This window comes from Cenococcum geophilum, assembly GCF_001692895.1.
Source record: "Cenococcum geophilum 1.58 unplaced genomic scaffold K441scaffold_7, whole genome shotgun sequence".
Taxonomy (NCBI): domain Eukaryota; kingdom Fungi; phylum Ascomycota; class Dothideomycetes; order Gloniales; family Gloniaceae; genus Cenococcum; species Cenococcum geophilum.
In genome coordinates, this window is record NW_027137565.1 from 3,376,974 (window position 1) to 3,448,698 (window position 71,725).

The 71,725-nt window shown below is 39.2% G+C and overlaps 6 protein-coding genes across 6 annotated transcripts; 4 read left to right on the top strand and 2 right to left on the bottom strand.

The window, feature by feature from the left end:
- The first annotated feature begins 21,591 nt into the window (after positions 1–21,591).
- K441DRAFT_654602 (uncharacterized protein) lies at positions 21,592–22,895 on the top strand. The gene has a single exon (XM_067647705.1). The coding sequence runs from the start codon at positions 21,848–21,850 to the stop codon at positions 22,712–22,714; it is 867 nt and encodes a 288-aa protein (XP_067507932.1). The 5' UTR covers positions 21,592–21,847; the 3' UTR covers positions 22,715–22,895.
- A 3,452-nt stretch (positions 22,896–26,347) lies between these two features.
- On the top strand, positions 26,348–26,524 carry K441DRAFT_450918 (uncharacterized protein; the record flags this gene model as incomplete). The annotated part of the gene is made up of 1 exon (XM_067641692.1): positions 26,348–26,524. A coding segment is annotated over one exon (177 nt), but the record flags the coding sequence as incomplete, so codon positions are not given.
- Positions 26,525–26,727: 203 nt separating this feature from the next.
- On the bottom strand, positions 26,728–30,871 carry K441DRAFT_654603 (ARM repeat-containing protein). The gene is made up of 4 exons (XM_067647706.1): positions 30,587–30,871; positions 28,230–30,540; positions 27,274–28,016; positions 26,728–27,180 (listed from the first exon to the last, which is right to left on the bottom strand). The coding sequence occupies exons 1-4, from the start codon at positions 30,630–30,632 to the stop codon at positions 27,035–27,037; spliced, it is 3,246 nt and encodes a 1,081-aa protein (XP_067507934.1). The 5' UTR covers positions 30,633–30,871; the 3' UTR covers positions 26,728–27,034.
- A 1,273-nt stretch (positions 30,872–32,144) lies between these two features.
- On the top strand, positions 32,145–34,523 carry K441DRAFT_674524 (uncharacterized protein; the record flags this gene model as incomplete). The annotated part of the gene is made up of 4 exons (XM_067650764.1): positions 32,145–32,153; positions 32,229–32,388; positions 32,451–32,562; positions 32,651–34,523. The coding sequence occupies 4 exons, from the start codon at positions 32,145–32,147 to the stop codon at positions 34,521–34,523; spliced, it is 2,154 nt and encodes a 717-aa protein (XP_067507935.1).
- Positions 34,524–36,306: 1,783 nt separating this feature from the next.
- K441DRAFT_322263 (uncharacterized protein) lies at positions 36,307–37,705 on the bottom strand. The gene is made up of 3 exons (XM_067641174.1): positions 37,397–37,705; positions 37,207–37,297; positions 36,307–37,137 (listed from the first exon to the last, which is right to left on the bottom strand). Exons 1-3 carry the CDS (start codon positions 37,492–37,494, stop codon positions 36,622–36,624), a joined length of 705 nt encoding a protein of 234 aa, XP_067507936.1. The 5' UTR covers positions 37,495–37,705; the 3' UTR covers positions 36,307–36,621.
- A 302-nt stretch (positions 37,706–38,007) lies between these two features.
- K441DRAFT_322250 (uncharacterized protein) lies at positions 38,008–39,566 on the top strand. The gene is made up of 4 exons (XM_067641173.1): positions 38,008–38,518; positions 38,708–38,949; positions 38,999–39,483; positions 39,543–39,566. The coding sequence occupies exons 1-3, from the start codon at positions 38,149–38,151 to the stop codon at positions 39,317–39,319; spliced, it is 933 nt and encodes a 310-aa protein (XP_067507937.1). The 5' UTR covers positions 38,008–38,148; the 3' UTR covers positions 39,320–39,483; positions 39,543–39,566.
- Positions 39,567–71,725: the final 32,159 nt, after the last annotated feature.

Here is a 71,725-nt window from a genome sequence, read left to right on the forward strand (position 1 = left end):
GAGGTAAACACTAGGTCTAGCGTGCTTCTTAATATACCTTTTACCCACGTCTCTATGCCCGCCTTAGTGGCTAGGCTTAGGCTAGCTACCTCTATAGCGCGGATAAGGTTATCTACCGCGTTATCCGCGTATATTACTATTATACCCCCCTAAAAGGGGTAGTGTAGATTAAAATTACCTAATAGTATATGTTCTCCTTCGGCCCTTAGCAGCTCCAGTAGTATATAGATATTGCTATTCGTCTATTAGGGGTTATAAATATTATAAATCTAGATAGTCCTCTTACAGCCCTCTAGCTTAATTATATATACGTCCGCTAAGTAGTATATAGGCGCCTACTTATTTATATTAATAGCCTTATTTATATAGAAGCAGACCCTTATATTACCTACACCCATATATACTAGGTGGTAGGATTTTATAGTATATATTATATTTCCTTAATCCCTCTGCTATGGCTCCTAAATGGCTAATATATTTAGCTAGGGGTCCGCCTACTCTACCTCTTATAGAAAGTAGAGCAGTACGCTGTTCCTACTATTATTAGTATTATACTGTATAATTATAAGTGTTTTCCGGTGTCCTAATATAAGAGATCTATACTAGCCTCTGAGTTAGCTAAGTTAGTGCCCTTTAGCGTCCGTTTACTTCCTTATAATACAGTTTTAAAGCCTTTAAATGCCTCTCTCCGGATCTGGGCTTCTGCTTCCACCTCTATATTAAACTCTATATTTAGTAGGGGCTCCTAGGTTACTAGGATTTAAATTAGGGCGTATATACTACCATATAGTATTATTTAGAGTGTTAATTGGAGGGTCCTCTAACCTATTTCCTTCCTAGAATAATTGAAGGTTTGTGGCCGGCTGACCTTTTAGGGGGCTTCCTCTGCCTATATAGAGCTCTCTTGTGTAACTATTTCCTTTAGCTTCCTTTTCTTAGCTCGTTATAAGGCCTCCTTAGTAGTGATCTTATACTATAATTGTGATTACTATCTACTTATAGGTGCCTTATAGATGCCTATATAGTGTGTTAGCGTATAGGCCCTAATTGCTATAGCCTTCTCCTACTATGTCTGCTTAACACTACACGCCCCGTTTTATGCCTTATAGTCTACTTTACAGTTAATACACTTTTTAGGTAGGTCTCCTATATATTTGCTAGTATTATATTACCTAGCACAGTGTCCGCATCTAGCTTCTTTTCTATAACTCTTGGCTATATAGTTAAAGCCTTAGTATTTAAAGCACTGCGTTACTAGAAATGTTGTCTTATGCCTTATAACTAGGTAGTAGTCTCCTCCTAGGAAGAGGCCCTAATTAAATAGCACATTTGCTAACTCTTTTAACTGTATACCTATAATAAGTGACGATTTGACCTTTTGTCCTATTTAGACTCTTCCTAGCCTTTTCCACGCCAGCCTTTCTACTGTAAGCCCCGCTATAGTACAGTTCTGCTTTATTATATCTTTTATTATTTGCTTAGCCTTTAGGCCTTAGATAGCGAGGCTTATAGGTACCACGTGGACCTCTACTAGTACTAGTAGAACAGCTAGTATAGCTAAGCGTCTAAGGACCTTCGTCTACTTTATTTCTTATAGCAACTTATCTTTTACGTCTTTATCTATAACATACGCCCTAACGTCACCGCTTTATAACTTCTTTACGGCCTATATCCTGTGGGTGTCTAGGTGTCCTACGGCCTAGAGTTTATGTACTAAGGCTTAGCTGTTCTGCTTTAAGGTTTCCTTATAGTTGGTGGCGTTACCTATGCGGATTATAATCTAATATACTTCTGTAGGTTTATAGGCAACTTATCTTATAGCTTGGGGCATTATAGGTATAGTGGCAGCGATGTATACGTATAACAGCGGGCCTATAAACGTCGGTCTGCTTTTTATAGCTATTGTTACGGCCTTCCTAAGGGCGCCAATATCTGTCCGGATTGCCTTTATATTCTAGGCATATTGCTCCTAGGTTCTTTAAGTTTAGATAAGCTCCGCTAACGTAGCGAAGGCTATCTAGAGGGTTATAATCGCGGTAGTGAGGAAGGAGAATAATAGTAGAGCGCTCCTTGTCTATATTAAGAGATCGTTTCTATAGTGCCTGCTAGGTTTATTTTGCGGTTTATATAGTCTATAGAACGCGTTCTTAAAAGGCGCGCTGTTTAATTAGGGTGGTTAGGGTGGTTGGGGTTAGGGGTTTATTTGTTTGTTATAATCCGGCTTTAGGGGCTATATATTAGAAAACACTATATATACCTCTACTAACGCCGAATTGGGGTGTGTGGTTTTGATAGGAAGGGTTTTTGTAGTCCTCTGGAGCTCGTGGGAGCTCTATTGGGCTTATTTCGCAGGTTTCTTTAGTGGGCGATTGCATTGTGTATCTAAGAAGTGGATTTACGAGATAGTTTATTAGTTCCTCTAAACTCTAATAATTTTGGCTCCTATAGCCAATAGCTTACGCTATACTTAGCGTCCTTATAAATTTGGTATACGTTATTATAACAAAACGCGAAACTTTTAATTAAACATTCTTTTATTCCCCGTAGCATATTATTATCCTTCTATCTATATATATTGTCTACTAGTCTTATTCCTTTTACTATATAGTAACTTTACCTACTTCTATAATCTCTAATAAAATATTCTTGTTTTTTATAATTTATATAAGCTTCTTCTTTAAACCATTTTTCTTACTATAGAGTTCGCCTAAATGTCTTCTACTATTAAGATCCCTAGTTTAGCCTTTACTTCTTAAACCTTTAATTACTTAATCCTTATTCTCTGGGTTTCTATAGTCGTTTATTCTATTTCTTATTTTCTTTAGTACTACTTAGGTCTATTAGCTCTGCGCTATACTATAGTTTTTAACTTTAACTTTATTATTACGTACTTTGCGTTTTATATAACTATAGAACTCTATCCTAACCCTTTTTAGTCTGCTCTCTTTAGTAGATCCTATTATTAATCTTAATTGCTTAATTAATTAAATCCCTAAGAGTATCCGTATCTTCTATTAGAATAATTATATCCTAAACTTTCGCTTTAAGTCCTTGCTTATACTATACTATAAGCGCCTTATTGTTCCATTTAACTTATATAGCTAATATCTAAAACTACGTCGTGGATTTAATTGCTAAAGTCCTTTATACTAGGTTTTAAAGTTTTCTTTTCGCCGTAGTAGTTACCTCCAGGTCTCTAAATATTTGCGTTAGGTATTCTACGAACCTGCTCTAACTTAAGAATATATACCGTACCTCCTAGTTAGTGGTTATTATACCGTATTCCTATACCTCCATAAGGTAAAGTTTAAACTACTTAAGTGCCCTTCCTATTAAGAACAATCCTACGTAAGTGACTTAATCTATAGGCGTTCCTAGTTTTACTCCTTTCTATATAACCTTAAAGTGCATTTACATAAGGAATCCTTTAAGTTTTAACTTCTCCCCTAAGAATCGCTTAATTAAGGGTAACTTAACCTTAGCTACTCCGATTCCATTAATCCTTTCTTTAAATATCCTATTATTATCTATTAATTAATTAACTATTTCCTATAGCTGTCTAACGGTAACTAGCTAAGAGTTAGTATTTGCTATACTAGTGTCGTTACCTAATCCCGATGTAGTTGCTGCCGTTAACGGCGTTATAGCTGCTGCTTTTGGTGGCATATTATTTAACTTTTTTTATCATATCCTTAGTAGTGAATGTATAATAAAGCCTTATAGGAAATACTACGGTAGACTTGTTAATAGGCTAGGTATATAGGTATAGATTAGTTAATAACGTAAATAACCAGTAGAGTAGTCGCCTAAAAGATTAACTCTAATTATATTCTAAGATTTACTATAAAGAAGAGAACTATCTAGGTAGGGACTATAGTCCTTTAAATACACAATACTGCGCCTAAGAAATACTAAGTACGTAAGGTACGTAAGGTACGTAAGGTACGTGGATAGATCTTACAGATCTTATAGATTAACAGATCTCCTCTCGTGACTTATTATATAACTTAGCTATCCCTTATCCCATAGTTCTACTAGTTTTAGCGCCTCCCGTGCTTCCACCACTAGTCTGTTTATATCCCTTTTTAGTAGTTCTACTACTGCCGATATAAGGTCCGTAACACTTAATGTTTATTATACAATAAAAATTCTTAGCCTATAGCGGCGGCAGTAAAAGTACTAAAGGGTAAGGGTTAGATTATAGAACTGGAGGATAATAAGGAATAGATAAAAGTTACTAAATTTAACTACTAGGTATCCTCTTTTTTTTTACTATCTTAATTTTTATATATAGTATTTTATACAGAGGCTCTATATATAACGGCTCTACTATAGAAGCTCTATATAAAAGCTTTATATAGAGCTTTATATAGAGCCTTTATACGTAGAGCTTTGTATAGAGCTTATATAGAGCTTTTACGGAGCTTTATACGCGGCTCCCCCTAAGCCTTATTCCTGTTACGGAAGTGGGTATAAGCTAGAATACAATGTACTAAACGGGGTAGTAATTGAAGAAGGCTACGTACGCGTAACTATGCGTGGTTAATATAAAGATATTTAGATAAAAAATAGAATAGAATAGGTTAGGTACGGGTATAAATAGGGGTTGTAGGGGAACGTGCGTAGGTGTCTTAGGACGAACGTGAGCACGGGTTAAGAATGTCAAAACGCGCAGGGACGTGAGAACGTATAAGTCCCGTGACAATTCCGTAGAACTCTTATAAGCTTTATATCTATATAATATTACTTATCTTTAGGATATTTAAATAAAAGTAGTACTATTTTAAAGCGCTTTATAAGCTCTATAAATTTTTATTAAAATTTTTTTATTTACTATTAGGGGGTATATTACAAGTATAAGTATATTAAGGGGATTTTGCTAAGACTATCTGAAGACTATCCGGATAGTCTCCAGATACTATTAGCTAATAGGTCTATTATCTAAGAGGTCTATCTAGCCTATCCTCTAAAAGTCTGCTACTATATATATAGTATAACTAGAACTTTTAGAGTACTTCTATTAAAATTCCTATTACGTGTCTAATATATATTGTACATTGCTAACACGAACAATCCTTAATACGCTTACTATTAAGTACCTAGGTATTTATAGACCAAAACTCCCCTTGGCGAAATCCGACTCTACCGCTTTACTTAGGCGCTAAGCACTTCTAACGTGTCCCGCCTCACGTCGCCATATGGCTAAAAAGACTAAGAGTGCTTGCGAACTTATTGTAAGCGCGGCGGGATCTAATATATACTCTTATAGTACCCTTACGTTACCCGCTGCTTAGGCCCTACTTAGGCTACTTAGTTACGCTCTTGCTCTTAGCAACTAATAATTCCTTAAAAGTGCTACGTCCTTATAATACAAATTGTTAACTCTATATAATAATCTTATAGGGCCGCGTTTAGGGCCCCCGGGGTTCTTAAAACTAGGCCTTCCTTAAAATAGAGTATTTGTCCATCCTAAGCTATATCTATTTTATAATATAGCGTCCCTAAAGGTTTTAGTTAAAGAGGAGGTACATTATCCCTCTTATTATAAGACCTCCTTTTAGCTGTATTTATTCGCTCTATTTTACCTACCTACTATTTAACTTCTATCCTCTCTTCTTTTAGTTGCTATTTCTTGGCTTTTCCACCTATATATTTCTCTAGGTTTATCTTTATATTCCTTCTTCCCTTCCTTCTTATACTAACTTCTACTTACCTTATATATTCTCTATAAAATACTAAAAAAGAAAAACCCTTGCTAGTTTTTTACTATAGTAAGGGCGAAGGGTTTTAAGTAAAGTAGGGAGGGTATTAATGGCACTAAAGTTTAAAAGCTTCTTAAGCTAAAGATAGAGAGAGCTTACTAGAGGAGGGTAGAGCTATAGAACTAGTAAGTTATAATTAACGTACTACGGTAGCCGGATTTTACCCTACTTTACCTCTTTACCTCTTTCCTATATAGATATACTAAAGAATATCCTAGTACTACCCTATATAATATATTACCGCTAAAAGATTTTATTAAGAATATAGTATACGGTATTAATGGCGTTAAGGATAATCTAAAAGCAGCCTTAGATACTATTAGCTAGTATTAAAACGATTTTATAGCTAGCTGGCGCTATAACTGCCTTATAATACCCGTAAATATAATACTTATAATGGTGCTAGAGCGCATTACCTACTAAGTTCTGCTATATTCTACTACCTATTATATTCCGTATACTATCTAGTATTGTTATATACTATCTAGTATTGCCATATACTGTCTAGTATTGTTATATACTATCTAGTACTATTTCTTACTATTAGCCCACCTACTATTAGCTCGTCTACTGCTAGCGCCTTAGCGGCTTACGCTACTTATTTATTAACACCGGCCCTTATGACCCCCTTTCCTTCTCCTTAGCTTAGTATCTTTATTAAATAGCAATCCACAAGCTTTAGTTTAGAGGCATTTATACAAGCCGTTATATTATACTAAACTCTCCCTATATTACCTAGGAAGGCCTTAATAATATCCCACCCTAAAAAGAAAACTTCGTCTATAACAACGCGTTAACGCGCTATACTTAGACACTAAAACAACTCTATATTACCTGGGAAGGCCTAAATAATATCCTACCTTATAAGCTAGATAGGACTAAACCTATACCCCTAGAATTAAAACTAAAGTATATAATACCAACGAACCCTAGGAAGCTAATAATGGCACCTAAAGCAAGCTTATTTAAGAGAGCTGCCTTTACCTAAGAGAAACCTAAGATCTAATTAGGATCAGAAATTAAAGATAATAATAACGTTATAAACGTACGCGAGTAGATTTGCGCCTTTGTAGCTAGCTAGAAAGCTAATTATCTTAAAGTAAGAAATATATAAGAGACCCTATAAGAGATCCTAGAAAGCCTTATAGCCCTATAAAATAGCCTAGCTTCCCCTTCTTAAAGCCTTAGCTAACCTATTTACTCTACTAAATATAATANACTAGGGAGTACGGATATAATAACGAAGTAATTAAAGCCCGTTAAGCTCCCTAACCCCTAACTACTATCTAACAGGATAAACCCTACCTTTAAGAATTAGAGGATCTAAGTATAAGGAAAGCTCCGCGTTAACTATAACTATTTCCTTTCTAAAGAAGCTAAAATACTCTACCTCTTTGGTCGAACTACTGGGGACGCCTAATAATACCTTTAAGCTAAGTTTGAGGACAATTTCCCTATCTAATTTATATCTGTTAACGAGATAATACAGCACCTAGCGGCTATTTATATTAACCTAAATAAAGTATAGGACGCCTAGTATAACTATAATCGCCTAATAATAAAACCAAACTAACCCTTTACTAAATTCTAAACTTAATTCCTATACCTTACAGGAGAAGGCTAGGTTCTCCTTAAGAACTACTAATTAGACCTATATAATAAGCTAATAATCTAGCTATAAGAGAAGATCGCTATAACCTTAAATAACCTTCTATTATACAATAGACTCGCAACTTATTACCTATTATTAGATTTAGAACTAAAGCGAATTAACGCCTACCCTAATCGGCAGAAGCAACCCTAGAATAATTAAAACTTATTAGCTACACCTATAGGAGCTAGAGTAGGAAGATAAGCTATAACCGCTCTTATACTAAAAGCGGTCACATTTACGCACTAGCGAGCCTCGCCTGACTAGCTACGTACTACACCCCCAACTAGTACTCGTCGCAATACCCTAATTAACCCTACCTTGGCTATATGCTATAACTGTAATAAAGAGGATTACTTTACCTTATCTTACCTAGAGCTAAAGGATATAGGCAATATTAAGAAGATAGAGGAAGGAGAAACGTCTAATAAGTTAGGAAAAGAACCCTACGGAAAGACTCCCCCCTAGGGTATCTTATTAATCTTAAAGAGATTAATCTAAGTTAGTTAATGAGTGGAAAATACTTTATAGTTCTATATATAGTATCTTAAAATAGATATAGAGTTAACTTAACCGCCCTTATTAATACTAGAGTAAATAGCTTTGCCTTTATAAATACTACCTATATAATTAACGTTGCCAAGTTTCTAAATATAAAAGCTACTTAACTAGAGAAGCCTATTTAAGTAAAAGGCTATAACGGTTAAGCCGGCAAGCCGGTTACCCACGTCTTAAAGTTATATATCTCCCTAATAGACAATGCTAATACGGCATTCCCTTTTATATTCTAGACCTAGGTTCCTATAATATAATCCTTAGCCAAAAATAGATATCTTACTTTAATATTTAGTTAAATATACGGTAAAGATAGTTCGTCTGGTTAGAGGATAGACTAAAATTACCCTCCTTTATTAGGGAAATCCGAACTAACCGTAAGACACTAGCCGCGAAAGCTAACCCTACCTATTAGCAGAATGTGACCGATTGTAACCTAGCCTTTACCTAAGAAGATGCCTGTCGCGAGGCCGGAAGGAATTCTTTTATACTAGTGAAGATACTTTCCTAAAGCGCTATAGTTAACGAAAACTCTACATATAGAAGCGGGATAGATAGTAATATAGATAATGTCTAAATCGCGTAGATTTAACTGGTATAGAAAAGAATATACTAATAAGATATAATAGGGGCTAAAAGGAGTAATAATATCGCTAATACCCCAGAAGCCCCTAAAGTCGCGTACGTCCTTATTATTATATAGCCCCCCTATAGTAGATATTACCGCAATTAGCGCTATAGCGTTCTACTTTAAAATATACCAAAAAGATAATAAGGTCTTTATAACAAGCCTATATAAGATTAATTAAATTATTAATAATAGGGAGGAAAAGCTAGCTAAGGAAACCAACGAGGAACTAGTTAAACGCCTCCTTTTTACTATCTACGCAGATTATAAGGACGCATTCTTAAAGGCGGCTTTAAATACGCTACTACTTTACTAGACATATAACTATAAGATTTAATTAGAAGCCAATAACTTGTTAGGCTTTAGCCCCCTTTACTAATAATTAATAGATAAGCTAAAAGCAATAAAGCAGTACTTAATTAATAACCTTAATAAAGGGTTTATTGAGCTAAGTTAAGCCCCTTTTACTTTACCTATTTTATTTATAAAAAAGCCTAATAGAGGCCTACGCTTTTGTATTGACTATTAGAAGTTAAACGCTATTACCTAAAAGGATTAGTACCCTTTCCCCTTAATTAATAAGACCCTTACACGTCTAAGCCGGGTAAAGATCTTTACTAAACTTAATATCCGTTAAGCTTTTTACCGAATTTAGATAGATTCTACTTCTAAAGACTTAATAATATTCCGTACCCGTTACGGGTCCTATAAATATAAAGTCCTCCTTTTTAGACTTATAAATAGGCCTACTACGTACTAAAGGTATATAAATAACGTCCTATTTAACTACCTTACCAAATTCTGTACGGTATACCTAGATAACATTATTATATACTTAGACGATAAACTAGAGCACTAGGTTTATATTAAAAAGGTTTTAAAGATACTACGGAACGCAGGCTTATAAGTTAATATTAAGAAATATAAATTTAGGGTATAAAGTATTTTAGGTTTATTATTACTATAGACGGAATTAAAGTTAATTTAGAGAAGGTTAAAGCAATCTATAACTAGAAACCCCCTTATACCGCAAAAGGGATCCAGTCCTTCCTTAGCTTTTATAACTTCTATTATTAGTTTATCCATAACTATAGAATGGTAGTAAAGCCTCTTATATAACTTACCTAGAAAGATACGCCTTTTATCTTTAATAATGACTATATAGAAGCCTTTAGGGAGTTAAAAAATCGACTTATCTCTGCTCTAATCCTTCGTTACTATAATTTGGACCTTAAATTAATGCTAGAAACAGACGCTTCTAATAGAGTTATAGCGGAAATCCTATTATAGCTATGCCTAGACGGCGAATAGTACCCTATTGCCTTCTTCTTAAAAATAATGGACCTAGCTAAGTATAACTATAAAGTATATAATAAATAAATGCTAGCTATTATCTAATCGTTGTCCTAATAGCGTGTAGAGCTTAAAGGTACTAACTTTTAGATTAAAATATATACGGATTATAAAGCCCTAGAGTATTTTATAACTATAAAGCAACTTACTAAATAATAAGCCTATTAGGCCGAAATACTCTCCTAATTCTTCTTTATAATTATATATTATTCTAGTAAGCAAAATACTAAAGCTAATATATTAACCTAAAGGGAATAAGATGTAGAACCTTAGGATAAGCTAAAGACCTAATACCGGACGCGCGCCCTCCTCTACCCCAAACAGCTTAACTCGCAAATTCTTAAAAAAAAAATAGACTCTAAACGGAATAAGTTAGCACCCTTAGAAGGAAAAGTCTTAAATAAACTAATTGGGCTAGTTAACTATATCCGAACTATAAACCGCACAGCTAACTCCCTAAAAGCCCTCCGTAATTAAGCCATAAAAGGTAACCCTAATTTAAAAATAGAAAAAGGACTACTTTTATACTAAAAACGGCTTATAGTGTGGGAGGGTACGACCACTCTCAGATAGGAAAGTCACAGTGCTGTCTGTCTGTCGGTCGTTAGTCGTAATCAATTAGTAGGAAAGCAGTCAGTAAGAAGAAAGGAAAGAATGTATTCCGGTAGGTCGTGATAGGGAGAAGGAGAGAAGCCGAAGGCTCGATATATACAGGAAAATGCCAAGGCACTAAACAGTGGCCCATTTTACCCCACTACAATAGTCCTAGATATTAATAACCTACGAACAAAGCTAATCCGCGAAGCTCACTATTAAGTCTCTATAGCACACCCTAGTTAAGATAAAACCCACTAACTATTAGCGCCCCGTTACTACTAGTAAGGACTTCTATCTAATATAGAACGATTTATTAAAAACTACTACGCCTATAAACGCGTAGATACTCCTAGGGATTAAACCCCTAAGTAGTTACGACTACTGCCTATTCTAAAATGCTCTTAGCAATATATTATAATAGACTTTAAGTCGTTTCTAAAGGACGCCTACGGCCATAATGTGGCCTTTATAGTAATTAACCGGCTATATAAATAATCCGTCTCCCTCCCTTATTTTAAGACTATAACTGCGAAGGATATAGCCCGCCTCTACGTTAACAACATCTATTAATTCTACGGCGCCCCTAAATTAATTATTTCTAACTATAGTCCCTAGTTTATATCAGATTTCTAAAATAAACTCTGCCGTATCTTTAGGATTAAGATTAAACTCTCTACTATATTCTACCTTTAGATGGACGGCTAAACCGAGATTATAAACCAATATCTTAACTAGCGACTACGCCCCTTTATAGACTACTATTAGGACAACGAGTTGGAATTACTACCTATAATAGACTACGCGCAGCTTATACTCCCCTATAATAGTATAGGGATATCGCCATTTAAACTGCTTAACGGGTATACACCCCAAATATCCTTTAATTGGGATAGGCCTACCGAACCCACTACGGCTTATAAACGCCTTAGCCGTGAAGAGGCCTAGGTATTTGCTAAGAGAATATACGGAGCCTAGGAGACCGCGTAAACAATTATAAAAAAGGCGTAAGAGAAGGAGTCCGATGTAAATTAACATCGTCATAAGATAGATTTTTAAGTAGGAGATTGTTAGCGACTCAGTCAATCGAGGCACGAGCACGGCAAGAGGGACGCGTAAGCCTATACGATTGGTAGTCTATAAACGAGGATCTAAAGCTAGAGAGAGGAAAGGAGACGGAGGGCGGCGCCGCTCGACGTTCTATACGATCCTCTGGTCACGTGACGGCAACTATCTAGAACTGCATAAAACTGTCTGCGACTATCTACGACTATCTGCAACTATTCGCTATAATCCACTAATATCTATTAGAAGGTCTCCCGCCAGCGTGCACGTCCCTACGGCTTGCACCACATTTTTTTAAACAACGCATTACTCTAATTAATTAATAATAATTTAACTACTGCATTAAATAGGCTTAAATTTTAAAGTTATAACTAGGAATACTATACGAAACTTCTATCTAACTATATAGTCGGTTAGGTAAGCGGGCGCGTTTCTCTGCCGCTAAAGCCGCGGGCTTCGGATTTTTACTACCTCTTTATTATCACTAGACTCCACCATTATTATTACCCGTTTCTTTAACGGTGAGCCTCTAAACTACTTTAGAGGGCTCTAAACTTATTATTATAAGTCTCTTTTAAGCTATAATGAGGCTAAACGTTAAGCAGTTTTATCGTCTTTTGCCTACTTCTTTTGCCGTACTAACTTCTCCCGATCTTAACGCCTTTGTTTTACTACTTTCTTATTATTTTTCTTCTCTTCCTATTTCTGAATTTTTCCCTAGGCTTTCTCTAGCGCTATTTATTATTTTATAGCCTTCTCGTCCCTAATAGCCTGCTTTGTAGTCTTAAGTTTAGTTAGTAACTAGAAGGTAGCTTTACCTTTATTTATTATATAAATATTCTTAATATACAGCTTCCCTCTTTTTCGCCTTTTCTTCTTAATAATAATAGCATTCTTAAGCCCCTTAATTCGGGCTTATAAAATGCTGTTCTTGGCTACTATCTTCTCCACTAAGTTATCTAGTTTAGCCGCATTATATAACGGCTTAGTACTACTAATATACTTTATAAGTCTCCGTACCTAACGGATATTTAATACTAAGTATATAGTCGATGTAGATAATATAGATCCACTCGTACTGGGCCGCTTAGGGGCCGCTAGCTTAACCTAGTTAAGTATTAGGTCTAGATCTAGGGGCTATAAGCCGGTTTTACGCCAGCCGCTAAGAATATTAGTTTCTATAAAAGTACGTCGCTAGGCGGCTTAAAATAAGCCGTAAAACTCTCTCTTTGTAATATGGTAAAGCCCTACCGTATTATAGATCTATTTATTAAGCTCCTGGGAGTAGTAGTTTACTAAAGGGTTAAAAAGGCTAATGTCTAGAGGCTAGAGTTAATAAGTTAAATAGGGGGGGTATACTGCTACTAGGATCCTATGCTTAAGGCACTAGTCTAAAAATAGTATATTAACGTGGCTACTATACCTGTTAATAAAGAGAAGCCGCCAGTTACGCCCGTGCCTAGCTTTTACTTTAGTATAGTAATTAAAAATAGTAATTAACTACGCTATCCCTAGCTCGTTATTTGTCCACCCTAAAGGTAAACTTATAAAATAGGCCGTATCTAGCTCAGTAGGCTTAAAATCGTTAAGCTAGGTATCTTAGATGTTGCCCGTTATGGCTTAGTAGATAAGGGAGGGTGGAATATATATCCCATCTATGCAGATTGTTGCCATGCATATAATCTATTCACGATTGCCATCCTAGCTAGTACTAATTAATTTACCCCTCTTTTCTAAATCCTTATTAAATATCCTCTTTACTTTCTAAAGGATGCTAATTAGGAAGCCTTTTTTATCTATATTATATATATTTTGCGGAAGGACGTTATATTGCTTAATTTTAGCCCAAACCTTTAAAATATTAGTATAAATACTAGTATTTAGGAGGCTACAAACCAGCTTAAAATAAAGAGTATATTAATATGCATTATCCGCCTTTTTATGGCTTAAATCTGCCGCCACTAGGAAGCCAGATTTTAAGACCTTTTAATGCCGCTTAATAAACTTATACGCCCAATTTTTTCCAGGGCGTTTTTTAACTATATTCTTAGCAAAGTTTCGGACTATTGCACAAGTAGGAGGTAGCCCTTAATTAGTTAATTAATTAATCTCATTTACTAGGGTGAGCTGCTGTTGTGCCGATAGTAATAAGATATTGTCCCGGTAAATATGCCGTGGGTTAATTTTACCTTATGCACGCCTTGCGAGTGTTATATAATGGGGCTGTTGTACTAGCGTTGTAGGAGCTAAAAGAGGCACGTTTTGTAAAGATAATGAATTCATTTTTATGTGATTTAGTAAAGAATTAATAGAGATAATTAATTTTGAAGTTTTCTATCTTGTGGGTAAATGCACGTGCACGCTGTAGGGACGTGCACGCTGGCGGGAGACCTTCTAGCCATAATCCACCAGTTTCCACTAGTGCCGTAACATTACTTCCCCCTCTAAAAAAGCCTGCCCTTAGGCTTTATACGTCCATATTATATCTATAGGGTATTCTTATCTTTATGCTTAATAGGCAGCTTATTATCTTCGCTATTCTAGCACTTTATCTACTTATTAAGGTACTTTAGGGGTCCGGGTTTATTGGGGTAATAACTATAAAATTCCTAAAGCTTATAGGGACTACCTATAAAGTTCTATATAGGGTACTAAGTGGGGTCTAGGTTATACCCTTTCTAACTAATATAATATTTTAACGTTCCCCTTATAAGCTTACAGGCCAGTATCTCTTTAATTTCCTATTTATTATTACCATTAACTTAGATCGGCAGGGGAGGTTTATTTTTTTGTTTAGGTAATAGGTTATTTGCGGCTTTTCGTAGTTTATCTAGAGAAAAAATAGGGTAAACTTTAATTAAATTTGGGAGCTTTACTTTATACGCGTTGCCTATCTTCTTAAGAACCTTATACGGTCCTACTATCTAATAGTTTAGCTTATGGCTAGGTCGTTCCGTCTTTTAGTTCTTTATTATAACCTAGACTATATCTTCTATAGCAAAGTTAGGCTCTTGCCTATGTTTATTCGCCTACTATTATATTAATTTCTGGGCCTTTTTTAGATTTGTATGGGCTACTATCTAAGCTTCTTCTAAGCGCTTAGCGTACTACTAGGCTTCCTTATAAGATAGTTTTTCGCGTATAGTCTGGGTCCCTTTGGTCTTTCCTAGTTAAAGCTTATATAAGGTAAGTAGCCCATTTCTAGCTAAATAGGGGCAAATCCTATAGAGTTGTAAGGTAGGGTCGCTTGGGCGTAGTCTATTAGGGGTAGCAGTTCGGCCTAGTTATCTTAAAAGTAGTTAATAAAGGGCCGAAGTCTCTAGTCTAAGTATTGATTTATAATTTCTGTCTAACTATTTATCTGGGGGTAGTATACTATAAAAAGCTTTAGCTTAATGCCTAAGATTTAGGTAAACTTATTCTAAAAAGCCGAAATAAATTACGGCCCGTAATTGGATATAATAGTATCTAGTAGTCCGTAAATTTAGTAGACGTAGTAGATATATAGTTAGGCCGCCTCTTTAGTATTAATATTTTTATAACAGGGGATTAAGAACGGGCGCTTGCTAAAGCGGTTAACTAGGATTATAANTATATCGTATCCGTTACGGTCCGTAGGTAGTTTATAAAAGTTTATAGAGATATACTGCTAGGGGCGTTCTAGTATTAAGAGTGGTTTTAATAGTTCTAGGGTCTTGTCTTGTAGAATTATAGATCTACGGTAGTCGTTATAGTTCTGTATATAGTAGTTAATATCTATAACTATTCTAGGCTAGTAGTAGCGGTTGCTAATAATCTTATAGGTCTTATTTTTTCTAGGGTAGGCCGTAGAGACCTAGGTATAAGCTTTGGTAATAAGCTAGGTCTGTAAGTTCTATTCCTTAGCTACTACTAGCCGTTTCTAGTGCTTAAGTAGTCCGTTTTTAAGGGACTATAGGCTAGTAACGTTCTTTACCTTTTATAGTACTCCTATAGAGAGGGGGTTATTTAGTTAGCCTGTAGTAGTTTATTAATAAGGTTAAGTTTAGAGGAGTTAATAGAATATATCTTGGCGCCTAAAGAGTCTATACTTAGTTCTACCTATATCTAGGGGTTAAGGTGTTTTAGTTATAGTAGCGTTTAGGTCTATAATAAGATCTTTATAGCCGTCTAGTTATCTAAGTCTTACTTACGCCTTATAAGAGCGTCCGTATAGTTTGTAGCGCCTAGTCTATATATAATTAAGAAGTTAAACTAAGATAGGGTATCCGCCTAGCGTGCCTACCGGGCTATAAGGGCCTTAGTTGTTATAAAGTATTCTAGGGCCTTATAATCTAAAACTACCTTAATTAGCTTAGGGGTCCCCTCTAGCTATATACGCCAGTGCTAAAAGCTAGAGATAATAGCCAGCATTTCTTTATTATGGACGTGGTAGTTTAGCTTAGTATCTATTATAGTCTTTAAATAGTATATAATAGGGTGCTACTCTCCGTCCGGTTACTTCTGGGAAAAATACTAGCTATTGCGCTGTCTAAGGTATTAGTTTTTAGTATTAAGGGCCGTTTTAGGTTAAAATAGGCAAGTAGGGGAGCCGATACTAGCCGTTTCTTAAGCTTATTAAAGGCCTGCCTATATATAGCGTTAAAGTAAAAGGGCTGGTTTTTTCTAGTAAGACGGTTAAAAGGCTAGGCGATCCTACTATAGTTCTTAATAAAGCGTTAGTAGAAGTTATAAAAACCTAAAAATAATTGTACCCCCTTTACGGTCCGTAGGGGTGCCTACTAGTTAATTACAGCCGTCTTTTCTGGGTTGGTTTTAATTCCGTCCGTACTAATAATAAAACTTAGGTACTTTATACGCTTAACACTAAACTCTAACTTTTTAATATTAACCTAAAGGCCAGTCTTGTAGAGCTATTATAGGACTTTATAGACGTGCTCCTTATATTCTAGCTTATTCTTAAAGTAGATTATAATATTATCTAAATAGGCCGTATAGAAGTCATTAAGGTAGTTAAAGAGTATATTATTTATATACCGCTAGTACGTAGCTAGTCCGTTAGTTAGTCTAAAAGGGAGTACCTTATATTTATACGTTTCGTAATAGGTCTAAAATATAGTAAGATCTTTAGACCTAGGGTCTATTTTAATTTAGTAAAAGGCCTAGTAAATATTAAGCTTTATAAAGACCTTAGCTCTACTTATTTAGGCCAGAGTCTTATTAAGTAGGGGTAGCGGATAGCGGTCCTTACGGGTTATATTATTTAGCTTATAGTAGTTAATACAGAAGCAGAGTCCTCTATTTAGCTTTTTAATAAAGAGAATAGGTAAGGCAAAAGGGGCTTAGCTAGGCTTAATAAAGCCCTTATTTAGGTTATTAATGAGATACTACTTTATGGCCTATAATTTGGTAATAGACTGCTTATAAAGGGGGCTAAAGCTAAGGGTGTTTTCCTTGCCCTACTTAATCTTAATCTTATAATTATACGGTTAGTAAGGTAGTAGTATATTAGATACTATTTTAGAGAATACGTTTTTAAATTTCTAGTGTTAATAGGGTAGCTTTTATTCTACTAGTTCCTTATCTATAAGCTCGCTTTCTTATCCGCTAAGCTTATTTCCCTTTTCCTTAATTATTTAATTAATTTTGTATAAGCTTGTTATAAAGGCGACGGTATTAGGCTAAACTAAGTTCTAGTAGAATCCTACGGCACTAATATAGCAGATATTAACTAGTAGGAGGTCCGCTGGTTTCCTTATAGCTATTTTCCGGACCGTATTTTACGGTTTAGGGTTTATAATCTTTCTTAGCTCCTATTCTATCTTCTATAGGTTATCCCTCTAATTTATTAGTTTAGTATAATATCTAACGTCCCTTACTGTTCTTTATAGCTATATAGGGCCTAAGCTCTCTATAGGGGTTTTTTTAGGTTACTACTAACTTTTTAGGTCTTTAATGCGGGTGGCGTAATATAGGTAGTCTAGGGGCAACATAGTATACGGATCCGTTGCGAATTAAGCTATATATCTTTCTTAAAAGCCTAGTCCCTACGCATAGCATTAGCCTAGTAAATAGTATTAATCTAGGGCCGTATGAGATTTTCTATTATAATGCTAATTTCTTTTATAAAGGAAGGGGTTAGGGGTAGGGTTTTAGGCCAGATAAGCCGTCTACTCCGTATATTAAGCTGTAAGCCTAAATAGGCTAGCTATTTTTGCCCTAAAATTATATTATAGCTACCTAGGTCCGTAATAAGGAAGGGGATATTATACTACCTTTGTCTATTAACACGGAGGTAAATCCGTAAGATAGTTATAATAGGTAGCCCTATCCGCCCGTTATACCCGTAAATAGGAATTAGTTTAGGCAGTTCTTTAATAGGTATATTTAGAAAGTTAGCTAGCTTTATAGCACACTAAGTGTCTATTAAGGTAAAGGTATTTGCTTTAGAGTTAGCTAAAGTAAAGGTTAAAACTTAATATCTATTATAGAATAAAGTATAAGGGATAGTGCAGCTTCATCTACTAACTAGCTGACCTAGATTAATATCTAATATATTAATCCCTTTTAACCCTAGAGAGGAGTCTTCCTTTAGGGTTTCTCTTTTTCTAATTTCGCGCTATCCTCCTGGATTAACAGAACCTTGTCCACTTTTATGTTTATTAGGTAATCCTTTATATGGTAACCTTTTTAACCATAAGAAAAGCAAGCTCCTTAATTACTAAGGGCCTATATATAGGGGTTGCTATATATTAGCTAAGCATTCGCCGGGCCTATAGTAGGACTGGCCGTACGGCTAGCTGCTAAATTGGCGGCGGGCTGTACAGGTGGTGCTATAGGGGTTATTAATCGTGCTGAGGCATTACGGGCCGTTCTTATATTACTTATAGTCTGATTTAAAGGGTTTCTGGCTTTATACCGTTTGGCGCGTACCTTAATTTAGCGGAGGTCTTAGTTAATAGCTAAGCACTAGTCTATAAGTTCCTTTAGCGTCTATATAGTAGTAAAAACTAGTAGTACGGCTTGCTGCAAGTCTAGAGTAAGCTTATTAAATAGGTCTAGTATTAGGTCTTCCTAGGGAGTTTAAGCCTGGCCGGCTAGATATAGAAAGCGGGTCTAAAAGGCTAAGAAGGTCTCTATTATTTTCATATTTAGGCTTTTATAATTAAGTTAGGCGTTTTATACTTTAAAGGGGTCCTTATAGATAGAAGATAGGTATATAATTATCTTTTCTCTAGAGAGGAAGGGATCCACTAAGTCCTATGCGTATTGTGGACGTAGGTGCGTTTATATATCCTTACTAGTACGGCTAAAAACATAGGCCATTTTAGCCTAAGTAGTAGGGAAGTAGTCCGTATTAACTTCGAGCTTATCCTATAATTAAAGCTTTTAATTATTAAATATAGGGTTGGTTCCGTCTATAAGCAATAGGGGGTCCGCGACCTTTACGGACCGCAATAATGCTAATGCTATAAGTTAGGCTAGGGCCTTAAGGACTATAGTAAGTCTCTAGGTGTTTAATAACTCTTTACTAGGTATAAGGGGTTCTCTAGCTTTAAGCAGCTCTTAAAGTTGTTTAATTTTAGCATTGGCTGCTATAAGCTTCACCTAGGGGTTTAAGTCAGTTGCTGTTTTACTATTGGAGGTATTTAAGAGTCCTACGGCTGCTTTGCCGGCCGCTATAGTTCTTAGCATAGTGATATAGTTATTAGGGTAACTTCTAGTAGAATTCTATAGGGGTTCTAGTCTATACATATTCTATAGGTCTTATTATTCTTTTCTATTCCTCTAGTTCTATTTTATTCTTTAAGTTTTAGTAATAGTCTTTAGGTCTATTTCTGTGTTCTATTCTTATTTATAGTCTATAGATATTTTTAAGTTCCTTCTTAGGAAGAAGAGTAGACTAGCTTTAGATAATATTAGCGATTTAGTTAATTAAGGTATAAGTATAGTAAAAGGGACGCGCAAGCCTATATAATTGGTAGTCTATAAATAAGGATCTAAAGCTAAAGAGAGGAAAGGAGATAGAGGGTGGCGCCGCTTAATATTATATACGATCCTCTGGTTACGTAACGGCAACTATTTAAAACTGTATAAAACTGTCTGCGACTATCTACGACTGTCTATAACTGTCCGCCATAATCCACTAATATCTATTAGCTATAATCTACTAGTTTTTACTAGTGCCGTAATAGAGATAAGGTATAGGTATTAATAAAGAACTAGAAAACTTAGAGGCTAAGCTATAAGATAGACTATTAAATAGCTAGCCTATATAAGATTCTTTAAAAAGTAAGATACTTTTTTAAGGCTAAGCTACCAGAATTAATAAAGATCTACCCTATCTTTTCCCTAAACCGGCTATAAAAAGCTACGGATAATCTATTACCTAGGCAATATAATAACCCCCTACTACCTATTTAGATTGCAGAGGACGAAGAATAAAAAGTTAAAGAAATCTTAGCGGTTAAAAAGGACCGTAAGGTCTTAAAATACTATATAAGCTAGGTAGGCCACAACAAAGACCTAGAATGGTATCCCGCATCTAACTTTAAGTACTCCCCCTATAAGCTGCAGGACTTCTACCTAGCCTACCCCAACCTCCCTAAACTACTACGCAAATTAGATAACTGGATTAAGTGCTAGGAAAAAGGGTTAGATAACTATAACGATTTAGATAATAATAAGGAGCTTGGACAACGCCTAAGGGCAGGCTTTTTTAGGAGGGGGGGGGGTAATGTAATAGTGCTAGAGCGCGTCACCTGCTAAGTTTTACTATATTCTACTACCTGTTATATTCCGCATACTATCTAGTATTGTCGTATACTATCTAGTATTATTATATACTATCTGGTATTGTCGCATACTATTTAGTATTATCGTATACTATCTAGTACTATTTCTTACTATTAGCCCGCCTACTATTGGCTTGTCTACTACTAGCGCCTTAGCGGCTTACGCTACCTATTTGTTAACACCAGCTCTCGCGACCCCCTTTCCTTCTCCTTAGCTTAGTATCTTTATTAGATAGTAATCTACAAGCTTTGGTTCAGAGGCATTTATACGAGCCGTTATAATACTCTTAGTTATAAATATATCTCCTATCTTCTTCTTATTAGAAAATCTAATCTTATTTAGTTTATTAAAGGCCCGCTAGCTAATAAGCTAAAATTACTTTAGGAAAAAAGGCCTTAGAGGTTTATCCCTTAACCCGTTAACTTAAGCACGTAGATTATTAATAAAAGCCTACCAATAAGAGTAAACAATTAGGTAGATCTTACAGCTATTATCTATTCTTCTACGTAAATTAGTAAGTATATTAAGTCTAGCTATTAAGCGGGTTTTAGCTAGGGTTTATACTATAGGGTAAGAACCTCTCCCCCCTCCCCCCTAATATATATAGCGTAGTAATTCAATAAACTAACTTAATCCTAATATAGGATATAAAATTCGTAGTGTTTTATAACGAGTATAGAAACGTAGAGTTTGCTATTTAAGTTATTAAAGATACTAAAGGTAAGCGCTAGATTGCTAAGCTTATTAAACTAAGTAGCTATTTCTAATTCTTAAGTTAGTAGGCTAGAGTACTCTCTATATAAGGCCTTAGTATAAATACCTCTTATTTATAACTTAATACTCCTAATACTTTATTTATAGCTAGTTAAAAAAATATATAAAACTAATTTAATTATATTAAAATGTAAAGCTCTAAGTTAATCCTTTCTACCTACCGCCTATGTCTGTCATAGGAGCTCTACGATCGCTCGGGCGTCGGGCGATAGACTGAGGAGCCTCTCGCGGAGGCTCCAAATCGTCGATTTACAGTGTCCCCGATGATCCGCCGGCCGTGTGCTGATTTCCTAACTAGGCCTAGTGCTTGCCTGTCCTGCCTGTCCTGCCTGTCTTGCCTCCCTACCTGTCTGTGCCTGCCTGTCCATAGTGTCTAATTCAGTTCGGGGGGGAGGTCGGCCCGATCGAACGCTCTGGCTGATTCGATTGATTGTATTGATTCACATCGTTCTCTATGGCGTTCGCTGGCTGTACCTTGGTGGCATCATTTTATCTGCAGCAGATCTCCTAATTTGATTCTCGTGTTGGAGCTCGTAAAAGGCTGCAGAAATCCATTTCGAATGTTATTTCCCACGAGCTGGTGAAAGATCGAGGACACGTAGCCTGCCTAGGCAGGCAGCCATATCAGCCGTATCACAACATTCATCAGTGTCTAATTCCTGGATCATCTTCCTCCAAATAACTACAAACATGCCACAACAAAACAAGCTAAAACCCACAGCTTCAAGCAATACAATCATCTGGCGTGTTTCCCTAGCATGTCTTCCAATCCTCTTCGCAATTGCCGCATGCATTTTTTACTCCCAGAATGCCCGATCTTCTTTAACCAACTCTAAAATCGAGCAACCGCCTTCTCCTACGAGACGAATATCTCACCAAGAGCGGGACGATCAAAATCCGGATATCAACAAGCCTGATGGGCCCTGGTATGATGATAAGGGCTTACCACTTTCCTACGCCGCCTGGAGGGCAAAATACAGTGTCAGATCTGCAGAGCCCACGGCCCGATCGACCATCACGAAGTTCGGTGCCCGCGTTGCCTGCTGGCCCAGCACTGGGGGCATCTGGATCAAGCACGCGGACCCATTGGAGATTGACTTTCTAGGACTCAGCCGCTACAAGGAAGTCCAACGGTCATCGCCTCACCGCGGCGCGGCTGAGGATGCATTCTGCAACCAATTGCGTATGGTTGGAGCCCAGTGGTGGGATCTCCCTCCAAATTTCGAGTCTCGCCAGGGTCCGCACAAATTCGCATGTGAGACGTTGGAGGATTGCTTCGAGCCGCAGATCAAGAATGACCTGGCCTTTGGATGGCCAGAGGACGGAAGAGGAGGGTGCTACGTCAATCTGACGAAAGCTGAAGAGAAGTTTGGCGAAGGCCTGAAAGGATACTACAACGCAGGCTTGATGGACGAGAGGTGTTATGTTATACAAAATCTGGGTGGAAAGTGGTGTAGATGCAGGGACGAATGCCAGGAGATGGCGCATTTGGAATGGGGAGATCGAGATAGAGGTTGCAGTGATCCGCCCTTGCTGATGGACTTACCGAAGCGGTAAGCCAGTGCTTTTATCAGTATTCAATATCAGTATTCGGCCGTATTGATATTGATATTGAATATTGAATATAGTACAGTCTTAGCATAGTGTTTTAATTGAAAGAACGCTCCATGTCCCCGGGCTCTGGTAGAGCTTCAAAATAGCTGTTCTCTCGCGACTGCTCTCTCACCACCATCGTCACCTTCGTGGTCCTTGGCGTGGTATAGCAGATGTCGGCTGCTCTCTAGATTCTGCCAAGAGCTCAGAAGCCTCTCGTACTACATTCGTCACCATAAGCCTCCCCCCGGCAGTAATATTACTTTATAGCCAGCTTTTTAAGCACTCCGTACGTTTAATATTCGTACTCCCTAATAATATGCGGTCCCATAAGACTGTTTACCGTATACCTAAAAAGACTTGTTCGGCCTCTGCTAATATTAACGGTATAGATAATATCAGTGCTTTCATCAAACCAAACCCAAACGGTTCAAACCATCTTATCAGACGTTTGATTGATATCAAACTGAGTTTATTTGGTTTAATAACTATCAATCAAACCAAACTCGATTGATCTAGTTTGATAATTAATTGTTTATATTACTCTAGCTGCAAGCCTATAGCTGTAAACCTTCGTGCAGTGCTCCTATTAATCTAATAAAGTTTTATTAATAATATAATTATCATTATTAATTATTATTAATTGGTTTAATTATAATAATATCCACGCCATATGGCGTAGGCACCCTTATACCAAGCAACAGGCGCCTTCTACCTAGCAACGGGCGCCTCCTACCTAGCAACGGGCGCCTTCTACCTAGCAACGGGCGCCTCCCACCTAGCAACGGGCGCCTTCCACCTAGCAACGGGCGCCTCCCACCTAGCAATGGGCGCCTTCTACCTAGCACTGGCACGAGGCTTGAAGGATTTTAACGCCTCTGATATCTATGGCTACTGGCTCTCTACTATCCTGCTAGAGCTTTATTTCCACTAAGAGATCAGTTTCTAAGGTAACTAGCTTATAATAAGGGCAGGAAGGCTGTTCCAGCAATTTATTAAACCAATAGACGATTGATTTGGTCCAATCAGTTTGTTTAATTGGTTTGATCTATATTAAATAAACCTTAATTGGACCAAATCAATCAAACCAAACAACCGTCGATAAGGGTCCGGTTTGATGAAAGCACTGGATAATATATTAGTCGTGGGTAGTCAACTCTGCAAGTTTGATTAAGCCACTGCAGCGCTATTCTAAGTAGAAGTAGCTAACCTACGCCTTTTACGAGGCGACTTAGGTGTGGTTACGGGTGGTGTATTTAGTGTAGAGTCGCTTAACGCGTCGTCGTTGCTAGAGTGGGTAAACTAATCAGAACCAAGCTTAGAAATGGCAGAGGAGGAAGTATTATCGTCCTTAATTACAATAGTAGATAAGGGAGGCATAGCGTTAATCAAAGGGTGGGTGTATAGGGGGTTATAAAAATCGTTAAAATTAAACGATGTTGTGCGCGATGTCTTTAAGATCTACTTTCTATAGGTTTACCTAACAAATCTGAAATGCGTACGCATTATAAGGAGGCCCGAGAGCCATTTACTAATACATCTACCTTATTTTTACCACCTCAACTCTAAAAATATTTAATATTCAATATCTTTCAGTATTAAACATATCGTATTAATATTAATATTGAATGTTCAATATTCAATATCTAATATCACTAATCAATACCACGGTTGTGTAATAGCGGCTTTCCAGCAGCGTTGGAAGTTCCCCAAAACAACCCCATTTACGTCCGTTGTCATTATTTAGGGTACTTCGCGCTGCCTCATTATGATAGAAGATCAGCTCCTCTCGTGCATTATACCAACTCAAAATATTCCGGCCATATCTATTGTGTGCTCAGTGCAACATGAGGGTAATGCTTAAAGCCAGGGGTCCCAATGATATTTATATCCATTGCTTCTTAACGATATATTCATTCATAAGTAAGTGATAACGATTGGATATTTTGAAATCCTTATGAATGAATATCCATAAGCTTATGAATATATATAGGAAAGTTAAAGCCTTGTGTCGATTTGAATCAGGTTGTACTACCACCCTGTTTCAGATGTATTGTATACCCCCTGTTCCCCCCCTATTGTCTGCACCTACGCTATGTGTATATAGCCTCTTTTTCTTCATAGATCAATCTTTACACGAGTCCTTCTTTTCTTACAATCGGTGCACGGACTACCGATTGACACCTTGTCGTGGTATAGTATTGTAGTAAAAGAATGCTAAAGTATATGCGTAGTGTTAATTTTATGCGCTATATTTCGTGTTAGAGTTGTGGGTAAAAAGTAAGAGGAAACTGCTGGAGAGCAATAAAGGGGTAATGCCAAGACTGGTGATAGAGCTCAGGTAAGTACGTATATAAGCTATATCGCGAATATCCATTCGTATCGCAATATTTTGGCTCCCTTAATGATAATGATGGATATTTGGTCAAAATATCAATCCATTCATTACTGGGGCCGCTGGCCCTTACTAGTATGGTAAGTAAAATAACTCTTTAGGGCTTGCTTATTCTGACACACATACTAGCGGGGGGCGTCTGACCCGTTTGTGGACCGCCCTTGTATATTCGTCTCGATACACTCTTTTGCCTTGTGCATTATATCTACCCCTGCTGTTCTATTTCCCTTACAAAAACCCTAACCATACTGGAGTAACCTCAGCTTAAATTTGAACTATGATTATCTTACAATTTTAGTATTTACGTCATGGTTGCCCCTCTAAGTACTCTCGCTCCTCAAGAATTCACGGACGTGTAAAGCACTAGACTCAAGGGACAAGCTCTTTGCACCGCTAGGATTAGCGACCGGTACTCAGAGACAGGCTAGGAACCCGGACTACTCCATCTCCCTCGATAAAGGATACACGAAGTTCGCAAATGCCTTAATCGAAGCAGACCGGAATTTGAATATCCTAGGACACCGTACGGAACCCCAGTCATGGTCACCCTTCGGACTCTTCCCTCCGTCTTTGGTCCCCAAGCGGCCTCTACCTTCCTGGATCCCTAATTAGACAATGGATCTAGAAGCCACCAGTATTTGGACTGGAGCGGCGTGGATCCAGCGTGGAGCGCCGTTGGAGCGCCAGTTTACGTTTATCCATTATAGGAAAGTGCTAAACCTATAATTGATAAACGTAAACTGGCGCTCCAACGGCGCTCCACGCCGGATCCACGCCGCTCCAGTCCAAATAGATCACTGGAAGCCACGCCTTTCATAAAGAATGAAGTCCAAAATGACTTTTCAAATAAGGTATATAAAGCAAGTAGCCACTATCCTACAGCAGTTCATCTCGATAAGGATTTTCAAACATTGTTTGTACGAGGGTCTACATTTTACATAGTTTTAAAACTCGGTGAAAATTTGCCTGTCCGTTTACCTCATCGACCATACGGCTCTGGCATTCATGGATTAAAGTAGAGCTTGGAAGTAGGTATCACACAGTAGAGACCACACGAAGCCTTTCTCCATACACTTGTTGTGGACATAGGGCAGGTACGAAGACGATGTGTGCGTGGTTTTGCCGTATCCTGGCCTATTCAGGATGAGTTGGATACAGAGATCTCTTTCATTTCGGGCAGCATTCTTAAGATGGTGCTTAATTCTCGAGGGTTCTTTCTTTCAAAGCAAGGTTATATAGGCCTAGCTCGTTACGATGTGAGAGAAGGAGACAAAATCTGCATACTTCACGGTGGACAAGTTCCTTTTATCTTGCGACAGGAGGGGAGATATCATGTGTTTAAAGGTGAATGTTATATTTACGGTTTAATGAATGGAGAAGGTATGAGTTACCCGAGAGTTTGGCAAGACTTCCGCTGAAGATCTATTAGTCGTAGAAGATGGAAATCCTTACCGGTCGCTAATATTGAGGCTGTAACTTAAATAGAAATTAGGCTGGTCTATCACTATTTCTCTGACTGGCTAGGTGCGTCTCTTCAGGGCAATCATTGAGCAGAAAGGAGCGACGGGTGAACGAAAAAAGACGTTGTTTCTTAAAATATATTCTACAGGGTTTCCAAGATTATGATGCTTATGTTAGATTGAGGGCAACTGTACCCGGGCTTTAAGGCCCTAGAGCTACCTCCTCTAGTAGGCTCGGTCTCCGGAATGGGCCTTCTGGCTACTCAGGGGCTGCTCCATAGTACTTAGACGTGAAGAAAATAAGTGAGAGCGCCGCCATGCAATTTTCATAAATTCATGCCGCATTAACATAAGTGGTATCGACTAGCAAAACACGTCCATCCTTCTTTCTGTCACCCTCGACCCCGAAAATGCAGTATCTCGCTCACTCTACTGCTTCTGTAGATACTTAACCAACTCCAATAGCTGCGCGCGCGTCTCGTCCTCAAGCTGCTCCTCGGGTGGTCCGAGCACCTTCTCGAAAACAGGCATCAGAGAAGGCGTAAGTTGCATGATCGTAGGGTCGTTTGCTTGGTCTGGGGGGAGAGGATAGCGTCAGAAAGAAGGTTCGGTGGGAGGACGACGAGAAATGGGATAAGGCATAGTGACCGGGCAAAGCAACTACTCACACAACTGCACAACCATCTTGAAAATCGGTTTGTTCTCCTCGTAATCTTCTCTCAGAGGTAAAAGCTGTACTAGCCGCGGCAGCACCTCGCTAATAGGGATGTTGTTCGGGTGCCGCGAGATCATGCGGCTGACGCACCCAGCGGTGTTATCGAGTAGCCGGGCTTGGCCATGGTCATCCAGCAACGGTTCAAGCTTCTGGAAGATGTTCATGTACGATTTCAGAATCTCCTGCTCATTGTTGGACTTCTCGCATAGCAGACCGAGACCGTAAACGGCATTTGACTTCGTCTCTGAGTCCTCGTCTGATAAGCGATGAATGAGGAGTTTGAGCAAGCCGCTCGTGTAGGGCGTGCATGCTTCGCCCATATTACCGACGCATTCAGCAATTGAACCCACGGCTGCGCTGCGTTCGGTCGATTCTTGGCTACTTGCGTACTTTAGGATCGGTTTCTCGAAGACTTTCCAAAGTTCCGCGAAGTCGGGGCCTAGAGCTACGGAGAGGCATGTAACAACATCCAAGGCAGTCTCGATGACGAGCCAGTCGTACTCGGAAGACTCTTCTAGGACGTCTTCATCGGCTTCGTCACCAAGGTCCTGTTGACATGGGTGGCGTTTCGTGATGATTGAGACAAGTTGTTGCGCGATTTCAGTCACAACATCGCCTTGCTCGGTAACAAGGACGGCAGGACCGCAAAGCTTGAGGGATGCGGCGAGATCGCGGTTGATATCTGTGACGGTGCCACTGGAACATATCTAGTTAGCTGGTGCAATGACAACAAAGCCAGAAATTTAAGGTTGGGTGAGGTGTCGATCAGAAATAGAATCGCTTTCGCATCAACCGCACTTTGTGCGTCTGAGTGAGCTGGGATTAACGAAGTAGGGTCATCCTTTCGAGGTAAAGAGATGTGCCGAGAAAAAAGTACAGCACTCAACTAGAATAAAAAATCAAACTGACCGATCCATCTCATCCTGCCAAACACCCATAGTGGCAGTCATGACCATGTTTCCGAGCTTCTTAAGAGCATCCGTGGGTTGAACTTGGAGTTTAATTCCAGGCTTCCATTTATCCATACCGTCGCCCTCAGCCAGGCCCCAGAGGCAAGCATAGGTTCGCCAGAGGGTACCAATGGCAGATTTGCGGACTCCCTCGTATGAATGCTCGACAAGCTCTAGGACTGATGTAACTGTGTCCTCGAGATAAGGAAGGAAATTACGTCTTGTGTGCGTAATGATATCTCCAATAACCTCGACGGCGATTTCTTTTTCCATAGCTACAGCAGTAACAGCTCCAATGTCGTCCCAGTCATCATCTTCATCCATATCCTCTGCATTGACTACATCATCATCTTCATCGTCAGTTGCAGCAGCGACCTTGATTTTTCGTCCCTGGACAACAACTTCACTGCCCAACAAGTCTTTGGCTTCTTCACCCAATTGGACCTCCATTTCTGTCTCGTCTTGTCTAAGACACTCCTGGAGACCTTTGATGGCACCGGCAAGGTATGGTGAGAACTCTTCTTCGTAGACCTTCGCCATCGTACTCCAGAGAATGTAACTTGTCTCACGCAATCTGGGATGATCGAGGTGTAGAGCCTCTTCAGAGGCTTCCATGAGAGGACGAACGTATTGTTGGAATGGAGCTGCTCCAACCGCCGACGCTAATTTCCCCATTGAGTCGCAAACAACGCCTCGGAGATCAAGGTCACCCTGGCTTTCCTTTATTGTCACATAAGGGGCAAGAGCGTTCATTGTCTGCGCAAAGTATGGCAAGAATGCTCCTTCTGCGGCAGCTGCAATAGACCCAACGGCGCCAACTGCAGCGACCTTGGACTTGAAATCGGAGTGCTGGAACAAGCTGCTAAATCGAGGCACCAGCTCGGAAACATATTTCGCGGCGTCCTCCGTCTCCAGACCCTCGATAAGGGAGTCGATAGCATTGCAGCTTCCTCGAATGATCTCGAGATTCCGTTCTCCGTCTTGGCCCTGGCTCGAACTGGCAGCAAGGTCAAAATTCTTTACGAGAGCTGGAATGAGCCGCGCATGTTCCTTGCCCATATCTTCAGCCAAGTCGTCGGCCAATCGGGCAACACCGTTCAAGGCAGCAGCTCGAACCTTAATCTCTGGGTCTTCTAGCAAGTGCAATACCATGGGAAGAATCTCATGGAGTTGAGTTGCGATGAAGTCTGGAGCCCCCTCGACGCACATGCCTAGAGCGAGGATACCAGCTCTGCGATAATCCGGATTTGTAGAGGCGACAAAAGGACCGATGGCTCTGAGCAAAGGCACCACAACCTGGCTAGGAGGTAGACTAGATGCAAGGATGTCCAGCAATCCCAAAGCCGACCTGGCTGGAGTGATGTCCTCCTCGTCATTGGAAAGATCACCCAGCTCTGTCACAATTTGCAAAGCCTTGACAGTAAGCTCTTCACCAATTCTGAGACCTTGAACCTTGAGCTTCCTATATCGAACACACTGCATCAAGAACGCGAGTGCTTGCGATCGGTAGTCATCGTCTATTGAAGTTGTGGATGCCAGCTCGATCATGAACTTGACGAGATCGCCAAAGTGCTTTTGAAGGAGAGCAGCTTCGCAACCAAGCAGTGTTTGGAATACCTCAAAAGCCTGTAGGGCGTGGTCCTCGTCACCTTGCTCAACAGTTGATTTCAGAACAGCCACCATGTTCGGTATAGTATCCTGGAATGCCTTGAGAGACTTTGGATCCTCCTCAGGGTCAAGCAGCATAGCCATGCGGCTTAATGCGAGCATGGTGTTGACTCTGACCTCTGCGCTCTCAGGGTCCTGGATGGTAGTGCTGAAGAGCTTGTAGAGGTCGCTCAGATTGCCGGGGAATGTATCGCCTACGGATTCTAGTATTGTGAAGAGTATGTAGACTCCGACCTCTCTGTGCCGAGCCGTATTACTAGTAGCGGCCTGCTGCAGGTAGCCCGGCAGATCTCCCCACTCTCCATCTTCGAAGTCAATCCTGGCAATTGCGGATACAACGCGTGCAGCGGAATGTCGAACAAGGGTGACATCGTCGTTAAGAGTGGACTGGAAAAGCTGATTTCTGAGCGGTGCTTTTTGGTCGACAGGTACTGAAGCCCAGTGCTTTTGAACCAGTTTCCTGGCCTCGACGGCAGCTAATTGTCGAAGCTCCGCTTTGGGATGAGAGGCAAGGATATGGATAAGAGCAGCGAGGGAGGCAGGAGAGATATAGTAGGTTTTATTAAGAGTTGCCGTGGCAGCCTTGACGCGTTCAGTGTCGGCTATTCTATATCAGCAAGAAACACGTCGTGGTAAAATTTGACTTACGTTGCAGCAGGCTCTCGAGGAGCTGGACAAACTCTTGTTCATCCATGGTGCGTATGTGTAGGATGCAATAAACAATAGAAAACGTGGGTATCCAGCGCCGCTACAAGAAGGGAAAAGAAGAAAAGGAAAAGAGGTGAAGAAGAGAAAGGTAAGAAAGTAAACAGGATTTCCACGGTGGGGGGTGTACGTATCCTGGTCGCGAAAGATTTTGGAAATTTCTCTTGGAAGCGAGGCGGTGAACGCTGGAGCTCTATCCTGCGAACCTTCTGTCACAGCTTGCGTATTTCTGAAAATGTACCCCAAAAGTAACTTCAGCTCTCCAACCGCGCTTTACGCAGTCAATTCAATAGAAATATTGAGAAATGATGAGCCCAAACAGATACTGGGCCCTACCCTTTTATGCGAGTAGAATACTCGTAAGTCAGCGTGAAGAGTGGCTATTGCCCAACCCGGATACAATCCCAATGGTTATGTGATATCCTTGCAGCTATTTTCTAATTTCAGTTGGTAGATGTGCCTTTTATTACATCGATCGATCAACATCCTGGTCAAAATGTACCGTACACCAACAAATTGGTCTAGTTATACCGAGCAATCATCGTCATTTCACACAATTGCACGGCGTAGGTGACATGTTTTGCAGCGGCCTTTACTAGACACTCTTAGAGCTGAGGGCTTTGCCAAATCAATTGGAAGTTAAAATTGACAGGCTGTACTTGGTATGGTCTAACGGCACAATATGAGATGATGCCTTGGGTAGGCTAGTTGCGAATTCAATCGGGTATCTTCAGTGCGGCTAACCACTTCGTGAGGACAAAAGTTCATGCGTTAAGGTAGTCTTGGAGCTGCCTTTTCCAGGGAATTATGGTCCTATCCCCCACTGGAGCCCATATGAAGGCACCACAAGCACTCGCTAATCTGTGATAGGCTAGAGCGGTCTTTCTTCTGATTTGTGTTCCTAGAGGGACATGTGAGGGATTGCTTCTCTAGGGGTATTTTAATAGATTTAGTTCAGGCGCAAACCTTCTTGTTAAGGCAGGGGGTTTGCTGAAGTTGCTCAGAAATGACGGAGGGCCGACGTTTTCTAGAAGAATCCACGACGTGGGATGAATGAAGCAACGAGATAGGATGCAGATGGGATCCAGCTTGTCGAATGACGTATAAGAAGGGGAGAAATAAGGCTCGGCTCTGTATGAGATTGGCTTAGGTCTAGACGCACAAAAACTAAGTTAATGAAAAAGTCGTCGGTCCTAGGATTTCAGACGGGAGTGCAGGGGACTTGGATGGGGAAAAAGTGAGCTGGTGAAAACCTCGAACCTGATCGCCAAGGCGGGAGCGCGTTAGCGAGAGCAGCGAAAAAGGCAGGAGTGAAGTGTGCAAAGCTCAGTTCCGCATCAACCATCACCTTTTCTATTCACCACCACAGCTCGAGCAGAAGCCCATCTAATCCTTCTATTCCCGCTTCTTCCTGAATACCCCCCTTATACCTCTCTTTTACCTATCGAATCCGAAATCACTGTTCTTGACACCCCTTCAGTTTGCCGCATCGGACATCTCCATGGCTTCCGTAAGTTGAGCGCGCACAAACACTACCGCAAAAACGTGCTATCTGAAGGCGTCATAGCATGCTGACAATACGCAGCAAGCTCCAACTCAGCCGCGCCCTTACAACTCCCAGGGCTATCTCCCTAACGGCGGAACACCTTCAGGTCCTGCGCCTGGTGCCCAGCCACTTCTTCCCAATCAAGGCCGTGTAATACAGTCTGGAAGCGCTCGAGTTCTGTGTATTGCCGACGTGAGAGGTACGATATCTGAGCAGCAAGTGAAGTTGGTAGCTCTACGCGAGGCTAACAATCTTACAAAGGTAACCTCCAGTCTCTCAACCATCTCGCCGCAGACGCACGGGCAAACTATATTATACACACTGGCGACTTCGGCTTCTACGATGATCGCTCACTGGATCGGATCGCAGAAAAGTATGTAATTGAACGCGATATCTGAGCTTCCTTGACTGAATTGCCTTGATGCAAACAAACTGACACTTCATTTCACTTTACCTCACAGGACGCTCAAGCACGTCGCCCAGTACTCACCTCTTCTATCTGACCCCGTAAAGCGCCAAATCGCAGCCGCTCCACCACAACCACCCATCAAAGAGCGATTTGCTAGGGATAATCTCCCTCTGTCAGAACTGCCGCTGTTCCTCAACAAGACATACACATTAAACGTACCCGTTTATACCGTATGGGGTGCGTGTGAAGATGTTCAGGTCCTTGAGAAGCTTCGGTCTGGAGAATACAAGATCGACAACCTTCACATCATCGATGAGGCACACTCACGACTACTAGATGTTGGGGGGATCAAGCTCCGTCTGTTGGGCCTTGGGGGCGCTGTGGTGATGCACAAACTTTTTGATAATGGTGAGGGCAGAACCACAATCGCTGGTGGACAGGGAACAATGTGGACCACACTCTTACAGATGGGTGAGCTGGTGGATACGGCAAACCGGGTTTATGATCCCACAGAGACGCGAATCTTTGTGACACACGCATCCCCAGCACGTGAAGGTCTACTGAATCAATTGTCGGTCACACTAAAAGCGGACTTTTCAATATCTGCTGGTCTCCATTTCCGCTACGGTAGCTCTTACAACGAATTTAGCGTCAATCCTACGCTGGATCACTATCGTGGCAAGCTTGCAGCATCAAAGGCGTCATTCAATGATGTCTGGGACACGGTGAAGGCTGAGGTCGAGCCTGCAGTTGCAGAGAGCGAGTCACAGCAACGGTTACTCAATCTGGCTATCGATATAGTCAACAAGATGCCGACCATCGCAAATGGTGGCAATCCTTTCGGAGGACCTGCACCAGGACCAGCTAGCGGGCAGGTGGACGAGAGTGCATTTAAGAATATGTGGAATTTTAACCTGGCGGATGCAGCATATGGCTGGTTAGTACTTGATGTTGATAATGGAAGGATTGGGACCGAAATGAGAGCGCAAGGATTCAACTTCGCCCATCGTGGTGGGAAGGTTGGCGCACCTCAGCAAGGTCAAGGCGCACCCGTTGCGCCTTCAACAAGCACTAGTGCTCCTACTGGCGGAAATCTTCCGAACCCATCAGCGCAACCTTCTCCTGCGCAGATTCGAACGCCACTTGCGCCAGTCGCTGCACCACAACAACCGCGTCAACAATCTGCGCCTACTCCGCCCCCACAACAGCAGCAAATCAAGCCCGCCGCGCCGCAGCCCGCAAGAACTGGACCATCTCCTACACCTGCCACACCCAAGGAGCCTATCAAACCCGCTACTCCTCAACCACCGCCATCTAACGCTGGAAGCACTGTTCCTTCAAATGCTGGTCAAGAGAAGGCTATACTAAGCGAAATTAAGCCCAATGGGACAGCAGCGCCAGAAAAAGGCCCGGCATCACCAGTACCAAAGACAGATACTCCTGCGGAGAGAAAAGAGAGCAAGGCTCTATTCATTGTGAACGTCAAGGATGAAGAAGAGGCGAAGTTATTGCTCGCCGAAGAAGACAAGGCCAAGTGCGAGAAGATCGAAAAGAACAAACACTACTTCATTGCAACTTTCGCTACTCCAGCAGAGATGCAAGCTGCCCTTGGCCGCGTCTCCCAAGAATACAAAGGTAACAAAGCAGACAAGCCTAGCGTCAAGATCTACCGAGACCCATCTGACCGCAGCACGCCACGCTTCGGAGCTGGCAGCTGGCAGGGCAGCAATAGAGGCGGCTTGCAAAGTGGCGGATATCGCAGCGGCGGTGCCAGCGACAGTGAAGGCGGCCGCGGCGGACGAGGTGTCGGATACAGGGGCCGAGGCGACCGCGGCGGCAGCCAGCGGGGCCGGGTACGTGGCCGCGGATTCGGGCGAGGCGGGCAAGGAGAGGGTGCGGCGGCATCGGCAGGTGGCGAGTCATGAGCAACCTCGCAGGGCTACTTCACACCATTCCTCTTCCTTCCCCACTAATCTTCCTCATCATACCCCAATCTCGCACTATTATACCGGAGTCCTCCCTACCACCGGCGCTGGGATCCCCCAACAAAGCTCTATTTCTTTCCCTGTCTATTCCCGGAAATCGGGATTTCCATCTGTCATAGCTAGCGAGGTTCGCGCATGTGCTCCTTAACTCATCCTCATACTCGATTTCCCGCCTTCCCCTGTGTTTTATTTTGCAACTCAGCGCCCACTACAGCCGCCGGTTGATGTGGATAGGCATTTCTATTATCTTGGGAGGCCGTTGAGGGGTTCTGTTTCGCAGGGCGGGCTTTACTTTCTTCTTGGTTCTAGCAAATAACTCGGATAGCGATTGTAGGCGCGAGGGGTTGCCCCTTGGCTTCTTCTCCCTTGAGCGCTTTTTCGGGCTCATCCTCTTTATTTTAGTTACTTCTCGAGTACAGATCTCTCTCTATCCCTCACTTTGCAAGGCGGGTGGGTTTTCACGGTTGTAGACTGGGGTGCTTGGAGGGAGGAGGGGAGAGAAGGGGAGAATTAGGGGATAGGAAGGGAAGTAGGCGATCGTGTATAAGCAGACTTGAGGATATTTTCGAGTGTACTTTAGTGGAATGGAAGAGTCGTGTTGGCTAGAACTTTCTTGATTGATACTGGTGAGGTAAAGTGAGGTGTGAGGTATTGTAGGTAGCGATCGTCAGCTCCGCGTGCTTTTAAGGTGTCGTAATAACACCCCTGTCACCCAGGGCTAGCATAACGATCTGAAGTTGCAGAGTCACAAGAATCAAGGCGCGAATTCTGCAGTATTTATTCATATCAGTTGCTTGAGAGCTTCAACCGTGAGGTCGGGAAATAACAGGTCTATCTCATCGTACATACCTTCCTTACCAACCAGGTTAGGACACCCAGTGCTCAGCGGTGTTAAGTCCGCGTTTTGCAAATGTGTAAAAATAATAACATTGAAAGCGGAATGAGCTCAAAGCATTTGCATAAGTTCCGTGACCGCCTAACTCCGTACATGCGTATGGCATTACCACTTCATTACCTTCCTATTCGTCACGACCGTAGCCTCCAATTCCGCGAGAGCATTACCGTAAGGTGTCGTATGTGCCTGGGGGGCGTGTAAAGTTTCATCGGGCAGTAAGATGTCCTATTCTCATGACCCGGTGGCGGAACCCTGCTGCGTGACCGCAGTCACCTCAGCTCGCTGAAGGGTCTGGATACGGCGGAGAAATTGATCTCTTCGCAAGCGCTCCGTTTCCCGCGCATCTGCTTGCTCGCTTTCCGGTAATTGAGCAATGCGGTCTGCTTCTCGGCCTTGACGGTTCGTTTCATCTTGCCACTCTTCGGAGGGGGTGCGGGCTGGGCTTGGAGTTGCATCTAGAGCATCCCTAAGCTCAAATTTAATACTCAAGGTGAAAGGGTTCAATCAACTTACTCTGTCCCTGCGGATGGCCAAAAAATCGTCTTAGAATGCCGCAGTTTTGCTTTTCGCGAATCAGGCAAAGACCATCATCGCTCAGGACATTATTGTAGAAGTAGTTTTTATAGACCGAGAATGCGCTACTGCCAAACAAGGTATCGGAGGTCGGGGTTAGGCTCGGCGTAACCTAGGGTTACACACGGTCCCCCCCATATCGACCACATATTATCCAAATATTACCCCCCCCCTTAGGCGGTAGCCCCTACTTTTCGGACGCGTTTTTGAGGCCTAGGTTAGTACTAGGTTAGTATGGAGGGCGTCGTCGCGCGCCCTCGACCTCATCATCGCCTCGATAATCTATTTTCTAACCCTCTCCTATTCTCATACCCGCACAGGCTTATACGGGGCTTCTAATTATATATTAAAAGGCCCGCTACAATTCTAATTCCATAATATAAAGCATTCTTCTTCTTCTCCTCCTTTAATATTTACGCGTTCGGTTACTCTATTTACCCATATAGTACTCACACATTTACCCCTTGCCTTTTACGGAAATAGAGTCTTCCAAGCATCCTTATACCCTATAGTCCACCTTACGGTCAAAGGAAGCCCCCGCAGCCTCCTACCACAGCCTCCAAAGCGAATTCAAAGCCTAGACGGCATGGCATCATGAACTGATCGCGGAAGAATGGTGAAGACTCGCTCATATGATTCTCGCTCGCCATCGAAGGAGAATGGAAGCGTTACAGTACCAACCGAAGTTATTACGTTTCCATTTGGTAGTCTCATAGGTCTCTGGAAGTTCGTGTCCACCGAAAAGCCATTGCGTGTCACAAAAGTCTCTGACAATACGTCCTGGTCAGAACAGTTGTCCGGCAATGCTGATACAGGAATTCCTTTGAGGAGACCGGGTATCCATCGTTCCGTCTTCATACGCTTACACTGTCTTGGCTGAGAAAACTCTGGAAGGCAAGCCTTGGCATCGCTTTGAATGCCTTGTGGGTTTTGAGACAGTAAGATATTTTGCTGTTCTAGATTAATGAAATTTGGAGAGTGACCAACTTCATAATCGTCATTTAGAATTCCATAAACTGGCGCTTTGAATATCTGTTGGGTTAGATCTGGTAGCTCAGTTATCCAAAACTTGTCTCTTGAATAATCCTAATTAAAATAATCGTCAGTGTTGCTCTCACAACTAATCATAATCCGATTTATTGCCGATGTACATACTGCTTTGTATTTCCTGCTAGAGCTGAACTTCCTTTTACGCTCCGATATTTTCCCCCGAGCCTTTGAATTACATCTGTATGCGATTATTATCCTATTGTGCAATTGAGTATGAGCTTGATGTTTGAACTTAGGCAGAATGGTTGTAGAATAGCGGCTTGAGAATCAGCCAGAAGCGGAATCGAGAACTTACTCTCTTTTTGCCGCGTCCTGTCTTCTAATGTCCGACATAAAAGGGTTCACATCGACTTCATGCCAACTGGCAGCGCTACGTGGCCGTAAATTTGGCATAACCAATGAAAAAGCATCAAATCAAAAGGCCACGACACCTATCGTATTGCACTGTAGAGCCTCCCAAAATACAAGGAAATATGAGACCTCAGACGAGAGGAATATTTGTCACTGCTTGTCCTCGGCTGACCTTGAAACTGCGTAGGGGGAGCGGCTGGAGTTCAGTCTCTTGTGAAAGGTATTAAAGCTCGAATTTAGCCTGAACATAGTTCGTCATGGCTCTAGAGTCTCAACTTTGCCTGCAGAGGCGAATTGTGATGATGTGCGAGAAAACAGTAGATAAACGACGGAGCATAGTGGACCTTTAGTAGTTATAGATTTTGGAATGCAAGAGAAAGTCATGAATGAGAGGATAGGTGGAAACATCGTCATGGTGTTGTATCATTCGCAATACATGAGTTGGCCTAATTTGCTGTCTTCTCGAGTACGTCAGCTATTCCCCCAACCACAACAAAGCGGCTGGAAAGACAGCGAAGGTATGATTGTTGTCAGCGTGAGATTGGCGCTGTCTTTACGCCCCGTTGAGTCGACAAGTCAGCTTTGAGGGTGGCGAACCCTCCAAATAGCACCGTAATGATCTGTTCTTGTGAAGAAGAAAAGGAAGTTGCTCCAGAATCAAATACAATGGTATGAAATTCTACTACTTACAATGAGATGCAGAAGCAAGCGATCGGTGCGCCTCCAGACATCGAACTCGCAATTCCTAGAGCGCCGAGAGCCCCTAGAGACGGCTATCCTGCGCTCGCCGCTTGGATTGCGCATGATCCTAACAACGAGTCGTATGTCTTCCGCAAATTTGATCGACTCAGCGCGCGCAATCTTCTGTACCTCCAGAGCCAATTGATTGCGTTAGAAGGGACCTTGGATAGGCTGGATGAAGAAACACAAGAAAGCCAGGACATGGAATTGAGGTTGTCGGCGCAGAGGTGGGAAACGTTTGTGGAGAATGCCGAGAACCCGAATCGGCCTGAGAGAAGGCGCATGGAGCTCGCCGAGCTCATCCAGAAAAAGATTAAGGAATACCGTAAGTCAACTACAATACTCGAATATTATTTCCATTAGATTTTCGAAATTACAGGCGTCATAACCCTCGCGGTGCCTCTTTCTCTGAGTTGGCTTCCTCAAATGCTAACCTTTACGGACGTTTTAAGTGTTGTATTCCGATATGACATTATAGACGAAGCGTTCTTTTGCATTTCTAACCAGAGACTAGATGAAGCATTGCTGCTTCAATCACAAATTGCGAATCTCGACCGACCTAGTAGCCGGGTACTCACTGCTTTCCGTAACTGGTTCAATGGAAAGAATAGGTATCCAAAATCGCGCGGAGAGAGTCCAATCCTGACCGGAAGAGCGAAGTCCATGCTAGATGATGAGAAAGATCTCGCTGCCCTTCGACCTCCCACAGATAAAGATGCATTATCCCGCTTTCTACAGGACCACTGGCCCTTCCAGGTAACGTACCCGCTTCCTGATTCAATCCCTACCTAATATTTTACACAAGGACAAAGCATACCCAGACCCTGGAGATAATACGAGGCACTTCCCCGAGCGCCATGTCATGTGGGCGGTAGCATTCATCAGCACTGTCATCGCTGCAATTCTTCTCATCGGTGCCATTACAAGTTTATACTTTGTGACAAATCCGGGTGCTAAACTCGGGATGATTTCTGGCTTCACCATTCTCTTCGCTATTGGCGTGGGGCTTCTAACTAATGCGAAAAGGTCAGAAATATTCGCGGCGACGGCAGCCTACGCAGCCGTTCTGGTGGTGTTTGTGTCTGGGAATCTAGGCAATACTAATACTGCTCCGAAAACTCCCTGAATATCGAACCCAAATTACTTCGGGAGATTGACGATTAAAGTAGAAGTGTTTCAGAGCCTATACATCAATGAATCATCAAACCGCAGTACGGGATCATCGTGCATTTGATGGTATTCGATATACTACAGCATATACACTCAGAATAGTGCCTTCGCCGTATAATGGTATCTGATGATAAATAAACCTACAAAGTAGCGGATGAAATGAGCTAACGAGCGCTAAGGGGTACAAAAAAGACTCTAGCAGTAGAGCATCACTCTGCGCCAAATAGTGTAACAGCCAAGCGTCAACGTACGGGAATCAAGGCTCATAGGAGAAGGCTAAGGGATTTTCAAGTGACAGAAATGAAATATGTGTGAGGGTGCTACTGGCGGAGCATCTTTCCACCCTGGCGAGTGTAGCCAACTTGGCGTCGACATTTAGAATAAAAGCTGATGGAAGGAGGTCGAAGACCTCGAAATCCAAGCAATAAAGATGGCTTTGAGTGGTTTTGGGGCGGAATATGCATTTATATAGTAAAAAACAACATGGAGACCACGCATCAGGAAATGGAGGTTCCTTTACGGGCAAGGCGCGCTCGCTTCCCCACCCCAGTTCGGCCAAGACCCAACCTCAACCTCGACCATAAAAGGCCTTCTTCCTCGCTGCTTTTGCCCTTATGCTCCATCTCCTCTTTTTTTTCCCGCTACCGTGCTACCTCGGACTCTAGCTGTCAGCCGTGAGGCATTTTCCATCCCCTTAGCGTCTATGTAGGTGCTCTGCCCGCCTTCCCTAATCTCCGCATGTTTTATACTAACGATAACCTAGCGCTGCAACTCCCGGCCCTTTTTATAGGACACATTTATACTCTCTCCTAGTGTTAACGCGTGCTTCGGTTCTACTATATTCCTCCTCTCTTCTCTTTCTCCTCTTCTCCTGACCACGTCCCCTACCAATTAGTGCACTGGAATAACATTTCCGTTTATCCTCTTCTTTACCTCTGCATCTAGCAGTGTCTTAGGCGTGACTACAGTATATGACTTAATCCCTGTCGGAATAGTTATAAATGGCTATAAGGCTATGCCGAGAACCGCCTAGTAATAGATTATATAGGTTATAGCTGCTGCGAGCTGCGGGACGCGTTAGGTAGTGTCGCATTATAGCATTATAATAAAGGCGAAGCCGGAAGCCGAAGTGGGTCCTTAGTGAAACTATAGGCTGATACTAGTTACTTAGCTTAGTTAAAGCTACGCTGCTAAAAACTAAAAGCCTTTACCCTCCTTAGCGCCTTCTTAACCTAGACCTAAACCTTACTTTTCCCTAATAATTAGAGGATTGTATTATAATTGGAGAAGCCGCTAAGCTTTAGCCTAATTTAGCCCCTTATTTAGCTGAGGAGGTATAAATTATATGGAAATATCCCTTATATAGACCTAAGACTTATAAGGTAGAATCTAAAGGTAAACGGCCTACCTAGTAGCATAGCCTGGCTTCTAGTAGAGTTGGTGTTATAATCTTACTCTTAGCTAACAAATACTGGAGGAAAATTCGCGTATTTAATCTCCTAACGGAGATGGACTTTATACGGTAGCTGTATTAGCTAAAAGGGCATAATAGGATAGATATGAGCGTAATCACCTAATCTACTCGCGCTATTTACCCCCTTATGTTATTTATAATATCTAGCTATAGGTAAGAGTAAAAGTGAGGCTTTTGCGCATATTTAGGAGGCTAAGCAGCAGCTATAAGCTTTATAGAGTATAACTAAGGAAGTTCCTTAGATCCTAGGGAGAGATTTAAGGATACCCTTATTACTTAGAGTGTCTTTTAATACTTATAGTAAAATCACGGCACGCCCTTTACCTACCTAATATTAGGAATTATAGTCTTATAGAGGATCTAGCGTGGAGGATCTAGCTCTTTAGCATAATTAGGTTAGAAAATAGACATATTAGCGCTAGCCCTAACCCTAAGGAATAAGGGCAAAGGAGGTACTTCGCCACCAACCTCCTTAATAAGGAGGCTTAGTGCGATGCCCCTATTAGAGGCAGAATGTGCTAGCTTAGTTAGTTAGGTCTTAATCGCAGTTTCCTAATAGGCGTTAATCTTATAATAGAGTTTAAGCCTATATAAACCTTTATATATTGCGAACGGTAATTGCTAACAAAGCGTAGATTATATATTTTAATTCGCTATTAAGCTAGTAGGGTTATTTTAGTGTAGATGCTGCGGATATAAGCTAGTGGCGAAGAGGGGACTAGCGTGGGCTTAAAAGCCTAGCGTGACCCGTCCTTTAGGGCTATTGGAAAAATAATAGCAGCAACGGTGGCATCTTCTCAACCCCTTTATTTTCATTTAGAAATTTCACTTAATAATATCAATTTCTACACTACACCCCCTAAAAAACTAAGGACTTCTTAGTATTATGTAATTACAGCTTCTGAGGTAAATGTAAGTAACACACCTAAAAAGAGGAGGACGAAAAAAGAGAGAGTACCTTACTTCCCTCTAAGAGATAATCCTGTGAAATATTTAGGCTAGTTGCGCTTAGGCAAGTTATTCCATATTACCTTTTTTAAACATTCTACCTAATAAGGCACCTGTAGATCCTGAGGCTTTTAATAAGTATAAAGATATTTATAAGAATAAAAGTAATAGCTAAGACGCTAGAGGAAGCAATTAAGGTAATTTAGCAATTATCCCCTCCCTTTTTCCCTAATAACTATAAATATGTCTAACGGCTAGCAGCGAATCTAATATTTATTAAAGATAATACAGCCGACCTAGACTTAAAACCTAAAGGCGATAGAGCCGGCAATACTAGCAATGAAGCTAATAAAGTTAGTAATTAACTAGCACCTCATGAGTTAGGTATACACTTCCCCCCTATATAACGGCCTTACTTAATAATTATTAGGTAACGGAAATGGCCGTAGTAATAAGGACGACAAAAATAAGGAGCTACCTTCTTTAAAGGAGCTAGAAGATCTCTTTAACGCATCTTTATATTACCATCTTAAACCTACGGCAGAAGACGTTAACAAAATAGATAGTCTAGCTAAGGGAATTAATATTATAACTGTCCCTTAGGCTATACAGAAGTTGGAGACCCATATAGTAACTAACCAAGACTCCTTAATAGCCAATGATGCGGATAATATTAGTAAGTTATAAATATTAAAAATATTATTACTATAACCTAATAACCATAACATATAGACAATCCGCTTATTAGGGAGGAGGGTAATTATAAAAAAGGGAATATGGGAGGCAAATTATCCTTTATGCTAAGGAAGCGGAAGCTTAATTAGCTTAAGCGGAACAACGTCACCAATTATAATTCTAACAACCCTACTAAAGAGAGTAGTAGGGGTGGCGAGGGCGGCGAGGGTAGTAATAGTCCACGTCCCCAGAAGCAATAAAGGCCACCCACCTATTGTAAAGACTTGTCTTCTAGCCCCCCTATCCCTCCTATCCTCGACCTTAACTCTTAATACCCGCAAGTTAATTAGCAAGCGGTATCTACTCCACGGCCCGCCAGCCCTTCGCTTTAAAAGCCTACCCTTCTCCACAGCATTAAACCGCTACATAATAAGGCTAGCAATTATACTTATAATAAGGACGAGGATAGTAATAGTAGTGGCGTTACTAATAACTAGGGCGACGTTTTAAACCCAAAGCCTACTATAAAGCGTTATACCTAGGCTAAAAAAGACAAAATTAATAAAATAAGCTTGGATAATAAATAGGAGATTAATAATATTCTAGGGGAAAGAATAACTAAGTTAGGGCGTAAATATAAGGTGGCTTAGAAGCCTACCTAGGTCTATAAGAGCGGGCTTTCAAATTCTAAAGATGCCCTTAAGTCTTACTAAAGACGCGTTCGGCAAGCTAAAGCTAGATTATTATAGGTACATTCTTTTTCTAAAGTTGCAAAAGTAAAGGGCAGAGTTACCGTATAGAAGGGACGGGACTAGAGCTTAGGCGTATCCCCGTGTTTTAATTAGTAGTAGTTCTTTTACTAGTTAAGGTGATAATTAGTAATACTACCCTTTACACGCTAAAAAATAAATAAAACTAGGTTTACTAGGCCATTATATTAATAGGTAGCATCTGCATAGTTATAGTGTCTGCATTTTCTTCTACTTTAGTTACATTTATACGCTATATTGCGGCAAGCCTACTGTCTCTAAAAGGACTCCCTTATAGGCAATAACCTTAACGTATAAATATTCCTAATATTATACTTAAGATGATAAAAGAGGATGCTATTAACGGTCCTTTTCTTAGCGCTTAGCACCTAATTTATATTAGCTACAGATAGACTTATATAGAGTTTAAAGACGAAATTCATTGCTTTGCATTTTCTTAAGTATCTCGATTCTTCCAAAGGTCTATTTAGGTGGGAAATTTCGCGCCACGACCCCACGATATATCCACTATATTATTTACCTCTTTTTCTAATTCTGGATGGTAAAATCTAGTAGTTAAAAAGGTAAATCTATCTAATACCCAAAACGCGGCTACGGGAGGTTTATAATTATTCTTAGGAACCCTATAGTTAAAGATAATCTAAATATATCTTACTACTTTTGTAATTAAATGCTGTGTAGGCTTTATATCTACTATAGTGTTAGCAAAACTAAGTGTTTACTTAGAGAATATATAAATTAACTCTATATCCGCCTAATTAGTATCTAACTAATAAGAGTTAAGTAGAGCTAGGTAAGTGGTAATAAGAACTTAAATTGGGGGCGATATAGTATATAGTGTCGTACGCGCGATAGTTAAAGCTATAGTTATACTTAAGAAGGTCTTACAACTCTAGAGTAGGGTAAGTATATTTATAATAACTCCCCGCCTAATCTGGGGTTCCTCTAGTCCACGTAATATTATTATCCATATATTGTCCGCTATAGCCGTTTATTTCCTCCCAGACGTCTTAATCCGTACAGCCACAGCCTACAAAATAGTAGGTATATATAAGACACATAAAGCAGTTAGTATTAAGGTTATAATAAATAAAATATATATATAAGTTTAATTATTTCTTAAGTTAGAACCAGATTAAATAAATAATTAGCTAGCTAAGGCTCTAAAATATTTAACTTTATTACCTTGCATCGAGGTGGTTAGTCCTATACCTTTAGCTATATATTTACTCCCAATTCCGGGGTCTTGCATATTTAGCTTCCTGCAAAGCCTTACCCTATGGTTATGTCCTATAAGGCACCAGACGCATTTAGCGCGGCATTTAATAAAGATGGAGGCCTTATAAAGTTTGCTTCAGCCTTCCACATCCTATATTAGTGTGTTTTAGATAAAGACTGCTGTATATAAAACGCTGTTAATTATCTAGCCCATTCCGCTTTCGGCTCAACGCGTTCGCATTTAGTAGCTTTATAGGCCCATCGTATTGCCAACATCCACCCTGAGAAAACCAGTGAGCCCTTCCAGCATTCGCAGATGCAAGGCAGCGGCTGGCGTTGAAGGGAATTTGGGCACGAGATAAGGAGGTTTATTTAACGAGTGTTTGTTATAATTAGGACTATGGTAAGTGCTGGTTGAAGGCACGTGACTCGGTGCGGTGAGCGGATAGACACGTGGGCGGTTCTCGGCCGGAATAACTTGTTTTCCCGAGACGCCTCGAATGGAAGGCAATCACATAAGGGCTGCATGAAAAGGTTCGCAAGAGCATCACTTTTTTGAGGGCGGTGAGCAAGAACCACTTATCACTACTTATAACGCCACGAACGATAGAGAATGCAAGGCTGAAACTACGTTCACGACTTGGCTAGCCAATTCAAATCACGTGACACAGCCGAAACTGAGCGGCAGTCCGAATAATATGAAGTCGGGCGTTAATAATTAATTAACTCATGCATACGACGTAAAGGCGCATAAACTGGCTGCAGTTAATTTGCCTTATAAATAAGAACAAGCCACGAGAATCCAATCCTTATGAGATATTTTAGTTGGTGTCTAATGTATAGCTGAAATGCGCGTTATAGCGGACGCCTTACCCGTTCTACTGTTCGGCTGGTGGCCTAATTATACACGTGATGTTCTGCGCTAGAAAGCTTTAATGGTGGGGTAGGGCGAATCCGGCCGCAGCTCAGCTCGAGAGGTAGCCGCTTGGCAATTATTTCATATAAGCCTTCCTGTCGGGCACCAACGCCTGAGCAGCAACACCTCTATTTTCCCTTATAATTTCCCTTTAACCTTTCCCTTTAACCCTACTTCGGTGATCGTTCGCAGCGCAGTTCCGCAAAGCCGCTCTCTATTTAAGCCTACCATTTACCTCTTTTTATGTTTCTTGCGTTCCGCCTCTCACAGTTATCTAGTAATTCTATTTTTGCCATTAAGGTAAATATCAGCTTAGCTATTTACCCTTTTCGCGTGCCCCTTCCCAGTTAACCATAAGTTGCATTCTTAAATAAAGTGAATATTAACTGAGCCTTTCTTCCTTAGCTACTAACAGGCTAATAGGTCTTGCGTAAATTATAGCCTTCCTCCCCTAGCTAACTTAGTGTCTCCGTTAAAACCTTTCGCATTATATTATTTACTTATTAATAATAGCGGTTAGATATTTTAAACTTCTATTTTACTCCCTTTAACGTACTTATAGCTAACTTGTATATTTATTTAGAGAGGTAACGAAGCTCTTACCGGGTAAGAAGAAAAGGATATCCTAGGTTATTTTTTCCCCCTAACTACCAAAGATAAGACAATATACTTTAAAGGCGAATATCTTTTAATTGTTAATTAAGAAACTAACGACCGGAAAACGTTTAAAGAAAATATAAGTAAATATTAGGAATATAAGGTGCCTACTAAGTATACTTATTACGTTAAAGGCGCTAGCGTATATTTTAAAATCTAGGAGGAGATTGCATGTTATAGCCCGAAGGCATTAATTAGATAGTATCTATTATGGTAACTACACTAGATGGTAAAGGAGACATCCTATATATTATCCTTTAGGAATAAAGTAGCTAAGCATCCTATTATTTCTAATTCTTATTAACTTCTTTTTTATTTCTATAGCTAACTATTCTAAACGGCCGTTCTAAATAGCTTGGGTAATTTTAAGATATTGCTAGCTAGTGCATTTATATATATATACTTTATTTCTATTAGTAAAATTATTAGTAGGGCCTTATACATATTTAAAGCTTCTCCTTACCCCTATTTTCCTTAAATGGTGATAATAAATCGGCTAGTGCTAGTTTCTTTTACTTACTTTCGTCTTTAATACGCCTTTATTTTCTATGTTTTACTAGCTTCCGTAATAGATCGTTAATTACTAGCTATAATTAGTTCCTTATGCTGTTTTTACTAATCTAGCAGACCAACCTTTAAGAAATTCGCTGTATTTAGGAGACTTTTATAAAAATTCTTTATCTTCCCTAAGCATGTGTAATATATCTCGTACTATAGGTAGCTATATCTAAACTAACTTAGGCTTAATATTGTTAAGGAGGCAGGTAAATACATCTAAGGCTATTAATCCTCTAGCCTAAACGGTAGGCGCGAAAGTAATTACCTATAAAATTACCCTGTTAGGACTTAAGCCTTAGATTAACTCGCATCTCTTATAGGTAGATTCCTTCCTAAACTTTACGTCCTTAGAATTAAATTTTAAATCTTTAGGTCCCTTAAATATTGTAATAATATTTCTCCTAAAGACGGCTAATTATTTCAATCAACCCTTAGCGAAAAGGTTACCCCTTAATAATTATATATTCGACCTATGTTCCTTGCTTTCCTTCCACGCTTACTATATCCGCAATTCCTTTAACACTTAAATTTTATCCTAAACCTTCTTTACCACCTCTAAAAGTTTTAAGCTTAAGTCGCTTAAAGTGTCCCACTAGTTATTAGTTGGATAGACTTTACAGAATTTCGGCTATAATTGCTTAGTCTTTTTAAGTAGGCCCTTTAACTGCGAAAGTATCGTAGTTGCTAATATACTAAAAGATTAGGGACTAGTGGGCATAGTAGTGGGGGGAGAGAGGGAAAGGAGCTGATTAAATTATATACTATAGGGCCGTTAAAAGCCAGGTTTGGATTTTAAAGCTAGGTAGCTGCCTAATTTATATAGGTCTATAGAACTTTTAAAGCGAGGGTGGCTGAGTATTATCGCCTAGAGAGGGATGGCGTTAAGTACCTGAAAAATCGGATCTTTAATTAGGGGTTCTTTCTAGAGCCCTTCCTAAATGATACACAGCCAAATTGCTTACTGTAATCCGGCCAGCATTACTGGCACTAATTCTGCACTTATATCTTTAATTCGACCTAAGACATTACCTATCTTCTGTATGTCAATTAGAGCACTTCCATACTTTAGGTAATGTCTTTTTTTAAGCTCGCCCTAGTGCCGGAGTTGAAATCCCGTATGTAAGCTAGGGGACTATTTCTATAGGTATAGCAAGCACGTACACTATGGCTTTATTTACTACGACGGAGACGATATTAACGTGTCTCAACTAAAGTCTGCTAGGATTGATTGGGGAGGGTAGCCTATTACTAGAAGAGGGGTGCAGACACACCTGTGGCACAGCTTATTTCGCATCGATAGGTATAAGAGAGGGCGGATCTTGTTTGAGAACTGATACTATCGACCTTCTCTACACTTAGCTCCTCACTCTATACACTTAGCTCATTACTAATTTTATACTTTAATTTAGCACTACGTTACCAAAGCTTTGTAAAGCAATAATATCGAACTAGCCTAAGACTATAAAGCCATATAAGGTGTCTCTAGATACCCCTCCTAGCTACGGAAGTCCGCAAACGCCTCTTTCTAGCCTAGTTATACCGCCCTTAGACCTAGTTACTATTTTTTACCTTACAGAGCTGCTTAAGGACGTATTAAAGGTAGTAAAAGTAATACCTAGCGCTATAGACTCTCCTAAGGCTACTAAGCCTTAAGCTATAAATAGTTCCTAACCTTAAGAACTAAGAGCCTAAGTTTTAAAGGTAGAGTATAAGATAGTTAATGAAATGTATGTCCCTACTAAACCGAAAGTGTAACCCTAGCTGATTTGCCGTATATAGCTAGGATAATGCAACCTTAAAGTATAAGATAGTTAAATCCTCTATAGTACCTTCTAAGGTGGACGTATATAACAAATATATATTTATTGTTTGTATATATATTAGTAAGTACGAAAATAGCTACTAGGTTTATATTACTAACGATAAAATAATAGATAAGAAGACTAAACGTACGACGTACCTTATTAACGTTAAGTTTAAAGGCCTATAGGATATACTTAGGTCCGTTCTATAAGGTATAGATAGAACTTTCCTTAAGGAAGACAAACCTACGGTATAAAACCCTATCTATTAGGCCCTAGATCGGCTGCTAATTTAAGACTAGGTAGAGCGGAATATATTATACTACTTCCTTTTTAAGCTAGAAGCTTATAAGGGAGCCCTAGAAAATAGCACCTACCTTAACCTCTTAGTGAACTATATTAGGGATATATATGCCTTAACAAAACAGCGCCTTATATCGCTATAAGATAGCGGAGAAATTATATTTAATCTGCTCTAAACTCTATTTAAGTTAAATGAATTAGTATATGGGAAATGCTATGGCACTAAGAAGCACAGATGCACAAGATTTAACTTGGGGGAGGTGAAAGAGGACAATAAAGGAGATAAATATTTCCGCATTTAAGGTCGGTACCTAGATTTTAATAGTAAAAATTTTGGTAAGGCTGTAACCGCAGCTACTATTTGGAAGTTCCTAGGTTTGAAGCCAATACATAGCCTTGCATATTTTCCCCTTAAATACTACCCTAACGCAGAGGAGGAGAAGCAAGAACTTGCTAATAGCGGTTATAAATTCATTTTATTAATGGGGATACACTACCAATAGTATAAAGGTAAAGCCTTTTATATAGAGAAAGGAAAGCCCTCTAGATTATCTATTAATGGTCGGATTATAGTCGACCCGGTACTTTTCTAAGAGAATAATCTAAACTATGCCAAACCTAGCATTGATAAGTAGCGAAAATACTAAACCAATAATATTTAGACGATTTGTTTTAGTAAACTGGCTAAAAAAAAACTTAATAAAGTTAAGAGTAATGGCAAGGAGCCTACCGAGTTAAAATATAAGGACTTGCTTATTTGCAGCCTAACTATATTAGGGTTTAGTTTTAATAATAAGCTCTAGTGTAAGTTCCTAGATTCGCGAGCTAAGAAGACTGTAAAGCTAATTTAATATCTAGTAGTGGAGTTTGCTGTTAATAATATTAGCGATATTAAGTAGAATACTCTCTTTTTTTGGAACCTTGCCATCCCAAAGGACCGGAAGAAGCTTATTTGGGCTCTTGTAGCTTTTTACGCAAATAGGGCTTAGTTTAATAATTTTATACTAGGTAAAGGACGTAGTTTAATTATACTACTATAGTACGAGCTCCGTTCTACTTTATACTTAGAGAAAACTAATATAGAGCATTAGTAGTCCTTTTAGAGTTGGAAAAACCTTAACCGCAGAAAGACTTTTAAAAGAGCTGTAAAAGCCGCTTTACACGGTATGCCCTACTTATTTAAACTGCTACTATTTGCCTAACTCTTTTAGTTATCTAGTAGGGACCTAGCCACTAACGCAAAGGAGGTTGAAATTTAGCTTTCTTGCGCTTTCTAGCTGGCTAGCTGTTAGAATACTATACTTTTATTAAATAAAGCTGACGTATTTATAAAGTAACGATTATTAGATTATATAGGCAACAACCTAACTTTAATTTTTCTGCGGAAACTTAAATACTATAAAGGAATTATAATCCTCACTACTAATTATATAAAAGACTTTAATGACGTAATGCAAAGCAGAATATATATAGCCATAAAATACCCTCCCTTAGGCGCTAATATAAGACGGGGCCTTTAGGCCAGTTTCCTAGCGAAGGTAGTTACTAGTAGGGCAAGATTTAGTTATAAAGAGCTTAAGGAATTAGCACGACGGGAGCTTAACGGCTAATAGGTAGGAATACTAAAGTCCTAGTAGAGAATTTTTATGCTAAATTATTTATATTTCGTAGATCAAAAATACTATAGGAGCAGCCCTTGCCTTAGCGCACGAGGAAAAAAAATCGTTATCCTATTAGTATCTGGAAACAGTTCTACGACTAGGTAATAAGTTTAACTATAACTATAAGGGTCCAGGCTAAGTTAGCAATTTAAATACTTACTACTAAGTATTTCCCACTTTTTAAGACTTCTAGGCAGCTGCGATTTTGGATATAGATACGGTCGGGTGGTTATATATTAAATCCCTAGTTATAGGCCCGGGTTCTAATAAATATAACTAGATAACTTAAAGTACCTATTATTGTCCTAAAACCTCAATTATGGGTAGCTAGTACGTAAATAGCTCCTATTCCTATACGGGATATAAGCCTATATACTTCCTTACTCCTATAACAATAAGGCCTATATAGTAGGCTATAATATAGGCGAATTTAGGAACGGGAGAACAGGAGCCGTAGGGTATTAGTTCCCGTAGAGGAGTAGAAGATATAGGTGTTAGTTCCTATAAGGAACTAAAAGCTATAAAGGGATAAAGAACGCCGGTATTAATTCCTATAGAGAACTGAAAGCTATAAGAGATTAGTTTCCGTAAGGGAGTAAAAGTTATCGCTACTAATTCCTATAGAGGAGTAAAAGCCGTATAGGAATAGAAGTTATAGGGTACGGTTCTTATAGGGTAGTAGAAGATATAGTTACTATATATAGGAACGGAATTTATAGGGGATTTGTTTCCGTAGGGGAGTAGAAAAGGTGGCTAATAGTTTCTATAAGGGAGTAAAAGCCGTATAGAAATGTAAGCCGTAGGGCATTAATTCCTATAGGGCGGTAAAACACGTAGGCGTTAGCGCCTAGAGGGGATTTATTAGAGTAAGGGATTTATTAGAGTAGGGGATTTATTAAAAAGGGGATTCGTTAGCGTAAGGGATTTATCGGCGTAGGGGATTTATTAAAATAGGGGACTAGATCCCGTAGGGGATTTATTAAAGTAGGGGACTAGTTCCTATAGGGCGGTAAAACATATAGGCATTGGCTTCCGCAGGGGATTTATTTAAGTAGGGGACTTATTTAAGTAGGGGATTAGTTAAAGGAAGGAATTAATTCTTCTACGGCCTCTATTTAGGCGGCATAAGGCGGCTTCTAATAGGCTAAGGAGTAGATTATATGTTTTGTGGAAATATAAAGCCTATATAGGATAGTGGGGTATAGGGACCCTATGCTATTTTATATGCGTTTTAACTAAGGCTACTATCTAGCCTTAGCCGCCCAAATCTCTGCAAACCTTTAACTTGTGCGGTAAAAGAGTATAGGGTAATAAAATGTTATTCTATCTACTCTGCTAATACCTTTAGATCCTTCTATACTTATTAAAGAATCTCTTTTATTTAGGAATAAAGCGCTCTATCTTCCTTCTCCTACTTCCCGTCTATTGGGAAAACTACCTTCTACAGCCTATTAACCCACGGCTTTAGCGGTTAGTAGTAAGGTATAAATGCCTTAGCTATACGGTTAAGAAAATGGCCTTCTCTACTTACTAGCCCTAATTTTAACTTAGCTAGCTTTATAGTATTCTTATAGTTCTAATACTTAAACTTAGTTGGACTAATATCTTTACCTAACCTATTATAATGTATATATATCCAGAAAAGCACTTAGAAGAACAATTCTAGATTATGCCTAAAGGAGTGTTTCTCGCCTAGAAGCACTCCTATAGCCATAAATACTCTTATACTAGTCTTACCCCGTGCTCCTAAAGGTCCTTCTTACTTCTCTTTAATCGCGAGATTAAAGTCAATTAAGAATGCCGATTAAGAAGGATTATTATCTTCCTTATTTATTATAAGGTTGCCTATTAAAATATTATATTAGATAATACTGGCCTGCGTATATAAAGACTTATATTCTTTAATGCTACCCTTTAGTATAGTAAGTATTGCAGCCTAAGAGCTTGCCTTATAAAGAGGCTTTTTATAGTTACTAGTAATAACATATTAGTATATGCAATTCTATATAATAAGGCGCTTAGTTAAAGAGGTTAAACACGGGCGTTTACTAGGCGGTAATGGGGCGCTATAGCTAGAAGACCTCTTTCTACTAGAACTTTGACCTTTTTTTATACTTCCTTACACTCTAGCTAGTCTTAAAGGCATTATTAAACCTTCTAGCTTATAGTTTGTCGCTTTTATAATATCCAGCCCCTTACGAATATTAAAGATGTTATTATTTTATCCACTTACGTGAATAGTCTTATAGTGATAGTACCTGGCCACGTTAACTACTCCCTTCTCTAATATCTTATATAGTAGTTTACCTTCTTTCTTGCGCTCTGGGTACTACTATAAGTCTTTAATAATAAGGGGTATCTTAGGTGTCCCCTTACGGTATACTTTCTAGTAAGTAGTCGCTTAACTAGTGATATAGCGTGCCCGCTTTATAAGTTCGTTAAGGATAAGACGCTTAGTCTGGTTATTACGTATAATTTTGATATACCGTTTGCCGTCGTCTGATATTAGAATAGTAGGGTTAAACCTAAGCTGCTTCTTATTTATCTAGAGAAATCCTAATATCGCCGAGGTAAATTATAGTCCGTCTTTATTAATATTAAATAGTGATAATGCGATGCCTTCTACCTGGTTATACTCCTATAGCCATATAATAGATTTATAGAGGGTAAAGCCTAGGATAAAGCGACGACTGTCTTAAGTAGCGAATACTTCCCTTATATATTTCCCTAAATTAAACCATACTTTTAAGGCTATATTAGTATTTAAATTACTCTTTAGCTCTTTTAGTATAAGTATATGCAACCAATGGCATTAGGAGCTTTCGCTAGCTATTAGATTATCTATAAAGCCAATATCTAGCTTTTAGTCGGCCGTAGATCCTTATAAGGGCTGCTAAGTATACTCTACTAGTCTTTATCGTGCCTTTGGAACGAACCCGTGCTCCTTTATAAAATTTAGAAATAATATAATTAGCTTATTAAACCACTTTAGGACTCTACGTTCTTTTGCGCCTTTAGGCCAGTTACGCCAGCCGCCCTTAGCGTATAGTGGATTGTCCCCTTTCTTACATTTCTTAAAAACGGCGGCGCTTGCTTCTTTAAGACTTTCTACTTCCCTAAAGAATGCTTTATATAAGCCAGGAATCCCCACGTAAAGAGGGCCTAGCTCCTCCTTTAGAATATTATCCACGTATTTCCTATATTTAGACGAGTTAGCGAAGCTGCTTATATTATATTAATATAGGGTTTAAATATAGAATGGCAGCGGTTGGGGAGGAGGCGTGGACTTTATTATAGTGGCGATAGTATTGCCCTAAACGTCCTTATCTAATTCGTAATTAAGAACTATTTTTAGGAGAGGGGTAAACCGTTTAATATTAAAGTTATCGGAATTAACCAAAGGGAGAAGTTAGAGAAGGTCACTATGAAGAGTGCCGCGGCTAGTACTAGATAGGAGTAGTTAAGTAGTGGGAAGGTTTTATAATGCTAGGATAAGGTTAATAACGAGATTCTTAAGCCCTATGTGTGTTAGACGGGACCTATAATAGACTAATTAACAATTACCTTTATCGCCTATTTAGTGCAACAAGTTTAAAGAGCTAGAGATGTCTAGATCCTAATAAGTCAACTTAAATAAATCGCGAAAGTTATTTAGTCCTTCTCCGATAGGTTTTGTTTTAATTATCTCTAATTTAGAGAGACTCGCTATTATAAGCAAACGCGCTAAGAGCTATGTCGGGAGGGCCGACTTAGCAGGCGAGTAGGTAGGCGAGGGGGGGATATTAAAGGGGCTAGTATATAATGGAGGGTATAATAGTAGAGAAGTAAATAAGTGTAGGGAGGCTGAGGACACGTTAAGCGCGTCTTGCAATGAGGAAATAATGAGGAAAAAAGTGTGAGGAATAAAGTAAGGTGTAAGCGGAATGCAAGGAGGACTAAAGATTGGGCGTGGAAAAGTCAAGCCAATCTAACGTAGCTTAGACTAGGGCTTTACGGGGCTTAGTTAAATGCTAAGCCACAATGACCCAAAGTGCAGGAACATCGTTTGCAGTCCTAGTTGTGTAGGTTAAAAATGTAGTGCGTATATAGGGTTCCGGCATTATTAGAAAGTTATAGGCAGCATTTATTAGTCTATAACTAATCGTAGTTATTAGCTTTAGTTTATTCCGCGACGTATAAGGCCTAAATAGAGTGAGGCTCTAATATAGCGATGCTAAAAGGGCGCTAGGTAAGGTATAGCTAGCGATAGCGGGTTAATTATAAGGGGGTGATATAAGCGGGCTGCCGGCCCTCCCTATAAGTTTTGGTGGCATTATAACTATATTAGTAGTATTTTAGTGGGACGCTACTATAATGCCACCAAAACTTGTAGGGAGGGCCGGCAGCCCGCTTATATCACCCCCTTATATTATTAGGTTGGTTGTATAAGCGCCTACGATTAATTATATAGCTAGTCTTAAAACGAGCTAAACCTAATATGCTAAATATAGCATTTTATAGTACTTAATCGACCTATTTTCTATAAACTAGGATCTAGTTCCTAGAACCGGATCCTTTTTTAAAATCGCGCCCTTTTTGTAGTAGTTAATTGGTCTGCTTCGTGAACCTAAATTAGGATCTTAGTTTTAGAATTAGATTCCGTTCCTAGAATTGTAACTTAAGCTAGAACTAAAAATAGCTCCTCTCTTCTAAGACTATTGAACCGCTTAGCCTAACGCTATACCTTTTTAGTCACGTTTGGTACGTTTAGCTCAGAATTGGGATACGGTCTCTAGAATTAGGATATAGTCTTTAGAATCGGATCCAGTTCTTAGAACAAGATCCCGTTTTCAGAGTTATAACTTAGGCCAATATTAAGAGAGATATCCTATATTTATTCTCAGCATTCCTAAAGTTAAAGAGGATGGGCTAACGAAGGTTAATTCTAAGACATCCCTTCAATCTAACGTATATGTAAACGATAATGAGATACTCTTAACATAGAAGTAACTAATAGAAAAACAATACCGAGCCAATGAAATCCTAATTGACGCCTTAACTCTTAACGCCAGAAAACAAGAACGTGATTGCGAAAATCCTTTCTTATAAGAAATTTCTTATTTCCTTAGCTTCTTAAAGGCTCTATCTACGGTATAATCCGCCTTTCTCTTACGTGTCCCTCCTTTTAATGGATCTTCTAATTGGTGGTCTAGTGCCTCTCCTGGTGGGTTTCTTTACTTACTACTCCGAACTATCTCTATTATAACATCTTTAAGCGGTTTATATATCCTAGTATAACGATAAAGGTGACGTGGATTCTTAGTATAGTATGATATAAGTCTCTTATATGGTATACCCGCGGGTGAAACCCAGGTAGGATACTAGTATACTACTGCGATAGGACTAAATGTGGATATAATATATCTATATCCAGGGTTTTAGAGACGCTTTAAGTCCGCTATTATATAGTAAGTTGGCAACTACGATAAGAGATACTTTAGTTATCCGTCTAAAATTGTAGTATTGGAAATTGTTAACACTTTAGTCGGGGGAGATATATCTTTAAGGAAGTTTATAGGATTAGCCAAACTATTCTCTGCTTAATTGTTAGTATTGCTAAACAATATATAGGTGTTTTATAATCATACCTAGAGGTACTAGCGATATATGTTTAGGACCTACGACTATATCCGTTGGCTGGGATGAACCTTTAATATAGTTCTCTTTTAGTTAAGGCGAGTTTGTCTTAGTCTCGCTATTGCCCTCTATTGGCTTATATAAGCTTACCTTTGCTTTACCGTGGCCTTCTAGTCCCTTAAGGTAATTGGGGTACATTTCTGTGTCCTCTTATATATCGCCCTTTATATTATCGTCATTTTCGTAAGAATTAACCTTATTAGGTGTTTAAGTAGGCGTATAAGGCATCTGTTTCTATATGGGGTTAGAAAGCTACAATTATTTCTTCTCCCTATTAGTAGATGCCGTGTCTTTATTATTAATGTAATTCTAAGATAATTTAAGGTTCCTAGTAAGTTAATAAATAGGTATATTATCTTTAGGGCGATAGTATATCGTGATGTTTTTATAAGCACTAATTGAGGACCTATAGGTTATATTAGTAACGTATTAAACTTAGTTAAGGTAATATATATAATGTCTAGTATTCTTATAAAGATAGTAAGGGATATATGGTTAAGAGGTTAGATTTAAAGGTAAGTCGATTTAATGGCATATAAGAACTAGGAGCACAACGTTTATATTCTATTTCTCTTTTAGGGCGGAGTTAGGATAGAAGGTAGAAGGGAAAGGCGGAGTATACTAGCCGTCCTTTTCTACTTTATATGGTGTCTATAATACAATATTTAGTAGCTATAATTACTCTTAGCTTATATATTGTCTGCGCCTAAGACTATAGGCGCCTAGAGTAATCTATAAGTGAGGTATTATTGGGAAGTAGCTATTAGCTAAGCTATTACTAGATATAAATGGCTGACAATCCCTAATAGACGCCGCGTGCCTTAGTAGGGTTTAGAGAAATTTGTATAAAGTTGTGAACTAAAACCGGAAGGCAACAATGACCCCCTAATAACGCCTCCCTTAGCAGGAATAGCATTATATAATCTACTTTTAACGCCCATCCTTTACGGGGCAAGATACTACTTAAGCAGTAGATATATCCCAGCCAGTCAATCTCGTATATTAACTCCCTATCTATAGTAAAGGAGCTATTAGTGCGCTACCAGGAGGTTTAATTAGTATTTTAGCTAAGCCCTTTATAAGTGCTCCGCCTTATATAGGCGGTATAATAACTCCTACTAATCTGCCTTGCGCTAAGGGAGGACTTATATTTAAGGCGCTAAGCAGCCGGTACTTAGAGGTCTATAGGCTTGTTTTATATCCTAACAACATCGACCACAATTTCTCCTTAAGTGGTATCCCCTAACCTAAGTACCTACAAGCGCAGCGTCCCTAAATTATTAGTTAGTAAGTAGGCGTTTATAGATAGAGAAACCGACTTCAGAGATGGCGACGGTAACGTAGTGGCGTTAACTGGTTAGGAAAGTGACTTTAGTAATAAGGATTAAGAATGGGACGCAGAGATATTATATGGCGGAGAAAATCGTTTTAGTACTAAAGATTAAGAAATAGGGGCAGACAGCAATGAAGAGATATTAAGCGATAAGGCTATATAGGCGACGATTAAATACGGTGTCCTTAACTTTATAGTCTTAAATCTGTAAGTATAGGATATAAATATAAAGAAGAGTTCTAATAAAAGCTAGTAAAAGGGTTAAAACTTTGGCCTCTCTTCGTTTAGCCTATCGCGAAACAAAATAATATTTTACCATTCCTACTAGAGTCTCTGCCCGCTTAACTTATAGTAAGCTATAAAGTATTTATAACGACCTATACCTTCCCTTAGATAAATTTATTTACTACCTTAAAAGCGATAATAGAAGGTAAGTCTATGCTAACGACTTAGGATTTTTTAAATTTCTTATAGACCTAGAACGCATACTACATTAGTAACTATTAGTTGTGTTTAAGACTATAGTACTTATAGATTTATACCTTAAGGATATAAATATATTATTTTATAGTGTTTTCTTTTTGTTTAAATTATTTCTCTACTTATTATATATAGCGGTTGTTTAACTATTTGGGTATAGTAGGGAGGGGTAGTTAGGTTATGCGAGGGGGCTTAGACTTATAGCTACGCTTATAGGGCTGTTTACGTGTATATATATATATATATGTATATAAAGGGGCTTTGAGTTATTGTAAAGTTTATAGGGGTCTTTATATAGGAACTTCTTCAATGTTTTTAGATCTGGCCTTGTATATTCCTTTAGTTTTTAGTTTTAGTATTTTTATAACATTTGCTTCCTATCAATTTTATACTAGGCATAAATAGATATACCTCTAACCTAGCTTGTATAATTACCTAGCCCGCATAACTAGAGCTGCAATATTAATTACGCACTAGTATAAATAAGCATTCTGCATAGACTATGCGGCTTTAATGCTGTAAGCTAGGTAATTATATAAGCCTAGAAATCCTATAAGAATTAGCTAGTATTAAATCTTTTTATAGCTTTTAACTAGCTCGTAGGATTACCTAGCTCGCATAATTTACTAGTGGTTATTTTTAACTTTATAAAGGTAGCAGGACAGACTTATACTTAGACCCCTACTATTACCTAGCTTATATAATCGCCGAGCTTGCGTAATTACCTAGCTTATAGGATTGACTAGCTCGCAGGATTAAAGCTATAAAGTTGTTAAACCTATTAATATCCTATTTACACGCTAGGCGTTAATAGAGGGCGCTAGGTTAGATTACCCTACTTATATAATTACCCTACTCGCACGATTACCTAGCTTGTACAATTACCTAGCTTATACGATTACCTAGCTTATATAATTACCTAGCTCGCACAATTACCTAGCTCGTACGATTACCTAGCTCGTACGATTACCTAGCTCGTATAATTACCTAGCTTGTATGATTACCTAGCTCCCACAAGCACCATACTCGCACAATCACTATGCTCGCACGATTACCTAGCTCGTACGATCACCTAGCTTGCATAATTACCTAGCTCCCATGAGCATTATGCTCGCATGATTACCTAGCTCGCATAATTACCTAGCTTGCACAATTACCTAGCTTATAGGATCAGCCAGCTCCCACGAGTATTTAGCTCGCATAATTACCTAGCTCGCATAATTACCTAGCTCGCACGATTACCTAGCTTATAGGATTAGCCAGCTCCTATAAGCATCCAACTCGTACGATTATTTAGCTCGTATAATTACCTAGCTCGCACGATTACCCAGCTCGCACAATTACCCAGCTTGTAGAATCGCCTAGCTCGCAGGATTAAAGCTATGAAGTTATTAAACCTATTAATACCCTATTTGCACGCTAGGCGTTAATTAGAGGGCACTAGGTTAGATTACCCTACTTATATAATTACCTAGCTCGTAGGAACCCCCAGCTCCTATAACCTCTTAGCTTATAGGACTGAAGCCGCAACTACTAAAGCCGTTAAGATCCTAGCTGCACTTTTAGAGGGCGCTACGCTTCGGATCAGTCTGCTTTGGCTCGCTATTACGTTAGGCGTATGCTAATTGGAACGGGTATAATTTTCCCCTATTTAAGTTCCGGAAATAATTAGATAAGTAATTAGACGGTATAAGCTACGCGTAACGTTAGAGCGGGTACTTATAGTATTATTAGACCAGTATAGGGGTGTATAAGGAAGATAGACTAGTATATAAGATGTATTAATATATATATAGGGAAAAAGTGGAATGGCCTAATTAGTGGACCGGTACGTAGTAATAGGCCTTATATACTAGTTCCTTATCCTTGCCTACCTATACTAGTAGACTCTCCGCACTAGTCTAATCTATATATAGTAGTATATTAGTCTATTATTTATACTAGTCCTAGAGCTCTAGCTAGGTAATACTAGTCCGCTCTATATACTAGTCCTATTTAGCAATCTTATATACCAGTCTACCTTTTATACTAGTCTAACTTTTATAGGCGAAACTTCTAGGGTGCTAAAAATAGGACCTAAATATTAGTATTAACTACTAAGTTTAAAATAGGCTTTAATAACGATAAGACCGAAAATAATCCACTCTAAATTAAGATTGTATCTAAGGCAAGGTTAGGAGCGGTATAATCACGATCTAATAGCACTTAGAAAAACACACTATATTACAATCTAATATTTAGCATAAGCGGCAAATACTAGAGTATTTACGTTGCTGCTTGCGCTAGTCTAGTTATAGGCTATTAGTGGATAATATGGGCCATTAGATTTATGCGGGCCATTATAAGGTATTGATAAATAATTTGTACCAATATATATATAACTAAAGAAAATGATCATTGGATTTGCTAAGACTAAACTAGTATAATATAGGTTTAGGTGGGGCATCCTAAGGGATGTTTCTTCCTTGGGATGGCCCTAAATTAACTATAGTAAAGACTTTTGCGGAGATCTCTAGTAATTACTATAACTTAGCTAAGAGTTATATTATAATTAAAGTATCTATTTTCTAATTTATAAAAATAAAGCGGTGTAAATACTAACTAAATAGTATGCTTTCTTATAAACCCGCACGCAAAACCCGCTAACAGCCAGCTAACTCTAGAAACGGCCACTGAAAACCAGCTAAAGGCATATTATACCATCGTAGGTACTCCCTAACATTATAGGTGCCTCCCGTTAACGTAGGCACTCCCACTTATAGGCACTCCCCTTTATCGCGGGTACTCTTTATTGTCGTAGGTACTCCTCATTATCGTAGGTACTCCTCATTGTTATAAGTACTCCCCATTGTGGGTACTCCCTTCTATTAAGGGTGCTCCCCGTAATTATAGGTACTCCTACTTATAGGTACTTATCAATATCGTAGGTAGGGTTTATGGTCCGCTAAACTAAAATTTAATTAAGTATTGGGTGTATTACGGGTACCTAAACTAGCCTTGCTATTAGTAACGTGTCCTTTTTAAAACTTTTAAATATGTCTGAGTGTACGCTATAAAAACGTATGTATGTATATATATATATATATTCTATTATAGCTATGCACCCCTAGGGTATAGGCCGTTACTAAAAGCCAGCTAAATATATCCTACTATTAGAGTACTAGCTCTAGTTTAGAAGCCAACTATGCAAGCTACGTGTCTATTACTTAACGCGACGCACTAGGAGGCTCGCAGTGTAATTGGTTAGGAGGTATAGGTAGAAGGGGATCCTTAGGAGTATTCGCTTATTGAGATTAGCTTATACGCTTACTGTATCTTATTTACTTGGGTATAAACGTCCTATCTTCTTCGCAAAGTAAATCGCAGCTTTAACTACGCTAATGTCTAGGAAACGCTACAAAAACAAGTCGAGATGGCGTTATTTCCTTGGTTAAGTATGGTGTTAAGCAATAGATATATTGCTCTTATAGTTGGCTTCTAAACTAGAGCAAGCATATTAGTGGTAGGAAGTATTTAGCTAGCGCTCTATAATGGCCTATACTTAGATAGTATATAGCTATAATAGAATATATATATATATATATATACATACGTAAACCCGTTTTTGGCGCTTATAGGAACGCGTAAATATAGTATAATAAAGGGTTGGAAGGTGTATTATATAATATAAGGAGAATTACTACCTAAAGCTATAGATTATGGATGCTCTGCATTCTAATTTTATCGGAGTAGTTGTAGTTTAAAGCGCTTTAGCAAGAGGGTGGGATAGAAAATCTGTAAGCCGTATCCCTTAACCCGCTAATTTAGGCACTACGTTATTAATAAGACTTTAGCTAATAAGGAGTCCTAAATTAACGAACTTTTGGTATTCTATATATACGGACTATTATCTTATTAATAACGTAGGACGCCAGTGGGTTAAGGGATAGCGCTGACAAAGAATACCCTAAGCATTATTGCAATTTAGTGATTAGTATAAGCGGCAAACACTAGAGTGTTTATATTGCTGCTCGTGCTAACCTAGTTATAAGCTAGCGAGCCTAGCAGCGTAGGTGATACGGGCTATTAGGATTACGCGGCTATTAGATTTATACGGCTATTAGATTTTAGTAAAGGTCAACTAAAAAGTAAATCGCTTAGTGTAGGAAGGGGAGGTATTGGTAAATGTTTTATACTAATATATACGTAACCGAAGAAATTCTAAGGAGTTTTAGATAACCTTACGCTTGAAATCATCTAGTGTGTATTATTATACCATTAACCTTCACCCGATTAACCCTCTATGGCTTCGCCTTTAACTAATATTTTAAGACGTCTGGTACGGGTTCTTATCTAGACTCGCCTAGCTTAACTTTAGAAGATTTATCCTTTTATTAACTAGGCTAATACTAAGTTAATTAAAAAACTATTAGTTAAAATAACCGGTAGCGTTAATACAACAAATATATACTATCTTATTATAAAGATATTAAATAGGAAAAGATCGGAATAAGTAGATATTGTTTTTAACTATAGTGTGCATTATTCTAGGGGATAAGAGCCCTAGGGGGCCCTTGCATATATACCCAGTTAAGTAGTTAAGGAATTAAGCCGAAAATAGAAGTAAGCCAGAAATAGATATAAAGCCCTAGGGGGAAGAAGCCTTAGGGGAATAAAGCCCTATGGAAATAAAGCCCTATGGGATAGATCCCCTAGGGAAATAAAGCCCTACGGGAATAAAGCCCTATGGGATGGATCCCCTAGGGGAATAAAGCCCTAGGGGAATAAAGCCCTATGGGAATGAAGCCCTATGGGAATAAAGCCCTATGGGAATGAAGCCCTACGGGAATAAAGCCTTATGGGAATGAAGCCCTACGGGAATAAAGCCCTATGGGAATAAAGCCCTATAGAATAAATCCCCTAGGGGAATAATTCCCTGGGGGAATGGAGCGCTAGGATTTGTTTTTGTCCTTAGCTTCTTGGCTTTTAATTAGCCTGTACTTCCCTAGCACTATATTCCTTTACCAGCATTATAAGAAACGACTTAGGAACATGATACTAATTAAACTTTATTAGATATAGCTCGGCAAGTCCCTACTCTCGGCGAGTCCCTACTCTTAGTGAGTCCCTACTCTTAACAATTCCTCCTTAATATTCTATTGTATTTCCCTAGCGTTCTTATTGCTATTAAAATAAAATATAGCTCTTTTATTATGCTATCTAACTTTTATATCGCCTAGAGCCCCTTATCTATATCCTAGTGCCACCGCAGCTCCACTTAAATCTACTTTACTCCAGTCTAAAAAGATTACTGGCTCTACTATACCCTACTCTTATATAATATGCTATCTAGCAATATTTTTTCCAAGTTGTATTTCTAGAGAGATTAGAATCCAGTATAGTACTCGTATTCTTTACCTAGCAGTGCCTACTAATCCAATCCCTTAGGGTCACGCTCCTTAAGAGTTGTTAACTAGGTCATCTATAGTGCGGTATTTATCGCCGCTGTATAACCCTAATAGTATTTAAGGAAGGGATTTTAGTTCCTTTTAAGAGGCTTTTAGATTACGCGACTTTCTTTACCCTTTCCTCTTAGTATTCCTAAGTATAGTAGGTCCTTCTCTTTGGAGTTGCTAGTATATAGCCTCTACCGTAGGCTAAGGAAGCGCTAGTTCTTTAGCAATGGGCTCCTACATTTAGGCTTTACGTTTAATAAACATTATAAGTACTTATATAGTTTTAGCGTAGTACTAAAATACGTATTATATAGCCTTATAACCTTAGCTGTTTTTAAATTGTCCCGGACTTTCTGTAATTAAAAGTAATAATATTTAATATAGCTTCGTTTGCTTCTCCCTAGTATATTTTTTAAGATAACTTTCTAGCTTGTATTATTTTCTAGAAGTTTATTAAGCGTCGCATTTTCTTTTAATCGCTATTTATCTCTAGGTAATAGAATATAAGAAGTTCCCGCTTGCAATTCTTAAGGCGCTGGTAACAATATCGATATAGAATTATGCTAAAATACTTAATAAAAGTTGCACAGCGCTAAACTGTTTATGAAAATTTATATTTAGAAAGAGGGGGCATTTTAACTAGAAGTGGTGATTTATGTAAGGATAATTTAGCTAAGCGCTAGGTTTAATCGTACAAGTAAGGTAGTTTACCTACTTTAGGCGACGCTTAAAAGTCTCTACGTTGGCGCTTAGTTATACGTTCTCTAAAATAGAACAGTTTATATATAGCTGTTATAATGTGTATTTAAGGGAAACTAAATATAAAGAAGCAAAGAGGTGTAACGACTTACAACTTCGTCCCTAACTTTCAACCACAAGTGCAAATACTACTTATGTCCTTAAATAATAATACTAAGTAAGGGCGGTATCGCTGTAACTGGCCTAGCATCTGACTTAACAGCTAGCTCGGTTAGCCGCGTGAAATTAGCTCTAAACTATACACTAAGCTACGTCAATATATTCTATAAGTCCTGCTTAGATAACTTCGTCTTAATATATACGTAGATTGGGCATTTCCGTAGAATTTTTTTAGGATTTAAATTATAATATAAGGGCCCTTTATTAAGTTAATTAATTTCCAAGTCTCTTTCTATTGTTTAATCTTATTAATAATAATATTTCTAGATATATAATTAAGGTAATACAAATACCCGATTTTTATTACTCTCTTGGCAGATATTATATAATTATATTTAAACTCTAATGTGTTTAGTAAGCAAGCTGGCTATATAAGTATTTGGGCCACCCACTACGCTACTAAGGGCAAATATTGTAAGTTACTTAACCACGAATAATTGTATTAAGTGCAGCTATCTACTATCTACTAGTTTGACGTCTGGGGCACGTACGTGCTATATGTTCTGTTAATTCGCATATACTGTACTTGCGCACTACGCGTTACGGCCGCTTAGCTACTATATCTGCTACAGCCTCCTTACGCCTAGTTTAGGCGGTTTGTGCATAAGATAGGCCCTCTACTCCTATTAGAATACCCCCCTTAGCTATATACGTGCGCCGCTTTGCCCTCTTCCTTTTCTGGCGCTAGTTTTCTGCCTATAGCTTCTCATTTTCGCTTATAAGTAGGATAGCGCTTAATATTGCTATTTCGCAACCTTTGACAAGCTGGCTAAGTGCTTACTTTGTTAGACTTGGTGGGGTATGCGTACCTTTTTGTCGACAGACTATTCGGTTTAGAGTTTAGCGGTGAGATTATAACGAATTTGTGCGGAGATGCTATATTGACGAAGTTTGTTAGCTACTGACGTAGCTCTACTGCAGAGGTAAGACGGGTGCTGTTTGACGTCGGTATTACTCTAGTTTTAACCTGTATTATCACTCTCTAGAGACCCCTATAGAAGGTCAATTCTCTTATATATATTAGGGCTCTTAGAGCCACCTTAAATAAAATAGATCACTTGTTTAATTCTATATCTCTACCTATTAGCTAGTTTATATCATTCTTTATAATACCTGCCTAGCTAAAAAAGTTTATTAGTATATAACGAGTCTGCGTTGCGTACTAGGATATACTAGATATACTAGATAACTATATAGAACCCTAAGCCTACTACGCTCTTTATCTAATACTAGTTAAAATGTAGGAGTATACACTATAGCATTCTAAGAAGCTTTATAGTGCTCTTCTACCTTATAAGTATTTATATCTTTTACAATTTGCATAACTAATGCGAGATTTAGTAAGTGTCCGAAGGTGTTTTAGATACCACTATTGCAGAATATAAGGCTATTAGGGTCCTTAGGCATAAGGGTGCCTATAAGCTCTAGGCCCTACTTTAGTAATTATAAGCTAATTCACCGTTATTCCGTCTTGCCAGTATACACCACTATACGAAATTTTAAAATGACGCCTAATCCTTATCTAATGCGCCGTATAGATATAATAAGCTCTTATATCCTTATCGGTAGTATAAAATCTACGTCACTAAATTGCTTTAAATAGATCGAGTGTATATCGGCCAATCGCTCGACAGGGCTATTTAAGCGTCGCGATGTCGTAGACGCGCTACTTATAATATGGGATTGGCGTAGGCACCGAAAGTTAAGGAGTAAGCCTTGGCAAAAAGGCAATGAGATGGTTAAGTCGGGGTGTTTTACTCCCCGGCATAAGGTAATAGCGAACCACTACTCTAAGTATACGTTATGGTATAGTATAGGATTAAGGATATTTGCTATATAAGCGTACGGTGTCCAAGCTATAATGCGATATTGTTATCTCTTTAGCTACTTCTATTAAAGTTTTGCACAATAGCTCTTTTGCTACTGTAGTGCTTATTACTTTACTTAGAGACAGCACCTAAAAATCCCCTAAATGCCCTTGTTCCGTATACTGCTTAGCTCGCTTCTTAGCCTAGTAAGCCTTTTACCTTAACTTTATCCATTTTTACCTCTGATTATATGTTTACTAAAAGCACCTAGCCTACGTATAAGCACTCTATGGCTTAGGCTATATTGGGTTTTGGCTCTATATTTACAGCGGTGCGGTCGCTTTCTTCTTAGTTAGAATTAGAAATACTATCTATTATATTTAAACCCTCTACTTCCTTAAACGCCTTATTATACTCTAGGTCGCTTGCCTTTAACTTAGACGCGGAGTTTAACGGGCTTTAGCCTACGTTTGTGGCGATATTTAGGTAGTTAGGGCTAACAAAATTTATCAGAACTGTGTCGCCTTGGCTAGGCCAAGTGTTACGTTCCTTTCGGCGTCTTCGATGTGGTGAAACCGCGGCTTATTAGGGGGTAAATGGCGGAGGTAAAGGCGAGGGGGTAGCCTTTAGCTTAATAGGTTAAAGACCAGGAGAGCGACGAAGTATATTATTAGAGTTGTAGTATAAGCTAGATATAGAAGGATATAGAAATGTAAAATATAGTCGGTTAAAAGGTATAGGTAGGAGAGGGGATCCTTAGGAGTATTCGCTTATTAAGATCGGCTTATTATTTGCTTAGGTGTAAACATCCTACTTATACCTCCTTTGTAAAGTAGATTATAGCTTTAACTGCGCTAATGTTTAGGAAACGCCACGAAAACGTATATATATATATATATATATATTCTATTATAGCCATGTACTATTTAGGGTATAGGCCGTTACAGAGCGCTAACTAAATACTTCCTGCTATTAATATACTTGCTCTAGTTTAGAAGCCAACTATAAGAACTATATATCTATTACCTAATACTATACTTAACTAAGGAAAAAATAAAGGAAAGTAATGTGTTACTATTAAAGAAAGTTAGAGTTTAAAGGCGAGCTTAAGTAAGTAGTTTTTAACGCCTTGTGTCTATAGGGCTATTCCAGTATTATACGCTTCTTAATCGGCAACGTACTAGTAGAGGTATGTATAGAGGAGGCTCGCGGTATATTTGGTTAGATAATTAGAGAAGGAATTCTTAGGAGTCTTTACTTATTAATATTGGCTTTTATACTCTCTATATTTTATATACTTAGGTATAGACGTCCGGTCTCCTTTATAAATTTAATTATAGCTTTAACTACGCTAATGTCTGGCTTCTAGCGCTTAATTGGGCCGTTAATACTCCTGCCTCCTTCTTATCTACGTAAGTAGCCTCCTAATATATATAATAGATCCCTAAATCGATCTCTATATTACTCTCTTAGTTTAATCCTCTGCTGCGCCCACCTCCTATAAAAGAAAAGGAAGTGCTATATTAATTTTATAAGCCTATAGTTGTATAACGCCGTCTCTAATATATTAATTTTGTGGAGATATTCCTTTAGAAATAACTTACTAGTCCGTAGCTACGTAAAGATAGTAGCTTCTAGGCTAATTAGCTACTAGTATAATCCTATAGCCTTTCTAAGGTAGAGTACTACGTTAATCTTCCTTATAAACTTACCTATATTAGATCTTCCTAATAGAAGCGGTCCTATTATTATCTTAGCTTTTTTTAAGGCTTGCGTTATAAGGTACTATAGGAGGCCGTCTCTCTATAGTGGCTCTTCGCTCTCTAGTCTTATCGCTACTTTAGTAAGCTTATTGGCCTTCTCGTTTTCTATAAATCCTAAATAGCCTAGAATCTAGTATAGCGTAATATTGTTTAGCTAGAGCTTCTTTAAGATCTCTATAACTATTTCCTAGCAAACTCTAGCCCTCTAGCTCTATACTAATAGTAATGCTAATTACGAGTTAAAGAATATTCTTATACTAGAAGTAGGTATTGGAAAACCTACTTAGTTAATAGCCGTGTATATAGGGTCCTATGGCCAGTTAGCTGCCTCGCTAATTGCTAGAAGCTCTATTAGGTAGGCGTCGGCCTACTTAAAGCCCGCTACCGTTTTTAAAAGCGTTACTTTAGATGGCGTAGTATATACGCTAACTCCTGCCCTACTATTACGTACCGATATATTAACGTATATGTTAACCTACCCTAGTTTATAGTCTTTAATAATAGCTTAAGTATACTCTTCGTCCTTGCATATTACTATATTTAGCTTAGCTACCTACAGCGGGTATATATACGGTTTAACCTCTAGCACCCTATTTACCTGGATATCCTTATATATCTCTACTATCCTCTAAAGCGGCGACCGGTGCCGTCTGTAGAGCCTTTGTCTTTAAATCATCTAATAAGGATATAATTTGCCTAGTTTATAGATTAATACCCAGAACGCGATAGCCTGGTTACGCAGCCTTTACTTAAAAGGGAGTAAGCTAGCTTTTACTTTTACTATTAGCAGGGTAATAAAGCGGAACCCCCTAATAATAGCTTATACCGTAATCCTCTGCGCCTACTAGAGGAGCTGTATTAACTCTTATATTATAAGCGGGTACCATATTAGCAACGCGTAGTCTACTACTAATAGGACTAAGCTCTTAGCTAGCTGCTTAACGCTCTTAAACTACAGTCCCTTTAATCTGCGCAACGCTAGCGCTACCTTAGTGGCTTTGCCTACCTTATTTACTAGGTGCGCCTTAAACCGTAGCTCCTTATTAAGGATCACCTTAAGGATTTTAACTTCCTAAGTCGGGGGGATCCCTTTTCCTTTAAATTGGAGCGGCGTAGTGGTATCCCTGCCTGCTTCTTTATATCTAGTAAGGTAGATAAATAACGTTTTCTTCGCTTTAAATTGGGCTCCACTAGTCCTCTCCCATTTCTTAAGTATTGGTATAATCTCGCCCTAGATAATCTATGTGTTTTCCTCCGCTATAGGGCCTATAACCTATACTAAGTAGTCATTAACAAAGGCTATAAAGCTGCTATTTTTAGGTGTGTTTTATATAAGATCCACATTAAAGAATAGAAAGAGTATTAGGGCTAGTGCTAATCCCTATAGGAGACCCGCCTATAGGAGCGCCTATACCTCTAATGTGTATCCATTAACTAGGATATAGGCTTAATAGTTTATATAAAAGTCCTGCACCTATTATATAATCGTCTAAGGTATTTAACGCTGCTATAATCTCCTAATTTCCGGCTTTATAGCCATATTATTATACATACCCTTAATATTAAATAATACTAGAGACAGCGTCTTCTTTCCTCTTTATACTCTAAATACGTCCTTATAGAGATACGATAGCGTATATATTGTTAATCTTTGCTTCCTAGCTCTAAAGTGCGTCTTAGGTAGTAGGCTATATTCCTCTACTAGGTATACTATCCTCTCCACTACTAGTAATTTAAGTGCTTTTCCTAGCGTCGGGAGGAGGGAGATCGGCCTATAGTTATTTGCTACTGTATAGTCCCCCCACTTTAGCTTCTATAGCGGTATAATCTTTACTACCTTCTATTTCTAGGGTACCTTTCCTATCTCAAGTAATTTGGTAAAGAGAGTGGTGATTTTACCACTTAATACGGGCTATAGCTCTCGCTATACCCTAGCTAGTAGGCCGTCCCTTCTAGAAGCCTTATCTGGGCTAGCCCTAAACACAGCTACCTCGACCTTATATTTGGCGATAGGCTTTTATAGCAATTAGTTATAGCTAGTTATAGCTTCCTCCTCTTATTTACACGGCGGCGGGACCGGAAAGAATACCTAGAGTAGTTTTTTTGCAATATTATAGTTCTCTATAACGACTTCTCCCTATCCTCTATCCTTCTTAATTAGCGGTATTTTAGTGAACGCGGATATAGCCTACGGATTAAGGTATTTCGACGCTTTTTATATATTGTTACTGTTACTAAGAAATTCGTCCTAATAGAGCTTTTTATATCGCCGAATAGTCCTATAAAAAAGCTTCTTCGCTCTTACTACAATATTATATAGCTTAGGGTCATCCCTTCTTTACCTCTATATCGCGCTATTTCTATTCCTCTAGTATATATATAACTTCCTCAGCGTTATAAGGTCTTTATTCCACTATCTTTTTATATACAGTAATAGTCTGGCCTATTAGCAGTGTGCTTTAAGGGCTTTATTAACCCACCTATTAAAGTAGTTAACTATTTCGTCTATATCTTCTATAGGGAATCCTATCTCTTTCTATTACTTTACGTCTTCTTATATCTTGTCCTAGTTTATATTCTTAATAAGCAGCCTCTCCTAGCTCTTCTACGTGTCTATATTGACCTAGAAGCTAGTATAGATAGCTCTATAGTCTAATCCGTACTTATACTCCTAGATAGCGCACTTTACTAGTTTATTCGCTAGGCCCGGGGTTATAAATATAAGGTCAATTGTTAATATTCGCCCCGCGTCGCTTTTAAACGTAGGTATTCCTACTAGAAGTAGGCTCTAGAGTAACCGGTCCGCTATAAAGTCAATAATTAGTACGCTTTCTTTCTGTGTTAATATGGTACTAATATAACTTCCTCCCTATAGCAGATTGTGCCAATTAAAGTTACCTACGATTACTACCTCGGTATATAGGTCGCGTAATAGTTCACCCTAGATTAGCCTATTAATTATCTCTAGTTTGCTAAAGAGCTTCTCTAGGTTCTCTTCCTTAGTTCTCCTTAAACCTCTATTTAAAATATATACCAATATAATTATAAGTCTCCTTTAGCTAACGTGCGCTACTACCACCATAATGTCTACTAAATCTACCTATAGCTATATAGCTGCCAGCTCTCTAAATGCCTAGATATATAACCTAACTAAAAAATACCGCTGCTACCTGCCTATTAGGACGAACCTTATTTACTAGGGATTTAAGCCAGCTAGCACCACTTCCCTATTTAAGAGAAAGCAATAAGGCTCCTAGCCTAGAATAAAGTAGAAGTCCGCTAGCGCTTCATCATTATATAGCGCATACTACGCCTTCCTATACTTCTTTATATTCGCCTAAAGGATCCAGAGTTCTCTATTTATAGCGCTATTATATAAGAATCCTATTTATCTCTTTTCTATATACTAGGTATTTACAGTATAAGGCTTAGTAAGGACCCTAGCAGTTTACATAGTATAGATTTACCGTCTTACACCAGAGATAGCCTTCCCGCCTATATATTTCGCATATATTAGGTTATATATAGTCTCTAGCCCTATGTCTAAACCTTTTACATTTATAGTATGCTATAGGGGTACGTCGCTCCTTAAATGGTGATATAATAATCGCGCCTCCCCTAAATAACACGTTGTTTAACGTAAGCAGCTTTTCTACATCCTCCTTTATTGCCACTTTAATAATTACTAACACGTACTAGCCGCGCGGCCTTAGTTATCCTAGCTATCTTATTATACATACCTCTACCCCATTCTCTACCCCAAAGCGCTCTATAGCTGACTTACTTACTTTTCCGCTATTAATATCCATTACTAAAGGTACTTTAACCCAGTCCGCCTTAACTGTATACTACTTAGGTCTAATAAGCCTCGCGCTAGGGATATACAGTTTAAGCTATTAAGTAGTCGTCTACCTAAACACAGCTTCTTTATCTTTTTCCACCGAGAATCTAATAATGCTCACGCTAT

Excerpts from the sequence above, each read along its gene's own strand:
- K441DRAFT_654602 (XM_067647705.1), top strand. The coding sequence starts at position 21,848 with ATGCCACAACAAAACAAGCTAAAACCCACAGCTTCAAGCAATACAATC.
- K441DRAFT_654603 (XM_067647706.1), bottom strand. The coding sequence starts at position 30,632 with ATGGATGAACAAGAGTTTGTCCAGCTCCTCGAGAGCCTGCTGCAAC. Across the intron at positions 28,017-28,229 it reads TGGCAGGATGAGATGGATCG|TGGCACCGTCACAGATATCA; the intron begins GTCAGTTTGATT and ends GATATGTTCCAG. Across the intron at positions 27,181-27,273 it reads CAAGATGGTTGTGCAGTTGT|ACCAAGCAAACGACCCTACG; the intron begins GTGAGTAGTTGC and ends CTCTCCCCCCAG.
- K441DRAFT_322263 (XM_067641174.1), bottom strand. The coding sequence starts at position 37,494 with ATGCCAAATTTACGGCCACGTAGCGCTGCCAGTTGGCATGAAGTCGAT. Across the intron at positions 37,298-37,396 it reads CAGGACGCGGCAAAAAGAGA|GATAATAATCGCATACAGAT; the intron begins GTAAGTTCTCGA and ends ATTGCACAATAG. Across the intron at positions 37,138-37,206 it reads CTAGCAGGAAATACAAAGCA|GATTATTCAAGAGACAAGTT; the intron begins GTATGTACATCG and ends TATTTTAATTAG.
- K441DRAFT_322250 (XM_067641173.1), top strand. The coding sequence starts at position 38,149 with ATGCAGAAGCAAGCGATCGGTGCGCCTCCAGACATCGAACTCGCAATT. Across the intron at positions 38,519-38,707 it reads GAAAAAGATTAAGGAATACC|ATGAAGCATTGCTGCTTCAA; the intron begins GTAAGTCAACTA and ends ACCAGAGACTAG. Across the intron at positions 38,950-38,998 it reads AGGACCACTGGCCCTTCCAG|GACAAAGCATACCCAGACCC; the intron begins GTAACGTACCCG and ends ATTTTACACAAG.